Below are 72,089 nucleotides of genomic sequence, written 5' to 3'. Positions count from 1 at the left end.
TCTGGAACACTAGAGATAAAAGTACACACTTATTACCGCACGATAGGAGAGAGATGAATAGAACACATTATTCATAGTTATTTGACTGAGTTCACTCTTTAAATTGTACAGTTTTACTCTGCAGATGAACATCAACACTCGGCACCACGTCTTTATTTACTGAACAACAACTAGGCACCCTGAGGAAGGCTGTGGCCGAAACGCGTGGGCTGTAACCCACTTTTAATCTTTTCCACATGAAATAGCCAATTTCAATAAAGACTTTTTATATTTGAAGAAGAGTGCCTTGGATTTTTCTTCCTCTTTGATAACCTTTTTCCCACCAAAGAGCACCTTCGTCACACGACTTAGATGAACCTTCTGAGCACTCTGGACTTTCTTTTTTGTTTGGATACAACAACTAGGGGTGTCGGAAAACTGAACTCTTTTACTGCTTCCAGGTGATTTAAGAGGTGAATAACAGCCAGGTATAAAACATTTAGAATAATAATAATAATAATAATAATAATAATAATAATAATAATAATAATAATAATAATAATAATAATAATAATAATAGTAAAATAATAATAATAATAATAATAATAATAATAATAATAATAATAATAATAATAATAATAATAATAATGATGATTGTTTTATTATTATTATTATTATTATTATTATTATTATTATTATTATTATTATTATTATTATTATTATTATTATATCAATATTATTATTATCATTCATATTATTTTATTATTATTATTATTACTACTATTATTGTATCATTATCATCATTATTATTATTATTATTATTATTATTATTATTATTATTATTATTATTATTATTATTATTATTATTATTATTATTATTATTATTATATCAATATTATTATCATTAATATTATTATTACTATTATTTTATCATTATCATCATTATTATTATTATTATTATTATTATTGTTATTATTATTATTATTATTATTATTATTATAGTTTCTTATCCTTTATCTTATCTTTTATCTCTTATCTTTTTTATCCTGTCGTTTTTAATTTGAAATTTTCTTGGTCTCGACGTTTTATCTTTGTGTCTGTGAAATTTCTTTGAGATCTTTTAAAAGTGCTCTATAAAAAATGTATTATTATTATTATTATTATTATTATCATTATTATTATTGGAATATTATTTTATCGTTATTATTATTATAATTATTATTATTGGAGTATTATTATTATTATTATTATTATTATTATTATTATTATTATTATTATTATTATTATTATTATTATTATTATTATTATTATTATTATTATAGTACCTTTAGAACATATTCCAAAAGTCAGGCCCAGTTTTGAAAGTTTTCCCTCTGACCTCGGTTGAGTTTCTGCCGTCGCTGAAGTCGCGGTTCTTCGTTTAGATTCCAGTCCGACCGTTGAGTCGGAGCAGCATCTTTATAGCCACTTGTTTGTGTTACTAATATGAAGTTTACTTTAAAATCATCATCTGTTTTCATGACGAATGATTTGTTATCAAGGTTTTATTGAAATAATTTCTTTACATGCATATTTCCAGACATCCATCCCGGTGCAGGAGAAGAGCCGGGCGGGTTTAGAGATATGGATGTAATCATTTCTGGCACGGCCGAGCCCTCGTCTTCCTCTCCATCATCGTCTGTTTCTGCGTCTCTGCCTCCATCACCGACGTGACGGATCACAGAGATCTGCATATCATCAGCCCTGATGAAATCATCTTTATTTCCTTCATTCATATCGTTTAACGGCACAACAATCCCTTCGGATTTGTCACTTTATCAGCTGGGATTGATGGATTTAGGCTGAACCCCCAAAGCAACCGGGGTGAAGACATCAGAGGTGGTCAGGTGGGTAGTAACGAGTTCCATTTACTCTGTTACATTTACTTGAGTAAGTTTTGGGAAATGTTGTACTTTTAGGAGTAGTTTTGAATCACTATACTTTGTACTTTTACTTGAGTAGATTTGTGAAGAAGAAACTGTTCCTCTTACTCCGCTACATTAGGCTACGTTGAGCTGTTACTTTTCTTTTATCTCTTTTATCCACGTACGCGTCAATCTCATGACATCACTGGGTGATTCTTTGGGAAAAATGTTAGTTTTTGCATGTTTTGTCACATTTACACAGACTTTCTCACAGGTTTCTCTTTGAAGTTACTCATAGATCGCCTGTTTGTCTATTTCGGATGCATTTAATCAGAAAAAAGAGAAAAGGGCCCTTTTCTCTGCTTTTTTCCCCACTTACAGGACCCTTTCTCTCCCTCCCGATGTTCCGGGACTTATATAATAATAGGATAGTATTTCTTTCTGCAGCTTTATTGAGGTTTTTGTAGTGAAATGAGGAGTTATCATAGAGATAACGTCTCATTTCTTTTTTTTTTTTTTTTTTTTTTACCTTGTCTGCACACATATTAATGATTGATACCATGAAGGTAGAAACCAGGGGTATATATATGTGGATTATTACTATATTTAATATATATACATATATATACGCATACATATGCGTACACATACATAAATATACACATAGAAACCCAGTGATTTTTTTTTTTTTTTTTTTTTTGGGGGGGGGGGGGGGGGGGGGGTGACGACATCCACTGCCAATCCAGGAAGCAGGAACACACGGAGACACACGTCAAGCACTGGAAATCTGCAACAAAAAACCACAAACAAAGCACAAAACCGACACGGAAGCAGACCAAAACACGAACAGCAATCGACCCAAATCTTGAGATCTGATCGCAGTCTGAGCTAAGCTACCGCTAACTAAACCCAAAAACTACAGAGCCAGCATGCAGGTGAACAAGCCAGTGTGTATGTCTGTGTGTGTGTGTGTGTATGTATATGTTCATGCGTGTGTGTGTGTGTGTGTGTATGTATATGTTTGTGTGGCTGTGTATGTGTGTGTATATGTATGTGACTGAGTGGCTATGTGTGTGTGTGTGTGTGTGTGTGTGTGTGTGTGTGTGTGTGTGTGTGTGTGTGTGTGTGTGTGTGTGTTCGTACATTTGTGTGTGTGTGTGTGTGTGTGTGTGTGTGTGTGTGTGTGTGTGTGTGTGTGTGTGTGTGTGTGTGTGTGTGTGTGTGTGTGTGTGTGTGTGTTCGTACATTTGTGTGTGTGTGTGTGTGTGTGTGTGTGTGTGTGTGTGTGTGTGTGTGTGTGTGTGTGTGTGTGTGTGTGTGTGTGTGTGTAATAAACCAAACAAAGCTCCACCTGAAGTGTATCTATAGTGGGGGGAGGGGGGGGAGCAACCCCGCCGCCCGCGAGACCAGAGGCCGACACGGAAGAGCCCGGAACCCAGGCCACCGGCAACCCCACAGAGGGGAGAAGTAGGAGGGAGGCAACCCACCGCCTGCGAGGCCCCCCCCCCCCCCCCGGCGGTGGCCGAGGGGGCCCGCGGGCGGGGCCCCCACGGCGCGGAAAGAAGCAGCCAGGGATCCCGCGGCGGCGGACCGCGACCCAGACAATCCCCGGCCACCCGGTCCAGGCCGGACACGCGGCCAGGAGGCCCTCACCCTTCAGGCCAACGACCCCCACCCGGCAGGGGGCCAGCCTGCCCGGAGAGACAGAGCCGCCCCGGCCGCCGACGTGGGCAGGCGCACCCGCCCCCCACGAAAGTGGCCCTCCAAGACCAGAGGGGCGCCCCGCCGCAGAGGCCGCGGGGGGGACCGGAGACGGGCCCGGAGAGAGGGAACCCCCCAACAGGGCGACACCCGCGCAGGCCCGACAACGGAGGGCCCCAGACCCAGGCATCCCATTCATTCATCCATTCAACTATCCAATATCTATACTAATAATAAGATATACTATACATAATAATAATAACAATAATAATAATAATGAACCTCGGGCTCGGGCGGGGGGCGGTGGCTTGGGCATCTCCGGTTTTCCTGGGGGGGGCTGGGCCGTGGTCGTGGGGGTCCCACTCGGAGGGCCCGGCCCTGCCTGGGTGGGGGGTGGCTGTCTGCGCTAGGGGGGCATTGCTGCCTCGGTCCTCCGTCGCTGGGCGGGCGCCCCTGCGTCTGTGGGGACTCCATTATAATCACATGCACTCAACACCAGGGGCGGGAGGGGGTCCCACATCACCCGCGTTCCCTCGACGGCCTGGGATAGGTGGGTTGGGATACCCGGGCCTGGCGGGGCTCGCCGTGCAGCCTGGGGTGCCTTCTGGCGGTGCTGGACCCCCCCGGGGAGGGGGAAACGGTGCGTGACTGTATGTCTGTGTCTGTGAGAATGCGGTATGAAAGGGTCCTGCCATGGAGGATTTGAGCCTCCATTGGCAGGACAACAAAACTTAATAATTTATCAATATTATATTATCCAGAGATAACGTCTCATTTCAACCGTTCCTCATCCGTGACTGTTTCCTACAGCGCTTTCAACCAGCTTTCAATGCAAGCGACAGGAAGAAAATAGAAGAACATTTAAATATCACAATATCAAGCTTGTTTTCTGTTTAGAAAGTACAAACGTAGGAAGATTACAAGTACTCACCCATCTTTTACTTGTCTCTTTACTCTTTTAGGAGTTATTTTAGGAGTTTCTTTCAGGAGCGCACACGGGTGGGTGCTGCGGTGAATAAAGGCTGATTTATGGTTCCGCGTAAAATCGTCAGCGTAGCCTATGGCGTAGGTTATGCGGCAACGCGCAAGGTTCGGTGCGCGTCGCCGCATAACCTATGCCGTAGGGTCTGCGTTGGTGTAACGCGGACCCATAAATCAGCCTTTTAAAAAGCGAGTTTCAGCTGTCAATCAAAAGAACGTGGGGGCCGATAACGCGTTCAGTGTTTCAGGACAGAGAGCGTCCAAAGCCACACAGTGCGACGCGATAGTCGGACGCTCGCGTCCAGTTAGGACAAGGTGTAAGAGGAACAGTTTCTTCTTCACAAATCTACTCAAGTAAAAGTAAAAAGTATAGTGATTCAAAACTACTCCTAAAAGTACAACATTTCCCAAAACTTACTTATAGTAAATGGAACTCGTTACTACCACCTCTGGTTCTGGGGACTCGGCGGTGGGGGGGGATTATGGGTGTATTGGGTGCTGGGGGGGATGATGGGGGGGTTCTGGGTGCTGGGGGGTTCTGGATAACTTACCTTCCACCACGTCGGCCCCCGCCGACGGGCCGTAGGAGGAGAAAACACACACTCCCCCCCCCACGTTGTTGTTTGCTATTGACGGGATTCCAGAGTGGCTGCATGACACTGAGGTCGTCCATCTTCCCGACAGCCTCCCACTCACACTCTCACTCTCTCTAACACACACACACACTCAGAAACACACACACACACACACACACACACACACACACACACACACACACACACACACACACACACGTAGCCCAGCATGAAATTGAGAGTTAGAGTCAATGAGGCCGATCGGGTTTAATGGGGGACGTACACATGTTTGATCAATCCTGGTTTGGTCCGATCAACCAGACTGTAAACTTTTACTGCCGATGGGACCGTAACACACGTGTGTGTGTCGGTACTTAATGGTTCTGACGGGCCAGGACCGTTTAAAGAGTCTCCTGATAAAAACCTGGTCGCAACATAACAGGCAAAATGGGGAAAAGGTATACAGGAGTGTCTCAAAAAAATTTGAATATTGTGATTTTCTGTAATGCAATTACAGAAAAACAAAAATGTCATACATTCTGGATTCATTACAAATCAACTGAAATATTATTCTAATATTGCTGATTATGGTTTACAGTTTAAGAAAACTCAAATATCCTATCTCAAAAAATTTAAATATTCTGGGAATCTTAATCTTAAACTGTAAGCCATAATCATCAATATTAAAATAATAAAAGGCTTGAATATTTCAGTTGATTTGTAATGAATCCAGAATGTGTGACATTTTTGTTTTTTTTAATTGCATTACAGAAAATAAAGAACTTTATCATAATATTCTAATTTTCTGAGACAGTCCTGTATCTGTGATTAGAAGATAATCCTCTTTATTAACTTACACTCCGACAGGTTATTCACACCTTCACTGCAAAAACTCAACATCTTACCAGGAATATTTGTCTTATTTCTAGTTAAAATGTCTAATTTTTTGTCAAAAAATCTCATTACACTTAAAACAAGAGTCATTACCAGAAAAATAACTTGTTATTTGACAATTTTCACCTGTTTCAAGTAAATGTTCACTTGAAATAAGTAGAAAAATCTGCCAGTGGAACAAGATTTATCTTCTCATTACAAGCAAAAAAATCTTGTCCCACTGGCAGATTTTTCTACTTATTTCAAGTGAAAATCTACTTGAAACAGGTGAAAATTGTTGTTTTTTTTCAGTGATGAGTCTTGTTTTAAGTGTAATGAGATTTTTTTGACTAAAAATGAGACATTTTAACTAGAAATGAGACAAATATTCTTGTTAAGAGATTCCTTTTGGGTACCGACATACACAATGTTTAATATGTTTAATATACATTTTATGATGTACTGTACTGGTGTACTGGTAATTATCACAATGTAGTTACAAATTGTGATAATTACCACTACAGTGGTGTTGCTAATGTAATGATGTGTGGGGGTTAATGGAGTGATGTATTTGTATTTATTTATGTATTCACATATTTAAAATGTAAAGTATTATATGACGTATATATGTAAATGTACTTTTATATGAATGTACTTTTAATCTTCATGGACCCCAGGAAGACACCCGGTCCCAGTCGGGTTCAACTGTCCGGCAATGCTCCCGTCTGACCTGTCACCATGGAAACGTAACTCTTTTTCTCTTTTTTTTTTTCTTTTTTGTGAAACAATACAATAATAACAGTAACATAATAACAGTAACCCCCATATCCATGTCTCCTCCTCCTCCCATGGAGCTGCTGATACGTCAACAACGCCGCCATATTGGATATTCAAGACTGCGCTGTAAACTAATACAAGTAAATGGACTTATTTTCATAAAGCGTCTTTCTACAAAGAAATGTATGTTTTACGTCTCATTTATTCATTCACACACGCACTAATATACTTGGTAAACAGTTAGGCACCAAACATAATATATTAAATTTTCTCAGATGGCAAAAATAAGAACTTTATTGATCCCACATAGGAGTAATTCATGTTATATCAGCTATAGAGAACAAGGTAGTGCCGGAAAACTATATATATCCCCCCTCACAAAAATAAGAAAAATAGAGAAACATATTTTCTCATCAACAAAACATATTTTTAAATTTTCAAGTAACAAAATAACATATTTGAACCTTTTTAAAGATTTTTTTCAGTTATTTTATTGTCTGAAAAATGGTTAAAATGTTATGTTACTGTCCTCCATATTTAAAAGAACTCATGTAACTCTCCATAGACTCAGACATATGAATTTTCCTTTTTTCTTTGTTCCTAGAATTTTAAAAGAGGTTGGTAAAAGATGATTTCATTTTAAAGCTCCATCAGATTGGAATAATCTTCCTCTCTTTTTGCATTCTATTACCTCTTTTCATTGTTTTAAGTTGTCATTATAATCTCATCTTAAAACAAATTGCCTATGTTTTTAATTTATTTATGTATTTTCCTTTTTTCTATTTATTTATTTTTATTAATTAATTCATTTATTCATGAATTTTTTTTTTCTCTCTCTGTTATGTTATATTTATCTCATTGTTCCGATTATTCAATTAGTCTACTTTGTAACCAGACTTATGTGTGTGTGTTTTATGTCATGTACGTCTAGACTGTAATGTGATTTATTGTAATGTTGTATGTTTTATGGGACCCCCTTGAAAATGAGATGTTACATCTCAATGGGCAAATCCTTTAATAAATTCTAAATTCTAAATCTGTGATATGTTCACTCAAACTACTGAAAAATCATTAAAAGATCTGTTGAGTTCACCGTTGGGCTGAGATCAGTCGAGAACAAGGCAGCAAATTGCACCGGATTAAACGGACATGCTGGTTCCTCTGAAAAGGAGCTGATAGCTAACGGCTAACGGCTAATGGCTAACGATGACGTACCGAGCTAATTCCTCAGGTCGTCCCATAATGCAACGCAGCGGAGAGGCTTGTCAGGGCTGGACGGGGGTGAAAATATGTGTATAACGTTAGTTTGACATCATTGTGGATGCCACTGTTTATAATTTAAAAAAAAAGAAATATACTTCCAACCTCCAACCTCTGTTATAAATGTAAGACAAACAAAGGTGCATTTATCCATTTGTTTTGGTCATGTGAGCACATCCAGATTTTCTGGAAGGGGGTTCACTCTGTAATCCAGGAGGTCACTGGTAAACGGCTCTCGCTGACTCCTTCTTTCTTTTTACTTAACCATGTTGCTCCAGACAATTTTTTGGACACGGACACCAAATCTCTGCTGATAATTCTTTTGTTCCTGGCTAAAAAATGTATGTTGCTGCCGTGGTCCACTCCCCAGGTCCCTACAGTCCACATGTGGATGTCACACATTTCTGCTCTTATTCCTCTTGAGAAGTTGACCCATGACCTTCATCACAAATCGGACAAGTTTAGGAGGATCTGGGAACCATTGCACTCCTTCTTATAGAAGCCTTAACTCAGCTTCTGCCCCTGATAGCCAGGCATATTAGTGAAACGATCGTTCACTTTGTGAGACAAGCGCCAAATTTTGCACAAAGTATGTTAGCCCGGTAGCCACGCAAAAAAAATATGGCTGCCGTTTTCCAAAATGGTTGCAGGCAAAAGACAGTTTATATGGTTTTTGACCTGGATTGTGATTATATAATTAGATTGTGATTGTTTTGCACTTTCAGTGGTTCTCAAACTTTTTTAACCCTGACCCAAAAGATAAATTTGAAGATTGCGCGGGACCCAAAATAGTGAAAACAGCAGATCTACAAGCTCACAACATGTCACATCAAATTATGAGCTTGTAGATCGGCGATCATCATAAACATTTTTTATGAATGTTTTTTTTTAGATTTTAATCCGGTTAAAATTTTGAAACTTAATTTCTGATCGAATTGCAACAGAAAACAGATAATATTAGTCAAAATTGGCCCACCATCTTGAAAACTTGAAGCCATATTTAATTTGTATTGACATCATAGAATTTGTTATGCCAAAACACATGCATTTGGATAAAGAAATAATTAAAATATGTTCAGCAATTCAAGTTCTACACTGACAACCTTGTTTTAGCTTTCATCTTGAAAAACGGCCGCCATCTTGGATTTTCAGGTGGCTAACGGGCTTTTCTGCATAAGTAGGTACTAGAAAATGTTCATGCAAAATTTGGTGCTTGTCTCACAAAGTGAACGATTCTCCTAAAAACCTGACTTCATTTCCCTCACTATGAAGGATGAGGACTGCCTGTTCTTTCTTTCACTTATCCCATGTACGTGCTCTTCATTTACCTGTCTCTTAATTTACCTATTTTACTTAGTCATTTTATGCATACATACTGCGTAGCGCTCACTTTTTTTTTTCTTTTAATTTTATTTTTATGTTTTGTTCTGTTCTAATGTTTGTACCCATAAAATTGAAAAACCAATAAAAAGACTATTAAAAAAAAAGAAAAAAAAGAAATATAAATAAAAACACTTGATTATAAAAAAAGGTTAATTGAAGAGACCTTAAAAGTATTTTTCACTTGACATGATGATGATCTGATGTTGGGACGGTTCTGGCGTCGGTATGAGAACAATAATATTTAAATTTTTCTCTCTCTTTCCTTTAATGTTGCCCCTGAAACCCGGCGTATCAGCGTAGCCCCAGCGGAGGTCGTTAGCCGCTAATGCGCTAATGCGCTCCGATTGACCCGCTCATGTTCCACCGCAGATCCTTGATTGAACACGAGGGTTCAATCAAAGGTTTGACGTGGTTTTTAAACCAACAGCAGCAGCAAAAGCCCCAGCCGGAGACACGGAGCCGATGTTTGGCATCAATTATTCCTTCCATAGCGGCTAATGATTTTAATAGACAGCGGCTAGAGAAGCACGCGGTCATGATTAATGCCGTCATTACCCGCCGGCTGAATATCCACCATGTTTAGAATAAATACGAGGCAGCAGACTCAGGAACACGCTAGCCGGACTCTATCTAGCCCGGTGTCACTCTGTGACTGCCGGTAGTAAATTAAATAACGATTAGCCGGGGCCGTTTGTTAGCCGGCCTGACACCTGACCGGCTCCCGGGAGGCGCGGGAAGACGAATGGAGCGCACCGCCACAGCGGATCAACAGGTGAAGATTAACGGGCTTTAATGATGCTATTTGCTTAATGTCTTTGCTGTTTTCACTCTTTATCCGTCTCTTCTTCCTCTTTTAAAAAACAACAACAAAGTAAACTGTGATGAAACGTCAGATGTTCTTTCACCTGAAAGTGAAGGGAATAAAAACAGGAAAGTCTTGTGCTGTCTTTGGGTCAAGGAAGGAGGAAGAGAAGAAGGAAGGAAGGAAGGAAGGAAGGAAGGAAGGAAGGAAGGAAGGAAGGAAGGAAGGAAGGAAGGAAGGAAGGAAGGAAGGAAGGAAGGAAGGAAGGAAGGAAGGAAGGAAGGAAGGAAGAGAGAAAAGAGGAAGGGAATAAGGAAGAAGAGTACTTCCTAAACAAAGTGCATATTTCCTTTAAAATTAACTAAACTGATATTGGATTAGATAACAATAGTAAAAAAAAAAAGAATTAGAAAAAAAAAATTTGCACCGTTTTTGTTATTTTGAGCGTGCGGCCCGCGAGAAAAAAAATGGTCAAATCCGGCCCGCCAAGAAAAATGAGTTTGACACCCCTGCCTTAAATGGTCAAGATTAAACTAAACTTCTTCACCACTTCAAAAACAGCGAGATCAACACTGACTGATAAAATATTAACGCGAAATGCTCAGCAAATAGAGTTGGTATCTACTTCTAAATATTTTGGATTTTTAATTGATGACCACTTCGTTTTTTAAGGAGCATATTCAGTATGTTGGCTTTTGTTAGGATTCTATTATAGAAACATGTCTTGCTTTTATTTGTGAAAGCGACCTTTTCATTGTCTTTGCATGTTGGATAGTTTGTATCATGTTGGTTTTTGACTTAGGCCACGTTTACACATAGCCGGGTATTTACAAAAACGGATATTTCCCCCTCTACGTTTTGAAAAATCCCATCATTTCCAGGAACCTGCATAAATATCTGTTAAGCTGCTATGAGCAGCCAAACCTACAGGGGGCAGTGTAACGAGAAGATAGTCATGCTAGCCAATCAGAATCCTGGAAAAAACATCAACAAATGACACGTGTGAAGCCTGAATATTATGGTTCCGCGTTAAATCGACGGCGTAGCCTACTGTACGTACGGTGGCGTCGCCGTGTAGCCTACGCCGTAGCTCTGCGTTGGTGTAACGCGGAACCATAAATCAGCCTGGACTGCAGTTACTTCCAAGATGAACGAGAGTCTTTGGTTTGGAGTGAGAGAGAAGTGGAGTTACTTTTAAGTGTGACTTTAGAATATAAAACAGGTAAAATACAAGAAAATATTGACGGTTACAAACTAATTGTAAGTTGGGTCGCACTCATGACGCTGGTGACGTTTCTGTCTCATAATGTGACGTTCTGAAGAATAAATGTCCGTTTCTCTCCGTTTACAAGAAAACGTGAAGTCTGAGGTTTTGCAAATCTCCACTTTGGCCGGAGTTTTCAGAAATGATGGTTTTTGGAGACTTTGAGCTTCGTTTTCGTGTAAACGAACGGCCAAAACGCATGAAAACACCACCGTTTTTGCTGTAAACCGGGTCTTAGTTTGAAGTGTCTGAGTCTCCAAGGTCTCTGAACGGTTTCAAGTGTCACGTTCTGAAGGTTAGAAGAAGATTTAAACGTGAATTAGTTTAGTTTTCAGTCCGTTATGAAGAACAAGAGGAGAAGAGAAATAAAAGCTCATCTCTCCGATTGGTTTTGTGACATCCCAGCAGGTACTGCGTCTCCCGGGAGCTAAATATTCAGTATTTCGTGGCTTCACCCCCCCATCTCTTCATCTCTTCATGCGTGTAGGCGTGTACTTGTACCCAGTACTGGAGTTGAGGGGGGGATGAGGGGGGATGGCATCCCCCCCTGAAATAAAAACGGTCCAAATCATCCCCCCTGAAATAAAAACGGTCCAAATCATCCCCCCTGAAATAAAAACGGTCCAAATCATCCCCCCCTGAAATAAAAACGGTCCAAATCATCCCCCCTGAAATAAAAACGGTCCAAATCATCCCCCCCTGAAATAAAAATGGTCCAAATCATCCCCCCCTGAAATAAAAACGGTCCAAATCATCCCCCCCTGAAATAAAAACGGCCCAAATCATCCCCCCTGTAAAACCTCCATCCCCCCTTTCCATCCCTTATGTCATTTCATCAATGAATGTGGTTTTACTGCTATTTCAACATTTAGAATCATCACCAGAAAAATAACACCAGAAAAATAACTTATTTGACAATTTTCACCTGTTTCAAGTAAATTTTCACTTGAAATAAGTAGAAAAATCTGCCAGTGGAACAAGATTTATCTTCTTATTACAAGCAAAAAAATCTTGTTCCACTGGCAGATGTTTCTACTTATTTTAAGTGAAAATCTACTTGAAACAGGTGAAAATTGTTGTTTTTTCCAGTGATGAGTCTTGTTTTAAGTGTAATGAGATTTTTTTACTAAAATGAGACATTTTAACTAGAAATAAGACAAATATTCTTGTTAAGATTTAGAGTTTTTGCAGTGATCCATGTTACTTATCCTGTGAAGGACAGAGTCATATTGATAAGTTCAGAAAAGTGTTTTTTATTGTTGTGTTTTGATGTATTTGATGTAAGCCCAGTGGATATTTAAAGCTTACAGAAGGCTGCATTTAACTGCTGCTATGTCATTCCGGCAGTATTTCTGCAGCTGTTTTGGTCACTGCTATTATTTGTAATATATTATATTATTTTATTTTTATTATTTTTTACAACTTTACTGCTAGTACCACCAACCCCCCCCCCCCTCTTCACCTGGTGGTTAAAACGTGGTTGTTCCGTCTCCACGAGTCTCTCCCGGCCGCGTAAACCGGTCCCTCTCCCCCCAAGTCTTTATTGCCGTTACAAGACATTAGCATTAATGTTTTCTGATAATGTTCCAGAAGTCAAATGTCAACGGTGGAGCCGGCTCTGTCTAATGACGGAGACGGGGGAGCTTTAATGAGAGGAAACCAATTATCTCTGACCTGCCGATCCTGCTGCTCCCCGTGATGCTGCAGACGTGAAGCCGTGATGAACGAGTGAGGGATTCCCATCAGGACCGCTCCCCGGTGATGAACGAGTGAGGGATTCCCATCAGGACCGCTCCCCGGTGATGAACGAGTGAGGGATTCCCATCAGGACCGCTCCCCGGTGATGAATGAGTGAGGGATTCCCATCAGGACCGCTCCCCGGTGATGAATGAGTGAGGGATTCCCATCAGGACCGCTCCCCGGTGATCTGCAGACGTGAAGCCGTGATGAATGAGTGAATGAGTGAGGGATTCCCATCAGGACCGGCCAGCTGTCGCCTGACCGGTTCTGATCGGATTCTGATCGGAGCCGACCCAAACATCGGGAATAACCCACTGGAGAGATCAATGATGTATTTATCAGATCTATCATTTATTCATCCGTCTCTTCACTGATTCTGATTGATTTACTTAAAACAAATCAGTCAACTTTTTACATGAGATTATGATGTAGATCAAGAAAGACTAGTCTTTGTATAAACTACTTAATTTTTTGTATGTAAATAAGACAGTCAACGTAATTGTGTTAAGTTTACTTTATTTATCAAAATTAAGTTGACTTTAAAATGAAAAAAAAATAAATAAAAAGGGGAAAAAGGAAAAAAACAAAGGAAAAAAAGAAGAAAGAAAAAAAGGAAAGAAGAGAAAAAAAGAAAAAAAAACTAATAAAAAAAATTCAGTTTACATTTATTTATCAAAATTAAGTTGACTTTAAAAAGAAAAAAAAGAAATAAAAAGAAAAGAAAAAGGAAAAAAAGAAGAAAAAAGGGAAAAAAAGTAAAAAAAAACAAAGGAAAAAAAGAAGAAAAAAAAGGAAAAAAGAGGAAAAAAATAAAAAAAAACTAAGTTTACATTTATTTATCAAAATTAAGTTGACTTTAAAAAGAAAAAAAAAGAAATAAAAAGAAAAGAAAAAGGAAAAAAATAAGAAAAAAAGGAAAATAAACAAAGGAAAAAAAGAAGAAATACATTTTTTTTTAAATAAATAAAAAATTAAGTTGACTTTACTTGCAAAAATTAAGTTGACTTTACTTGCAAATGAATGTTGTACATACTAAAAATTAAGTAGTTTATACAAAGACTAGTCTTTCTTGATCTACATAAAAATCTCATGCAAAAAAGTCGCCTTAATTTTGTTAAAGTAGATCAAGCAAGATATTTTTTACTGTGGTTTCTACTTAAACAAATAAAGCATGTTTCATCTAAACGTTGGTCAATCTGCCCAATAGATTAAAATTGTTAAAGGAAAAGTAAATATCATCATTGCTTGTTGTTTGTGTGTAAATGAAAAGACACGGGAATAACCCACTGAAGAGATGGAATCAATGATGTCTCTATCAGATCTATTATTTATTCATCCGTCTCTTCACTGATACTAATATTGTGATTGATCTACTTAAAACAAATAAGTCAACTTTTTACAGGAGATTATTATGTAGATCAAGAAAGACTAGTCTTTATATAAACTACAGGACTGTCTCAGAAAATCAGAATATTGTGATAAAGTTCTTTATTTTCTGTAATGCAATTAAATTAAAAAAACTAAAATGTCATACATTCTGGATTCATTACAAATCAACTGAAATATTGCAAACCTTTTATTATTTTAATATTGCTGATTATTGTTTACAGTTTAAGATTAAGATTCCCAGAATATTTTTAATTTTTTGAGATAGGATATTTGAGTTTTCTTAAACTGTAAACCATGATCAGCAATATTAAAATAATAAAAGGCTTGCAATATTTCAGTTGATTTGTAATGAATCCAGAATGTATGACATTTTTGTTTTTTTAATTGCATTACAGAAAATAAAGAACTTTATCACAATATTCTAATTTTCTGAGACAGTCCTGTATAAACTACTTAATTTTTTGTATGTAAATAATACATTTTGCAAGTACAGTCAACTTAATTGTGTTAAGTTTACTTTATTTATCAAAATTAAGTTGACTTTAAAAAGAAAAAAAAAGAAATGAAAAGAAAAGAAAAAGGAATAAAAGAAAAAAAAGAAAAACAAAGGAAAAAAAGAAGAAAGAAAAAAGGAAAAAAGAGGAAAAAATGATAAAAAAAGGAAAAAAGAGAAGAAAATTTATTTTTTTTTAAATAAATACAAAATTAAGTTTACTTTATTTATCAAAATTAAGTTGACTTTAAAAAGAAAAAAAGAAAGAAAAAGAAAAGAAAAAGGAAAAAAAGAAGAAAAAAAGAGGAAAAAATGATAAAAAAAGGAAAAAAGAGAAAAAAAATTAAAACATTTTTTTTAAATAAATAAAAAATGAAGTTGACTTTACTTGCAAATTAATTTTGTACATACTAAAAATTAAGTAGTTTATACAAAGACTAGTCTTTCTTGATCTACATAAAAATCTCATGCGAAAAAGTCGCCTTAATTTTTTGAAAGTAGATCAAGCAAGATATTTTTTACTGTGGTTTCTACTTAAACAAATAAAACATGTTTCATCTAAACGTTGGTCAATCTACCCAATAGATTAAAATTGTTAAAGGAAAAGCAAATATCATCATTGCTTGTTGTTTGTGTGTAAATGAAAAGACACGGGAATAAGAGATGAAATCAATGATGTCTGTATCAGATCTATTATTTATTCATCCGTCTCTCAGAGACTCAGAGCTGAAAAACGAAACCTAACCTGATATTTGTCCAGTTGTTCGTGTTTGGTTTGATTTTTCCCTCAGTTTTTACTCCAACTTGAAAGAGTTTGGTCTTTGGAAGGAACAACTCCTTCTGTTTCCCCTTTTAGTTTCTTATTGAAGTTCTTTTTTGATGATGAAGGGGTTTCTTGGTTGTAGTAGAGGTCGTGGTAATGGTTGGGTTCAGTAGGGTACAGTAGTACAAGAGCAGAAAACATACTCCGTTAAATATATACAAAGAAACACATCGTTTCAAGTTTAAACAGCAAATAAAATAAAATGACTAATTAATGAAATAATTACACATGAAATGTAAAGCAAGAGTAGAGATACCTTTGTATCGGTTAAATCATTCCATAAACTACTTTAGGTTAAAGTTTAAATGTCAAATTATGCAGCCAAATCAAGTGTAAGTACATCGGTAATAACCATTAAACATATGCAGCACAAACTTAAAATTAATCTACCAATCTTAACTGAAACATTCAAGCCAAACAATCAGGCATCAAAGTCACAAAGTTAATAATAATTTAATTTACAAATAATTGCCACTAAATTGATCCACTAGATCAAAATACCAACAAAAACATCATTAGCTCTTCAAAGTGAATATTTTAACCAAGCTATAAAGTAAGAAAGAAATAAAGTAAGAAAGGTTAAACATTAACTTAAATAACCAATTGTGTATTTATTTCTTCTTTTTTTTTCCCTTGTCTGCACACATATTAATGATTGATACCATGCAGGTAAAAAACCAAAGGTATATATACCGGTATGTGCATTATTACTATATTTAATATATATACATATATACGCATAGACATACATAAATATACACATACAAACCCAGTGAATTTTTTTATTTATTTTTTTGTGGGGGGGGTGGGGGGAGTGGTAACATCCACTGCCAATCCAGGAAGCAGGAACACACGGAGGCCTCACGTCAAGCACTGGAAATCTGCAACAAAAACCACAAACAAAACACAAAACCGACAAAACCGACACGGAGCCGACCAAAACACGAACAGCAATCAACCCAAATCACAGTCTGAGCTAAGCTACCGCTACCGCTAACTAACCCCAAAAACTACAGAACAAGCATGCAGGTGAACAAGCCAGTGTGTATGTCTATGTGTGTGTGTGTGTGTGTGTGTGTGTGTGTGTGTGCGTGCGTGCGTGCGTGCGTGCGTGCGTGCGTGCGTGCGTGCGTGCGTGCGTGCGTGCGTGCGCGCGCGCGTGCGTGCGCGCGCGTGTGTGTGTGTGTGTGCGTGCGTGTGTGCGTGCGTGTGTGTGTACATGTCTTTGTGGCTATGTGTGTGTGTGTATGTGTGTGTGTGTGTATGTATATGTTTGTGTGGCTGTGTATGTGTATGTATACGTATGTGACTGAATGACTATATGTGTGTGTGTGTGTGTGTGTGTGTGTGTGTGTGTGTGTGTGTGTGTGTGTGTGTGTGTGTGTGTGTGTGTGTGTGTGTGTGTGTATGAGCGTGTATATATATGTGTGGCTAAATGTGTCTGTGTGTGTGTGTGCATATGTGTGGCTATGTGTGTGTATGTGTGGATGCATGAATGTATGAATATGTACAGTATATGTGTACATGAGTGTGTATATGTCTATGTGGCTATGTGTATGTGTGTGGGTATGAGTGTGTGTATTTATTTCTTCTTAACAGGGTTGTACGTCCCAAACTGAAACACGGAAGCGAGAAAAAAGCACGTGAAACTTTCTGAAGTAAATGATCTTCATCTTCATCACAGTTACAGACAAACTGCGTCAATCGTCGACTGAAGGACGTCCTGAAGTTTTCGTCTGGTCGGAGCTTCGTACTTCCTCCAAGTCCACGTGTTTCATGAAAAGATCGGGAAAACAAACCGAGGCTCGTCCTCCAGCCGTCGTGAACTTGGTGTGAATCTTTTTCAGACGTCACTGGTGAAGTCGTAAGAACCGTCATGTGTTTCAAAGTTACAGGCCTGTGACATCACAGTCCTGCTGCTTAGTCAACGCTTGAGGATTTAGGGTTGGGGTTTAAGGGGTTTAGAGCAGGGCCGCCGCAAGGGGTGTGCGAACCGCGCGACCGCACGGGGCCTCGCGCTATGGGCCGGTTTTTTTTTTCTCCATTTTTTCCCTTATAAATATCAACAGTCACGTTCCATTACAGACCTAAATGTGCAGTGCATATGCAGTCTGTGCATATCAATAAATATATGTGTCTGTTGTTCAATACAACTGATCAGACCAAGCGCAGACACAAGCTGCTCTGATCCAGACGGTAGAGTTGGAACAAACTGTCACACAATGTCGAGAGAACGAGACAGAATCAGGAAATTTCCATCAGGGGATGAAAAAAGAAAAAAACTAAAGAAAATGGAAGAGTTTAATGCCTCTCTGAAAGGCGCGTTTGATAAATTTGTTACAAAAATCACCGATCCGCCCGGGTCTCAAGCAGCCGTGGGGGCCCGCGTCGAGGCAAGTCAAATGATGATGAGGCAGGGGAAGGTATCCAGTATTTTGCTAATTGGAGAGTTACAATTGCGCATATAGACACCCGATCCGACCCGAAAAACCCAAAGATTTCGCCCCCGCCCCCCCCCAGCCATTTCGCACAGGGCCTCGCAAATCTCCTCGACGGCTCTGGTTTAGGGTTGGGGTTTAGGGTTGGGGTTTAGGGGGTTTATGGTTGGGGTTAGATCGACCCGTGAATCCTCTGGACATTGACACTGGACTCTTGTTTTAAGTGTAATGAGATTTTTTCACTAAAAATTTGACATTTTAACTAGAAATAAGACAAATATTCCTGGTGAGATCTTGAGTTTTTGCAGTGTGATTGCCAATCATGATACTAGTTTGGACATAACGTTTAACCACCAGTAATCTTTGAATAAATTGACGGCACTACTCTGTTCCACTGGCTGTTTTCTCGCGTCACGGCTGCTTGGATGGAGGAAAGAAGAGGAGATAAAACTCCTGATGACAAATTACAGGAAACAAAAACAGCAACCTCCCACGTAACGGCCGAGGAGAATCTGCCGGGGTGGGGGGGGGTCCTGGGGACCGGGGTGGGGGTCCTGGTCCTGGCGGAGGGTGGGAGGACGTGGGAGGACGTGGGAGGACGTGGGAGGACGTGGGAGGACAGAGACATCACATCAGGTGGAAACACAAAGACGCTGGAGTTCCTGGTCAGTGCTGCGTCAGCGGCCTCACAGGGGGAATCAGCATCACTTATGTTTGTTACAATCACAGTTTAGTTCAGTTTCAGCTTCAGCTTCAGCTTCAGCTTCAGGAGGGTTTGGGTTAGAGATGAAACCAAACCTGCACCAAAGTCCAGAACCATCATCAATGTTCCGCATCACCAAACATTTCTATAGATGTTTCATTGAGTCTATAATCTCTTTTAGTTTAGTGTCCTGGTTTGGTAATTTACCCCTAAAAAATAAAAACTCTCTTAATCAGATTGTGAGGTGCCGGGTCACTGTTTGTCTTGTGTCATTGTTATTGTACTGTATGGTGTTGTAAGTTTCCACTTTTTACCTGCAAACAAATCTACCTTTGGGTATCAATAAAGTTACCTTATCCTAACCACCATGGGGGGGATTGATGCAGATGTTTACGTTGGACAACTACAAGTCCAAAAAGGAGCAAACTTAAAAGTATATTTTATTCACATAAAACCCAGAGATGATATCAGGCGTTAAACCCGAGCAACATCGTCTCCTCCGTCTCCAGAGTTCCCCGTTAACGGCCGAGCAGGAACTTCCTGTCTCCCCGGTTCCTCCGGTTCCTCCTGTTTTGGCTGTAAAACATAATCAGCAATATTAAAATAATAAAAGGCTTGCAATATTTCAGTTGATTTGTAATGAATCCAGAATGTATGACATTTTTGTTTTTGTAATTGCATTACAGAAAATAAAGGACTTTATCACAATATTCTAATTTTCTGAGACAGTCCTCTACATTTAACTTCAAAAGAGGTCGTTGAACGACATCCAGTCAAACTCACAAACACAAGAAAATTAAAATACTTTTACCTTTAGTGCAACATTCTGAATGGATGAAATGAATAGCAGCAGCTTGATGAACATGAACAGATAAAACATTTCACAATACAAACATGGAAACCATGTTAGTTTCGCTTACTTCCGCCGACCGGAAGTGACGTTAAATGCAACGATATATAAAACGATTTAATATACAGGACTGTCTCAGAAAATTTGAATATTGTGATTTTCTGTAATGCAATTACAAAAACTCAAATATCCTATCTCAAAAAATTTGAATATTCTGGGAATCTTAATCTTAAATTGTAAGCCATAATCAGCAATATTAAAATAATAAAAGGCTTGAAATATTTCAGTTGATTTGTAATGAATCCAGAATGTATGACATTTTTGTTTTTTTTAATTGCATTACAGAAAATAAAGAACTTAGAATCACAATATTCTAATTTTCTGAGACAGTCCCGTATAAAACAATTTAATAGATATTAAAAATATTAATAACTAGGTATGCCCTGATACTTTTTTGGTTGATCGATCGATCAGGCGGCCAATCGATCGATCGGGACAGCACTAGACAGATCAGCTGGAGCTGCTGCTGTCTCTCTGGGATAACGGTTGAGTCGCGTGGGCGTCAGCTTTCGGCCATCAAACCCCAAAGGTCCGGCGGCTGAACCCTCCTTTTCTTCTTCCTCTTCCTCAGCATCTTCTTCCTCTCCTCTCTCTTCTTTCCCTCTCTCTTCTGAGCAAACATTTTTGCGTCCGTGGGCGAGACAAAGGGAAAAGCGGCGGCTTTATCCGCGGACGTTTCCTCGTCGGGGTGTGTGGAGGCGGACGAGGAACATTCCTGCAGATGCTCAACATTCAGACGGAGCTCTTAATGCCGGGCCTTTTCAAACACGCTCAGTGTTCTGCAGAAACTTTGGAGCTTTTGTGGTTCCGGACCGGCCGGGTCACACAATCAGCATCTTCTGTTTGTTTCAGCTTCACGGCTGGACGTCCATCAATGCCCTTCTGTAAGCGCTCCATCATATGATGCTCATTGTTGGGGTTTAACAATGAGGGGACATTCTTACTGTTGGACCGGGACTGAATGAAGAACTTCTAACCAGAACTCACTCAGAAATGAACACGTTTCATCCAGTCAGACCGGGAAGGACTGAATCATCAACCTTTAAACAGTCTAGTCCAGGGGTCGGCAACCCAACATGTTTTACAGTCATACTGCTTCGCAGTATTTACAAGACCTGGTAGTGCCTTATGTTCCTGGCAGAGCTCTCTGTCTTCGGAGTGCAGGTTTAGTTCCTAAACCAGGAGTCGGCAACCCAAAATGTTTTAGATCCATATTGGACCAAAAACACAAAAAACAAATATGTCTGGAGCCGCAAAAAATGAAAAGTCTTGTATCAGCCTTAGAATGAAGCAACACATGCTGCATGTTTCTATATTAGTTAGAACTGGGGGAAGATTTTTTTTTTCATTATGCACTTTGAGAAAAAAGTCGAAATGTTGAGAAAAAAGTCAATATTTCGGAAAAAAAAGTCGAAATGTGAGAAAAAAGTTCAAATGTCGAGATTAATGTTGAAGTACAATCTCGAGAAAAAGTCGAAATGTTGAGAAAAAAGTTGAAATGTCGAGAAAAAAGTCAAAATCTTCGAGAAAAAAGTCGAAATGTCGACATTCAAAAGGAAAGGAAAAAGGAAGAAAAAAATTGAAAAAATGGAAAAAAGAAGAAGAAAAAAAGAAGAAAAAGTAGGAAAAAAAAGAAAAAAGGAAAAAAAGAAGAAAAAAAGAAGAAAAAAGAAGGAAAAAAGGGAAAAAAAGGAAAAAAAAAGAAAAAAAGGTCAAATATTTTTGAAAAAGCTCCAGGAGCCACTAGGGCGAGCCCTGGTCTAGAAATAAAAACCGTGAAGGAAACACTCGTGGAAGCTGTTTCCACCTGATCTGGTCTCCATCCAGGTCTAGTGACGTCGCTGCACATCAATGATGTCATGATTATCAAATACGTTCACTTCAAAATACTTTATTTTATTATTTCATACACCCATAAACATACAGTTGAACTGGAAAACAAACGGCACTATCATCAGCATACAATCCTGTATACGAAGGCCTCCTGCAGACATTCCTTTAGATGTATTTGCTATTTATTTAATACTAAAAGGTTCCATCAACAACAAGCCACAACCTATAAAGCCAGTTTTCTCATCAATGTATGAAGCTTTTTCTTTTTCTTTTAATTTTTAACATATTTATGAGCATATGCCAACCCTATCAAATGCTTTAAAATGCAACTGATTACTAGATCCCAACTGTAGCCACTGCCAGGCTCAGACACTGGGCACAATGATTTAATCTTTATTCTGGTGTAGCCTTCTTATTCGGAAATGTTTTATTGATTATATCTTAATAATTTTTCTTTTAGGTTGACTATTTTACACCAGTCTAGGGACAACAGATGCAAAATAGCCTTTTTGGCTAATTCTGGCATATTTTACATGTGTTTAAATTTATTATTAATGTGCATTGTCCCTGATAACTAAACCTTTAAATAAAATAAATAAATGCAAATGTTTTGGGAATGTTCAGTGATCGGTAGATTTTGGAATCAGGTTATGTCGACCTCGACAAAGCTATTAGAGGCCACGATATTACCTTAGCCTTCGTCTACTTAATGACAATTCATCGCTGTCTCTCAGTTGGAATCAACGTAGATTACTGTTTGCTGGTCCCCCTGCAGCGAAGAAGGATATATTGTCATTGTGGTATAATCTGAATATCTCTTTGACTCACTGATGGATGGCGTCCTATCAGAGCACTGCAAAAACTCAAAATCTTAACAAGAATATTCGTCTTATTTCTAGTTAAAATGTCTAATTTTTAGTCAAAAACTCTCATTACACTTAAAACAAGACTCATCACTGGAAAAATAACTTGTTATTTGACAATTTTCACCTGTTTCAAGTAGATTTTCACTTGAAATAAGTAGAAAAATCTGCCAGCTGAACAAGATTTTTTTGCTTGTAATGAGAAGATAAATCCCGTAATGTAATGAGAAGGTAAATCGAGCATCCCGACTTTTTAAATCCCTGTTCATATTTAAACATATTTGGTATTTCTATTTGCTCCCTAACAACCAGCCATCTACTCACCTGGTCCAGGACCTTTTCCCACAACGGCTACGCTAGTTTACATCCCATAATTACATGTAAGAATATCCCTATTTCACTCTGACATAAATCATTTCCTGTTAAGCCCATTTATGAAGTTTTGAAGGGGAGAAATAAAATGTATGAATGACCTTTGTCCACAAACCAGCGCCTGAGAAAAGATTAGAATAGAATAGAATAGAATAGAATAGAATAGAATAGAATAGAATAGAATAGAATAGAATAGAAAGCCTTTATCGTTATTATAGAATAATGAGATTAAGCAGCAGCTCCATAAAAGTGCACATGTAAAAACAAAACAAGAAACAGACAATATAAATATAAATATATATACACTATAAAAATGAATGAATGAGAGAATATTGCACATAAATGGATGAACCATGAGGTCAGGAAACATCTACTAGCTGGATTCTTCGCACTAGTTTTGATGCTAAAGCTTCAGATCACATGATCTGTTCCGTGTGAGACGTTAAATCCTCTTTATTTCATGTCATAGATGTAAATCCTGTGCATATAGATGTAAATGTTCTGTATAAGACAACAGTTTGTCCAGTGTGTGACTCTGAAGATGTGAATGCTGCTGCTGTTGCTGCACATGCCGGACTTCTCAACCCGTAACTAAAACATCTTTGTGCCCACGGAGAGAAACGCCCCTGCAAGTTCCTCAAAGTTCCTGCAAGTTCCTGCATCTGCATTACTGTAAAGTTTATTCATGTGTGAGTGTGTGTGTGTGTGTGTGTGTGTGTGTGTGTGTGTGTGTGTGTGTGTGTGTGTGTGTGTGTGTGTGTGTGTGTGTGTGTGTGTGTGTGTGTGTGTGAGTGTGTGTGTGTGTGTGTGTGTGTGTGTGTGTGTGTGTGTGTGTGAGTGTGTGTGTGTGTGTGTGTGTGTGTGTGTGTGTGTGTGTGTGTGTGTTTATGTGTGTGTGTGTGTGTGTGAGTCATTGTTGTCTGTGTTCTCTGGGGGTAAAGGTTTCATTGACAGCAGATTCCCAGCGTATCGTTGGATTCCAGCGAGAAAAGATTCCTCTCCATCCATATGTGTGATGAAGACATGAAGACTGTTAGAGCCGTGATAATGATTATTATTATTAATTATTATTAATAATAATAATCATTATTATTATTATTATTATTAATTATTATTATTATTATTATTATTATTATTATTATCATCATCATCATCATCATCATCATCATCATCATCATCATCATCATCATCATCATCATCATCATCATCATCATCATCATTATTATTATTATTATTATTATTATTCATCCATTATTTACAGAACTGTCTCAGAAAATTAGAATATTGTGATAAAGTTCTTTATTTTCTGTAATGTAATTAAAAAAACAAAAATGTCATACATTCTGGATTCATTACAAATCAACTGAAATATTGCAAGCCTTTTATTATTTTAATATTGCTGATTATGGTTTACAGTTTAAGATTAAGATTCCCAGAATATTCTAATTTTTTGAGATAGGATATTTGAGTTTTCTTAAGCTGTAAACCATGATCAGCAATATTAAAATAATAAAAGGCTTGCAATATTTTAGTTGATTTGTAATGAATCCAGAATGTATGACATTTTTGTTTTTGTAATTGCATTACAGAAAAAAAAGAACTTTATCACAATATTCTAATTTTCTGAGACAGTCCTGTATATGCAAACAACCAGACATACTCACACTCACACCTATGGGCCATTTATAATCATCAATGAACCTAATATGCACGTTTTTGGACTGTGGGAGGAAACCGGGGGTAACCGGAGGAAACCCACGCAAGCACGGATTATTATTATTATTATTATTATTATTATTATTATTATTATTATTATTATTATTATTATTATTATTATTATTATTATTATTATTATTATTATTATTATTATTATTATTATTATTATTATTATTATTATTATTATTATTATATCCGACCCTGTGTCAGTAACGAGGTTACAGTTAAGAGACTGCAGTATTTCCACAGTGGAAAGGCAGTGAGATGTCAGATGAACCGACCACAGCAGAGCAGTGGGGGGGGTGACGGGGACAATGACTGTACACAACGATGACACCCAGTTATGACACCCGGCCTGGAACTTCACAGGGGCGACTCATGTTTAGCCGAGTGGGAGGTGCTTTTGTTTTCATATATGAACAAGCAAGAGCTTAAAGAAGGAACATGTGGTCAAAGGTGGGAGGTGAGGAGATTTAAAACGCATATTCTCACTCTCTGTACATCTATATATATATATATATATATATATATATATATATATATATATATATATATATATATATATATATATATATATACATACATATATATATATACATATATACAGGTGTTCTCCAACTCCTGAAGCTCTGGCCTGCAGACGAGTGCAGAAGAGAAAGGGGGGTGGGCAGACCAGCACAACGAACTGTTCTACCGGTTCTGGTTCTACCGGTTCTGGTTCTGGTCCACAGACGTCTCCAGGTCTGAACGTTCTTCTCCAGATGCAGGTTCCAGATGTTTCCACAGATGTTCAACAGGAAGTAGATCAGGACTCATAGAAGGACCTTTAGGAACTTTAGTCCAGAGTTCTGGTTGTGAGCGGCTTAGTCTTCTTTCTGTTCCCTTTCATTCAAGGAAAGAGATTTGTTTTAATTACATTGAACTGTTTAGGTTTTTCTTTTAATGAATTAAATGAAATAAAGGATAGAATAGAATTTCATGACTCCTAAGGTTGATGTTGTTGATGCTCGTACACCGACGACACATCTGGTCCAGCAGAGATGAAGATCTGAGTCCAGCGCAGGACTGACCCTGAACCGGACCCTGAACCGGTCCTGTTGTCCCCCCAGTTCCTGCCAGGGTTCCCTGGTACAAGGAGACGTCTGTAAATCAGAGGTTCCCTCTGATCAGTGTCTTCTCCTCCTCTCTCCTCCTTTCTTCTCCTCCGTCTTGGACGGATATCAGAGCGTTTCCTCCAGCTTTCATGTTGGTTTCAGCGGACGATGAAAGCCGTCGGTCCGGGAACCAACAAAGCCGGCAGTCATGAGGCCAGAGGCCGTAAAGAAGAGGCAAGAATCCGTTTTAAAGAAGAGGCAAGAGGCCGTCTGAAAAGAAGAGTTATGGGTTAAAGGCAGCGGATCAGAACCAGCAACCTCCCAACCCCAGGAAAACAGGAAAACAGCAGCAGTTTGTTCTGAGACGGGAGAAAGTTCTGCACCGACGGGTGAAACAGATCAGTACGAGGAGTTTGAAGAGGCTGCTTTCATCCCACAAAGAGTTTTATGTCACAAACAAATATAGAAATATAGAAAAGTACAGGGAACCTCCATAATACCTCCATAGTACCTCCATAGTACCTCCATAGTACCTCCATAATACCTCCATAGTACCTCCATAATATCTCCATAGTAACTCCATAATACCTCCATAATATCTCCATAGTACCTCCATAATATCTCCATAGTACCTCCATAATATCTCCATAATACCTCCATAATACCTCCATAATACCTCCATAATACCTCCATAATATCTCCATAGTACCTCCATAATATCTCCATAATACCTCCATAATACCTCCATAATATCTCCATAGTACCTCCATAATACCTCCATAATATCTCCATAGTACCTCCATAATATCTCCATAATACCTCCATAATACCTCCATAATACCTCCATAATATCTCCATAGTACCTCCATAATACCTCCATAATACCTCCATAGTACCTCCATAATACCTTCAGAGGTTCTTCCTGCCTCATACCGAGACCTTGGTGATCCTGGTGTTCCTCCGTCACATGTTTATCTCTAAAGCTTGGATTATGGTTCTGCGTTAAATCCACGCAGAGCGTTCGCCGCAGGTTGCACTGCAATGAGCTCCCCCCACGGCGCATATATATATATATATATACAGTATGTCTGTAAACCCGAATATGACCCCTGGGTTACTCCTTTTAAAACCTGAATATTGGGTCATGTAAACGCCAAACGGAATATCCCCATCAAACGGAACAGGAATCTGTTTTCTGCACATGCATCTGTTCACAAGGAATCCTGGTCTTTTGAGTCCAGGAAGTTCTTATAAACACGGAGAAACAAGACCAGGAGGAGACTAATCACTTCATAAATGTAATGAAGGATATGAACATTTCTGCATTTGTAGACGCTAGAAAGTACCGGGATAGAAGATTTACAAGAAGGTGAGAGAAAAGTTGAAGCAGCATTTGTTTTGAATTTGGATACAGGAAGAAGAAGCGGAAATGACGGTAATTGTGTCATCACGTTCTCCATGTGTCGCTGGTTTGATCCAGATATCCCAAATGATTAATCACCATGTAAACGGAATATTCTGAATGTTTCAGTAACCGGAATATTAGTAATAACCCCAATTATGACTGCATGTAAACATAGACACGGAGACCTGAAAAACCGGATAAACCATTCAGGAAAAGAACACCCCCCCCCCTAGTGTTCTCGGGGGGTTTTGCACCGTGGAGAAATGGAGTGACGGAGAAGTCCGAAGGATTCACAACGGCGACACGGCAACGGAGTAGATTCTGCGTTGGTTTAACACAGAACCATAATCCTTTATTTGAACCCACTTCCTGTGTTTGAGTCTCACATTTCTGATGAAGCACCGGTGAACTTAGATCCTCCTCAAGAGTGTAGTTGTAGTTGTGTAGTTGTGTAGTTGTGTAGTTGTAGTTGTGTAGTTGGAGTTGTAGTTGTGTAGTTGTGTAGTTGTGTAGTTGTAGTTGTGTAGTTGGAGTTGTAGTTGTGTAGTTGTGTAGTTGTAGTTGTGTAGTTGTGTAGTTGTAGTTGTGTAGTTGTGTAGTTGTAGTTGTAGTTGTAGTTGTGTAGTTGTAGTTGTAGTTGTAGTTGTCTAGTTGTGTAGTTGTAGTTGTGTAGTCGTGTAGTTGTGTAGTTGTAGTTGTAGTTGTAGTTGTAGTTGTGTAGTTGTGTAGTTGTAGTTGTGTAGTTGTCTCGGTACCGCAGGGGCAGGAGAGGGGTTTCCCCCCGGCTCCACGGCTACATGAGTGGGTTCAAACATCCTGCAGCTGATGTTGCCGTGGGCGACGACGTGCTGAAGACCCGACCTGCTCAGGAACTCCAGAACTTCAGGATCAGAACCTAAACCGGTTCCAGAGCTGGTTCTGGTTCACGACTCGTTCAACTTGGAACCAGCTGAGAACCGGTTTGTAGCCACGTCATTTTGTCGCTGCAAACATCAGAGTTGGTGCTACCTTGGAACCGGAGCCAGTTCTTTGTCCATGGGAACAGAAAGCCTGGTTCCAAACTCAGTACTGGCCCAGAACCAGAACCAGAACCAGTACTAGCCCTGGAACCGGTTTGGTGGAAAAGAGGTATCTGGGACCAGCAGTGTCTCTTTAGTCTGCTTGTGTTTCCAAGGGGACCATTGGACCCCAAAGACTTTCCATTTGGGGCCCATAAAGCGAAACCATGAAGCTCACTATCTTTTTCAAATATTTTTATCCAGGTTTTTTCCCCCATTTTATCACCCAGTGCTCCTACTTAAGTAACAGTCCTGGGCATTGCTCCCTTTTCCAACCCCAGGAGTTCCTACACTGAGCTCAGGTCTCCTCCTTACTTGAGGAGTGAGCAGGCTGCTTCTTTCCACCAGACAGGATGGGGCTTCTCCGACGTAGCGCGTCGAAGGATCACGTTATTCCGGCCGGTCGGCCAGTCGGAAGTCGGAACTGGGAATGCCGTCACAGCCGAGTTATCAGCGTTCCAGTTACAAAGTCGGAAAACAAGATGGCCACGTCCACGAAAGCTGTTCTAGACTTGCCTTGTCCGAATAAAAGCAACTTCTGGACAAATATGCGGTCCTACTGCAACTTTCAAACACGGTGGATGAAGAGGAAACAGAAAGGAGCACAGCTCTCTTCTACTTCCTGTGTACAGCCGGGGCAGCCATCTTGGAATGTTAACTCGGGGGTGGTGAAGATTCTCCAACTTTCCCAGTAGGAAATCCCACTTCGAGGGGCGTTCCAGTTGGAAATTCCGACTAGGAACTCGGAAATTCCGATTTCCGAGGACAAATGGAACGTGGCATAAGCCCAGATCCAGTTCCCAGATCCAGTTCCCAGATCCAGTTCCCAGATCCAGTTCCCTTGTATTTATGTGGTGCTTGTTAGGATACAGAAGAGCCCAGAACCATCACCCACCCCCCCCCATTTAAGGCAGCACCCCACGGTGGGAGGGGGGGGGGGGGGGGGGGGGGGGTGATGGTTATTTGTGTTTATAGATATAGATTAGTGTTTATAGATAGAGAAGTGGTATTTTCCTCCTTCTATCTCCGCTACGACCACGTGACTCTGTGACGTCACTCCTGCGGGGTGAAACCAACTTTTTACTTTCAGTTTGACTTTTCAAACCTCACGACTCTAAATTTAGATGAAAGCAGCAACAAGTTTAACAAACACCAAACACGCCGGAAAGAGTTTTCTGTCTGTCAACTTTCTATCTATCTTCCTTTGTTCCTCCGCCCACGACGGGACTTTACCCAAAAGAGGCTGAACGAGGCAGAACCGGAACCTGGTAGACCTGGATCTGGACCTGGACCTGGACCTGGACCTGGACCTGGTCCAGTTCTAGATTGCACTTTACCACTTTACACCTGTTGTGAAAGGGTGAAAGAGCCAGGTGAAAAAAATCTGCTACAGTCTGAATAAACCTAATTGTATTTTTTTTATTTATTCATTTTATTTTATTTTATTTATATTATTTATACATTTGAATGTGTGAAGGATTAGTGTAATTTACACACAGATTTTTTTTATACACACTGTATTTCATGTATTTGTCTTATTCATTTATTTATTGATAATAATAAAATATTTTTTCTTTTAGCAGATGCAAAATAGCCTTTTTGGCTAATTCTGGCATATTTTACATTTGTTTAAATGCATTATTAATGTGCATTGTCCCTGATAACTAAACCTTTAAATAAATAAATAAATAAATTGATGGCTGTGCATTGATGGGATGTGGGGTTTTTTTTCCTTTGCATGGCCGGGTGGGGGGGGGGGGCGTTTGATGGACAGTTCACCCAGGGCGCAAAAGTAGCCAGGACCGCCCCTGGACCTGGTCCTGGATCTGGATCTGGACCAGAACCAGGTCCAGGTAGACCCGATCCCCGCGTGTGTTTACTGTTTACTTCAGTTTCCTCTTCTAAAAATACCCCGCGGGGGGTAGATGGGGCGGGGTTTCCGAGGCCGTGAGGAGTTTCCACCTTCACCCCCCCATCACCCCCCCCCCCCCCCCCGTCAGCCCGTCACCCCCACACACGCAGCTCCGCCGGAACTCGTCACTTTCCGCTGATCAACCCGGATCATCATCAAATATCATCAAGAACAGAGTTCTGTAGCCAAAACCTCCAGTCCCAGAGTAATCGACCTCTGAAATAACATCAATAACAGTCATTTAATAACACTATCACATGCTGTAACAACGCACCTTCCAACAATAATCATGTCTGCCTCATTCTGCTGCAACTTTCACTGTAAAACAATTATGTTATTTAGACCTCATTCTGCTGCAACTTTCACTTTTTTCATTGTATATATGTTAATAAGTGCCACATTTGTTCATTTTTGTTATACCACTACAGTCACTCTGCTGTAGATTTTTTTGACATTCGTATAGCCTATTTATATATGTTTTTGTACATAAGGAGACATGCCCTGTTCATTTTTATTCTACGTTATTTCTTGTTCTATTTGAGATTTTCAACGTCTTGCTGCTCAGTTGTCCTGCAATTGCCCCTCGGGGATGAATAAAGTTTTCTGAATCTGAATCTGAATTTACTGTTTGCTCTTTTGAAATCTGGGTACAGTTAGTGAAATTACGGGAGTCAAATTCCTTGTCGGGCAAATGTTCAAACTTGACCAATAAAATAAAGCTGATTCTGATTCAGATTCTGATTCTGTTTGTACTTTCTTTTAACTCCAAATTCAAACCATTCCACAGTTTAATTCCACAAACAAACTGATACATAAAAACTTATTTTTTGTTTTACGCACAAATAAAGATTTGAAGTTTAGGTTTCCCCTTAAATTATAACCTCCTTTCCTGATGAACCCGGATATATAATCAATAAAACCCCAGCCTAAAGCCCCGTGGGGGGGTAAGGGGGGTGAGGGGGGGCACCGTGGACCCCCCCCCCCCCCCCCCCCCCCACCCCTCCCTTCTCCAGTGATTCCCTCTTAAGCGTCACGGATCCCGCCGGCCAATCAGCGGCCTGAGCGCCTCTCCGCTCCGCCGGCCCCGCCCCCTGTCCATGTAAGGGCAGTGACGTCACGGTGACGTAGCCGCCGCGGCTCCTTCATATAAACGGAGGAGCGGGGGATCCTGCACGCGCAGAGAGGCACGCGCGAGGAGACACTGAGAGAGAGGAGGTTCTGGTTCTGGTCCTGGTCCTGATTCTAGGTCTGGTTTCTGGGTCTGGTTCTGGGTTTGGAGCTGGTTCTGGGTCAGATCCTGGTTTTATTCCTGATCCTGGTCCTGGTTCTGAAGCTGGTCCTGGTTCTGGATCTGGTTTTTGGGTCTGGTTCTGGTTTTATTCCTGGTCCAGTTCCTATTTCTGCTCCTGATCCCGGTCCTGGTTTTATTCCTGGTTCTGGTCCAGCTCCTGCACCTGATCCCGGTCCCGGTCCTGATCCTAATTCAGTCCTGATCCTGATCCTGATCCTGATCCTGGTTCCAGTCCCGGTCCCGGTTCTGGTCATGACGGCCAGGACTCTGGAGAAACTGGTCTCGGGCGGGTTCGCGGCCCCGCCGGAGGGCGGCGCGTTCCCGCTGGAGGACGGAGGGTTCCCCGGGGGGGACCTGGGGCCCCTGGGGGCCCTGGGGGGCCTGGGGGGTCTGCAGGGTCTGGGCGGGGCCCTGGGGACCCTGGGGGGCCACTACGAGCACCTGAGCGCAGGTACGTGACGTCACTATCTGTGCTTTTGATTGACATGTGACACCCGTCAATCACCGACAGATTCATCATCAAATATGCAGATGATTCCGTTTATATTTGGATGATTTTACTGTAAAACCATTTAAGTTTATTAACTCAAACAATTCAAGTGTAAAAAAAATATTACACTTAGGTTCAAGTAACTGAAATATTTATTGGTTGAATAAATTTGATAGTACCATTTCATTCAGTAAACTGAATTTACAGTATTATACACTCATATGTCGTATTTTCTTTAGACTTATTTAAAAAAAAAAGTGTTGATTGTATTAATTTGCATCAAGCCAGACTAACTTTTTTATCTGGGTGTATCTGGGTGTGATGAAGCCTTAATTCCTTCAAATTAACGTTTCTAAAACAAAAGACGTAAATGTATGAATATTCCACTGGACTTATTGTTATTGCTGCATCTTTATCCAGCAGATCTCACTTTTAAACCCCTAATTTATTGATTTTGCTGCAGCAAAATCAATCAGTATCGCAGGCAAAAAGGATTATTGCTCTTTAATTGGAAGAAAACGGATGCGGCTGCAATCGCTGCTCGGATCAAAGTTATGGCAGAATGAATAACAAATACATATAAAACCAACTCGGGATGTACGAGGAAATCTGGAAACCGTTTGATCAATGCATTAAAAAGATAGAGATATAGGACTAAATATCAGAGTAGTGGTAAACGTCGGAAGGGGAAGGATTGAGGAGCGACAGTAAAAGTGTAATTTTAGTTTTTTTGCTTTATTTATGTATATCTTTAATTTTCCAGAGCTACCATCGGACTGTACTTACAATATTGTCGTATGTTAATTTGTACTAATCGGACCTTATAACCAGAGGGATGTAAAGAGAGAATGGACGTGGGTTAAGACTGTTAAGTCAAAAATAGTTGTGAAATGTTCTTTATAATAATATCCAGTGTGTGAATAAGAAATCAATAAAGATATTGTTAAAAAAAAAGACAAAAGACGTAAATCCCCAGTTCCTCGTTGTAGTAATTCTTCACAACCAGCCAGTTAAACTAGTGAACAGTTATAAATATCTTGGCACTATAATTGATAAGATGCTCAAATTTGATGTGAATTGTGTCTGAAAAAGCTGCTAAATCCCAGGTGGACAAAAGCCTGATGAAAAATGTTTTATAGCGCTTTTATTGAATCTGTTATTTCGTTTTGCTGGTGCGGAAATCTCCCCAGCAAGGAAAAAAACTAAAGTTTCTGCAGAAATGTTTAATTCTCAGGTGTTTAACAAAGCGAAGTCCATCCGCAGGGATGATTTTCACCCTCTTTACTGAGAATATTCGCTTCTTCTCTCTGGAACTTCGCATTAAACTGTTCCGCTGTCTGTCGATTTCTGCTGCTTTTGTCGAAAAATGCTACCGCCGCATAAACCGAGAGCGTCCGTCCATCGATTTCTGCTACCCAATCAAAAAAATGGTTTTCTACATTTTTAAAGCCACAATTTTACTGTGTTTTACTCCCTAAACCACTTCCTTGTCTCTTGCCAGGCCGTCATTGTAAATAAGAATGTTCTTAAGTGACGGGAGCATTATTTGATAGGATGTTACTGGACTATCAAATGATGCTACCCCTGAAATATTGATTTAAAATGGATAATATGGAATGTTGAGTATTTGATCCTTCAAAATACACTACCCATGACATGAATCGCATTACACTTTGTGAACATTATACGATAAAGAGAAAAAAAAACCCAATTATATCGCTTTATCATTTATTTACTTTATTTAACCAGGCAGGTCATTAAAAACATTCTTATTTACAATGACGGCCTGGCAAGAGACAAGGAAGTGGTTTAGGGAGTAAAACTCGGTAAAATTGCAGCTCTGCAAAGGTAGAAAATCATTAGGGAGGATTTTTTGATGGGGTAGCAAAAATCGATGGACGGACTCTATCGGTTTATGAGGTGGTAGCATTTTTCGACGAAGCAGCAGAAATCGACAGACAGCGGAACAGTTTAATGCGAAGTTCCAGAGAGAGAAGCTGATATTCCTGGTTAATTAAGGCTGAACGCTGCAGAGAAGAGGAGGTAACTCTGTAAATCTGCGGTTTACCTGGTCCATGCTGCCACCTTGATGTTGAAATGTATTTAAAACTATTTATGCTGATCGATATCTCCCTTTTTATTGTTTCTCCCTCCTTTGTGTTCTGTGGGCGGTGATCTTAGTAAATCTGATGTAGTTTTCTCTGCTGCATCATGGAGTAAAACGCGCTCCGCTTTGCGGAGGACGGTTCACGCCCCCTAAATATTTATGTTAATGTACATATTGGGCATTATTATGCTACGGAAGAGTATCAGGGCCAGGCAGGAGAAAATAAAAATAATATTTTAGAGGAGGAAGATTTTTTTTTCATTATGCACTTCAATAAAAATGTCGAAATGTCGAGAAAAAAGTCAAAATGTATGATTTTTCCCCTGAAAATGGGTCTTTTTACCTGCCAAAAATTGATTGAAGGCCAAATACAGTTAATGAAAGGTTGTTTCTACCTAAATATGATTTGATCTCATTCTTTAGCTTCATAATATAAACACTAGAGCTCACAGGATTGCTTTTAACTCTTTTTAAAGGACCATTACAACACAAAATAGGCATTTTCACCTGCCAAAAATTGATTGAAGGCCAAATACAGTTAATGAAAAGTAGTCTCTACCTAAATATGACTTGATCTCATTCTTGAGCTTCATAATCTGAAAATCTGACGGCCAGAAATCACATTCTGGCAGGAAATCACTTTTTGGCACGGCGTGCGTCTTTACGCATGCACAGAGCGCGTCTCCAGAGCGGACCGGTCCGGTTCTGTATGATGAATGTTTATTATCTGCTGCAAACCTAATTAGAGGTGAATAGTAACGATGTAGATGTAGTTCATTACACTACTTAAGTAGTTTTTTTGAGGATTTGTACTTTACTTGCATTTTTTTAAATCAGAACTTAAACATTTAAAAGTTGAAAAAATATACTTTTACTTTGTTACAAATTAAAATAATCAAAGAATTATATTTTAAAAGAAAGACCGTTTATTTTTGGTGTTTTATTCTACACCACATTTCATTCACCTGAAAGTGAAATAAATAAAACAAGGGAAGGATATTTTTTGTTTGTGTTGCTTCTTTTCATGCGTACTATAAAATACTTGTACTTTTGATACTTGAGTATATTTTTTCACAAGATACTTTTGATACTTTAACCCTTGTGCTGTCTTCGGGTCAAGGAAGGAGGAAGAGAAGAAGGAAGGAAAGAAGGAAGGAAGGAAGGAAAGAAGGAAGGAAGGAAAGAAGGAAGGAAGGAAGAAAGAAAAGAAGGAAGGAAGGAAAGAAGGAAGGAAGGAAGGAAAGAAAGAAGGAAGGAAGAAAGGAAAGAAGGAAGGAAGGAAGGAAGGAACGAAGGAAGGAATGAAGAAAACAAGGAAGGAAGGAAGAAAAGAAGGAAGGAAGGAAGAAAAGAAGGAAGGAAGAAAGCAAGGAAGGAACGAAGGAAGGAATGAAGAAAACAAGGAAGGAAGGAAGAAAAGAAGGAAGGAAGGAAGAAAAGAAGGAAGGAAGGAAGGAAAGAAAGAAGGAAGGAAGGAAGAAAGAAAGGAAGGAAGGAAGCAATGAAGGAAAGAAGGAAGGAATGGAGAAAAAAAGGAAGGAAGGAAAGAAGGGAGGAAGGAAAGAAGGAAGGAAGGAAGAAAGAAAAGAAGGAAGGAAGGAAAGAAGGAAGGAATGGAGAAAAGAAGGAAGGAAGGAAAGAAGGAAGGAAAGAAGTAAGGAAGGAAAGAAGGGAAAAAAAGGAAGGAAGGGAGAAAAGAAGGAAGGAAAGAAGGAAGGACGGAAAGAAGGGAGGAAGGAAGGAAGGAAGGAAGGAAGGAAGGAAGGAAGGAAGGAAGGAAGGAAGGAAGGAAGGGAAAAAGGGAGGAAGGAAGGAAAGAAGGAAGGAAGGAAGGAAGGAAGGAAGGAAGGAAGGAAGGAAGGAAGGAAGGAAGGAAGGAAGGAAGGAAGGAAGGAAGGAAGGAAGGAAGGAAGGAAGGGAAAAAGGGAGGAAGGAAGGAAAGAAGGAAGAAAGGAAAGAAGGAAGAAAGAAAAGAAGGAAGGAAGGGAAAAAGAAAGAGTATAAATCAAATAAAAAAAACAAAACAAAAAGCATTAAAGGGTTGATGTGTCTCTCTGCTAATGAATAAATTAAATAATAATAAATCTAACGTGTGTTTATGTCTCTCTGCAGACGGGCTGCTGGACGGGAACCCGGACAAGCGAGCGCTGGAGTTGTTCCCGTGTGCGCCCGCGCCGCGCGGCGCGCAGACGTTCACCTACATGGGGAAGTTCTCCATCGACCAGCAGTTCTCGGGGGGGCCGGGGCCCGCGGGGGGGCCCTGCTGGGGCCCCGAGGGCGTCATCAACATCGTGTCCGGCATCTTCAACGTGGCGCAGCCGCACCTGCACGGGCACGGGCACGGCTCCGCGTCCACGTCCCCTGGCTCGGCGGGGGCGTCGCCGCCCCCCCAGGGCCCCCCGGGCCCGCACTTCCCCGGCGCGGCCCTGAGCTGCAGCATGCAGCAGCAGCAGCAGCAGGGGGGGACGGACCCGGACCCCCCCCACGCCCACGCGCACGCGCACCTGTACTCCCCCCCGCCCCCGCCGTACTCAGACATGTTCCAGGACCCCAGCGCCTTCCTGTCGCCGGGGGCGTACCCGCCGCCCTCATACCCCTCACCCAAGGTGGGTACTAGTTAGTTATCTTTATTTCAATTATAAGCATAAAAATTAATAAGCAAGATAATAAACATTTACAGGTTTTTCTTTGGTCAACATAGTGATTATTTTGACTGAAAAGGTCTGGACTTGAAGCAGAAAGATGATCTTGTCCACCTTTTAACATAATAGAATATACAAATGAAGTATCATGAGGCTACACAAAATAATAATAATAATAATAATAATAATAATAATAATAATAATAATAATAATAATAATAATAATAATAATAATAGTAATAATAATAATAATAATAATAATTAAAGCTGCAAGCAGCGATGAACGGGCCCTCGCGAGTGCAATTTTCACCAATAAAGGTCAAGGACTCAAAACTAAGTCCTATGACACCACCCACGAGTCTTTATGTCAAACCTTTCAAAAGTTATGGAAGAAAATAGGAACTATCAAATATCGGCCAATCAGCTACTAGTATCACTTCCTGTTGAAGTTTGACGCGGCGCCACGGCCACGCCATTTCACGAAAACTCACAATTTTGAATCTCCTGGCCGAGTTTTATGTCAAACGGACGATCCTGCTAGGAGGAGTTCGTTAAAGTACGACACGTGAAAATTGCGCCAAAATTACCCAATTAATTCAAAATGGCCGGCTTCCTGTTGGGTTTTGGCCATGGCGCCAAGAGACTTTTTTACTTGTTACTTGAAACAGGTGAAAATGGTTGTTTTTTCCAGTGATGACTCTTGTTTTAAGTGTAATGAGATTTTTTTTTACTAAAAATTAGACATTTTAACTAGAAATAAGACAAATATTCTTATTTAATAAGATTTTGAGTTTTTGCAGTGCAATATTTGTATCAGTGTAGTGTTGGTACTGATCTTTTATTTATTTATTTATTCAGGCGCCCCCCTCCCTAATGTTTGTAACAATCTTTTATTTATGTATTTATTTCCTCAGGCCCCCTCGCTGCTGCCGGACTACTCCGGTTTCTTCCAGCCGGCCTCGTGCCAGCGCGACGTCCACGCGGACCGGAAACCCTTCGACCCGTTCCGGGTTCCCCCTCCGCTGACGCCGCTCAACACCATCCGAAACTTCACCCTGGCGGGCCCCGGGGGCCCCGGGGGGCCCGGCGAGGGCGGCCCCCCGCGGGGGCTGCCCGGCGCCGCCTACAGCCCCCAGAACCTGCCGCTGCGGCCCATCCTGCGGCCGCGCAAGTACCCCAACCGGCCCAGCAAGACGCCGGTGCACGAGCGGCCGTACCCGTGCCCGGCCGAGGGCTGCGACCGCCGCTTCTCGCGCAGCGACGAGCTCACGCGCCACATCCGCATCCACACGGGCCACAAGCCCTTCCAGTGCCGCATCTGCATGAGGAACTTCAGCCGCAGCGACCACCTGACCACGCACATCCGCACGCACACGGGCGAGAAGCCCTTCGCCTGCGACTTCTGCGGGAGGAAGTTTGCGCGCAGCGACGAGCGCAAGCGCCACACCAAGATACACCTGCGGCAGAAGGAGCGCAAGAACCCGGGGCCCGGGGGGGCCGGCCAGGGGGCCCAGGGGGGCCAGGGGGGGGTCTGAGCCCCGGACCCGGATCCGGCCTGGAACCGCCTCTGGACTGGTCTGTTTTGGAGACGCGCTCTCTGCGTAAAGACGCACAAACGTCCGTGCCGCGCACATGGACGCAAAAGGGACTTTTTCGGACCCAGAACGGCACTTTTTCTGCTCTGGACTAGAACTCTAACCCGATCCGAACCGTCCGAACTGACACCCCACCCCCTGGAACCAGCACCGCCTCCGAACCAGCTCGGACCGGTCCGCTAGAGACGCACAAGCCTCGGTCCGTGTCGCGCACACGGACGCAAAACGGCACTTTTTCTGTTCCGGACCGGGGGCTCAAAATCTTAACAAGAATATTTGTCTTATTTCTAGTTAAAATGTCTCATTTTTTTTAGACTCATCACTGAAAAAAACAACAATTTTTACCTGTTTCAAGTAGATTTTCACTTAAAATAAGTAGAAAAATCTGCCACACGGGCGAGAAGCCGTTCGCCTGCGACTTCTGCGGACGCAAGTTCGCGCGCAGCGATGAGTGCAAGCGCCACACCAAGATACACCTGCGGCAGAAGGAGCGCAAGAACCCGGGGCCCGGGCCCAGGGGGGCAGGGGGGGGCCAGGGCGGGGTCTGAGCCCTGGACCCAGAACTCGGACCGCAACCGCCTCTGGATGGGTCCAACAGTGACACATTATGTGCGTAAAGGTGCACGCGGCATCCCGTGCCGCGCACACGGACGCAAAACGGCACTTCTTTTGTTCCGGACCAAAACTCTAACCCGAACTGACCCCCACCCCCCCCTTCACCCCCACGGAACCAGCACCGCCACGGCCCAGAAACGGCACCACCAGCCCGCTAGAGATGCGCTCTGTGCGTAAAGACGCACGTGGCATCCCGTGCCGCGCACACAGACCTAAAACGGCACTTTTTCTGTTCCGGACCAGGGGCCTCATTTATAAAAGAGTGCGTAGGATTCCTACTAAAAGTGTACGTGCGCTCAAAAGCTGAAAATGGCGTGCGCGCAAAAAAATCCTGATTTATAAAACCTGCACGCAATGTTCTCTTTAAAAATCACAGTCCAGCTGGGAGGTTGCGCAAGTGAATTCGCCTCATATCCCGCCCTCTACACGCCCACTTTCTACCATGAATGGTCAATGCAAACTACTTATCAAACCATTCAAAAGTTATTGAAGAAAATAGGTACAATCACATATCAACCAATCAGAAGAAGGGGCGGGGCTAATTAATGCCAATGAAGGTCAAGGACTCAATACCGAGTCAGATGACACCACCCACGACTCTTTATGTCAAACCATTCAAATGTGATGCCAGAAAGTAGGAACTATCAAATATGGACCAATCAGATGAAGGGGGGCGCGCTTTTTGGTGTCTATCATCGCCACGGTAACACTTTTGACTGAGAAAAGTAATGCGCGTGGTTGCAGGATGGAGACGCACATTTTGATGTATAACACACCTGATCACGCGCAGCGCCACCTGCAGTCTGTTTCCTGCACTGCGTCAGGATGAATGAATCATGTGTCGAGCCATCGTGCCACTAAATTTGTCAGAACCTTGTTTGAGGCACAAATGACATTTGTACATTTGTACATTTATGACATTTGTACATTTATTGAATGCGAATTTTTATGGTTCACACAGACAAATTAATTTTCGCTCAGAGCCCTTAGCCAATAGCACCATTTACATTTGGGAAACCTGCCATGATGAGGCCCCAGAACGGCACCGCGCACACGGACACAAAACGGCACTTTTTGGGTTCCGGACAAGAACTCTAACCCGAACTGAAACCCCAAGGATTTTCCTCAGCTTGTAAATAATAAATAATGTTTTTGTTTGACCCGCTCCGGCGGAGAAACTGCAGCTTCTAATCAAAGTTTATATTTTTGTACAACTTCCTGTTGACTGTGTGACTTGCAGGTTTTATTGTTGTTTACGTGTTTAAACAAACAAACAAACATGTCGGTTGTAAGTACTTTGTTGATGTGTGTGTGAGATTAAATGTGTGACGAACCGACGCATGTGGCTCCAGTCTGGTCTGTTAGAATCAATGATCAATGACCCAGAACCCTGTGTGTGTATGTGTGTATATGTGTGTGTGTGTGTGTGTATATGTGTGTGTGTGTGTGTGTGTGATGATTTCATATATTTGCTCGTTTTATTATTTATACTTTATACTTAGTCTAAAGTATTTATTTTTTTTAAATGTAAAAACATTTTTAAAGAAAGAATTAAATAATTAAAGAAAAAATTATTTAAAAAATTACTAAATAAATAAAATTAAAAAAAGATTTATTTATATTTAATGCTCAGTGTTTAATTCCTATGTTTCTATGTAACGTTTCTGTTCGCTTATGTCACTTTTTCTCCGTCAAAACGTGAGTTATCGTGTTTGATTTTTTTTTTTTTTTCCTTTATTTAACCAGGTAAAAATACTTATTGAGATTAAAACCTCTTTTTCAAAGAGTGACCTGGCCAAAATGGCAGCATAAAAACAATACAACAATACATACATACAAACACAGACAGTCGGTCACACATTCCGGGGAAACAATAGTAAAATTTACACAACGGGCGTGGGATTTGCCGCGCTCATGTATCCGCCTCATCGCGACGCCGTTTTGATTGACGTCTCTTTGGACCAATCAGAAGCCTCCACAGTCGACCAACAGCCAATGAGCGTCCGAGCTGCGCTGCCTTCACTGAAGGCGCTTCAATCTGAATCCACTGGAAGTTACAGAGTATAATAAGGTGTTTTGCATAAAGCGGGACTCTAAAATGCACCTAAAATATATAATAAAAATAAATATTGCCCAATAACAAAAGAAAATAGTGTTTTTATCTCTATTTGTCCACTATTGACGAGCCGTTTTAGGAGTAAACGGAGCTCCCCGTCCAGTTACATTACGGGGCGTTCAGGTTCTCCGTAAAAATGAGCACTCGAAGAATGTAAACGATTCCAGTCTCGTGATGAGTTCCGTTCAGGGGGAATTATAACTGTTTTAATATTCTACAGTTAATTATAAGCAGTTTATAATACAATACACAATTAAAACAAATGCATTTAATTCTGAGTGAATAGTGTGTTGAACTGTGGGTTTTATTTATTTACTTTGGGAATGTTAAATGACTGGTTTTCTTATAAAAGAGTAAAATAAGGTTAGCATAGAGCAATAAAACAAATATTAAAATTAGCAGGGGGAAATGTGGTTTTAATGGGTTTTAACATATATAAATATAGATAAGATATAATAAGCTTATTATACAATTGTTTCTTGTCTAAAAATACACGTCTCCTGGAAATATCAAGCCTTCAACACATCTTTAATCACCGAACACTGATATTCAGCAGAAGTGTTGGAAACATGTTGGTTCTGCAAAGTTCTGATCGTCAGCCCAGTTAAATAATAATAAAATCTGAATTTATTATAATGTTTCTTTACAGTATGAACAAGTTTACACTATAAAGAGATGTACTTCTTTATTGAACAGGGACAAAGTGGAAAAATACATCTTAAAACAGTTAGGGTTGATTAGAAATATTTAATATGTGATGAATAATATTGTATGGATTTAGAAAGATTTGTTGAAGATTAAAATAGTTGGGTCGTGTTGAATAGAAACAATTAAAAATGTTACATTGGGTTAAAAATGTTAATCTAAGTAGTCTCATATTAAAATAAGTTCTACATAGAAATAGTCAATTTTAATGGAATAAGAATGTTAGATGGAATTAAAAATAAAAAAAATCCATTAAATTCATTTTTATTTGGTTTATGAAGTTTTAAATAGAAATGTTCAATTTGCATTGATTTAAATAAAAATATTATAATATAATAATTAAAAGCAGTCTTTCAGTTAAATTTAATTTAGTTCCCTCATTAATTTATTAGATGTGACCAATTTAACTTTAAATTGACTGAATGTTTTACTGTTTTCAGTGAAACATGAACGTGATCGTCTCACAGCGTTGGTGCCATTTTTATCTTAATAGTAATAATAATCATCAATTTTATTTATGTAGTGCTTTTAAAAGATCTCAAATACGCTTAAAACATCTCACTACAGATAAAGAAACTCAGAATCTCACTTCACTGGAACCGAGGAAGAGACTCCAAAACATCCGGATTCAGATCAAACATGGACCTGATCAGGGGGCGTGGCCACCAAGGACCAGGGGGCGTGGCCATCAAGGATCAGGGGGCGTGGCCACCAAGGATCAGGGGGCGTGGCCACCAAGGATCAGGGGGCGTGGCCACCAATGATCAGGGGGCGTGGTCACCAAGGACCAGGGGGCGTGGCCTCCGTCCCCTGATCCCGGAGGCTGAAGTTTCTCCAGAGAGACAAAGTTGGGAGATTATTGATCAGCAGAGTTTTATTGTTCCACACATTTAATTACAAATGAACATGAATGAAGTGTTTTCAGACAGATCCGGGTTCCGATGGACGTCTGGGGTCCAGAAACCAGAGAGACGTCGGGGAATCATTCGGAATGGCCATTTTAATTCAGAATTAGGTGTTTACATGGTAATTTTTACTCATTTTAAATCCGATTTCATTTTAATTCTGAATTAAAGAGGAATTAAACTGATGGGTACGTGGGGGTACTTGGTATTTCCATTCCTCTCCTCTTGGTCGCTGCTCGTCTGAGGTTTGTGTTTTCTGTCGTTTCAACACAGAAACCCCAGAGGATTGTGGGAAATGTAGTAGGAGTGTGACATCACAGAGTTTCATCAGTTTAAAGACAGGAATATAGAAGTTATCAGTCCGGTCAGTCCGGCCAGGTTCCGCCGGGCTGGAAACATTCAGGTGTACGAGGTCTTGAGGTCTTGAGGTCCCCCCTCTGCAGGACCCGGTTCCCCGGGTCTTAGACGGAGACGGCAGTTCCCCGGGTACGGTTCCCCAGGTACGGTTCCCCGGGTCTCAGGATGCTTTCACACCTGTGGGCCGTTTGTTTTGTTCCGATTCAGGGGCTAAATCGATACAGTTGTTTTGTTTCTCGTTTGTGGGGTTTGTGTTCACAACCGTCTGTATTGGTTCAAAGCTGTTAACAAATGCCATGAACCAACTGTTCTCTCATTGGTCAGAAATGAACGCGGAAGGAGTTTCCTCTTCCGTACCCCGGGAAAAACAACATCGACGTTACCTGGCAGCAACGCGTAACAAATGTGGAGGTACTCTCACGTGCTGGCTTACCAAGCATGAATGCGTTACTGAAGCAACGGCGACTACGGTGGTTAGGACATGTCTCACGTATGGCGGATGGCCGTATCCCAAAGGATGTACTCTTTGGTGAGCTGAAAAACGGAAAGCGGAGGCGGGGTAGGCCAAATCTCCGGTATAAAGATGTCTGCAAGAAGGATCTGACTGTAGTACTGAACCACAGTGAATGGCAGAGGCTGGCAGCAAATCGTGAGGCATGGAGAGACACAGTGGAAGAGGCTACGGTAGCGGATGACACCAGACTTGCACAGAAACAAGCATCAAAACGGCAATGCCGTCTCGCTCCAAGTCTATTGCAAAGTGAAGAATACAAGTGTGATCTGTGTGGACGGATCTGTGCTTCACGAATAGGCCTACACAGCCACAAACGGTCAAGGAAGTGCACTGGCAAGCATCCATAGTCGATAAACGACTGACGGAGGCCGACGACGACTCCGGGAAAAACAACAAGCCCCTTTCACAGAGAGGGCGCAAAGCACAGACCGCAGCCGCCGGCTTTAGGCTGAATTATGGTTCCGCGTTACACCAACACCGTTGGTGTAACGCGGAACATAAATCAGGCTTTACCCATTCATGTATGTGCTACCGGCGCAAGAGCGGACAGCTCTGCGGGCGAGAGGGCGTCTGCCGCGGCGTTTACGCTGCACAAACCCTGCCCGAATTGAATTTTTTAATTTCACCGTGCCGCGCTGGGACGACATCTCGGCACGTCCAATAGGAGAGAAGGTGGTGGAGGGTGCACCGACTCTTACATACACAATGAATGGAGTTGTGTCGGTTGCTGTGTGGATTCTGTTCTCACTACAAATAAAAAAACGAACCGCTTCAGGTCTGGAATGGAAGCGAGTCGAGAACCGAACCCTAACCTCTCCTAGGAGATCTCGGATCGCTTGTTTTGTGCCGCATCTGAGCGCGAATGCTGTGTTCACATAAACCAAACGATCCGATCTTTAGGGGGAAACGCTCCCTGTTCCGGAACAACTGCTGCAAACGGGACAGAGGTGAAAGCAGCCTTAGACGGAGACCCGGTTCCCAGGTCTAAGACGGTTCCCCGGGTCTCAGACGGAGACGGCGGGGCCCGGGTACGGTTCCCCGCCGCACCAGAAGTCCTCGGGCTGGGGGATCTCCAGCAGCCAGGCCTCCTCCCCCCCCTCGGGGGGGTCCGGGTCGTCCTCCGGGTCGTCCTCCGGGTCGTCCCCGGCCCCATCGGCCACCGGCCTCAGGAACCGGTAGTAGTGGCAGTCCCGGCCCTGGTCCGGGTCGTACGGCGGTGCCAGGATGTCCAGGAAGGCGGCGGGTCCGTCCAGGGCCTGGATCTGGTGCAGGTTGTCCCGGGCCGGCGTCAGCATGCACGGCCCGCTGTCCTCGCTGAACTGGGCCGCCGAGCGCAGCGTCGCGCGCCAAATGGACCCGCGCTGCGGCGCCGACACTGCCGGGCGGAACCGGGCTGGGACGGCAACGCTGGACGCCGGGCCCGACTCCAGCTTGTCGAAGCTGCGAACCTTCACCTTCCCGTACAGAACCTGGAACAGGGACAGAACCGTTAGTCCGGACCGGATCAGAGGATCGGAGAACCCTAACCCTCAACACCAACACTGAACCCTAAAGCCTGATTTAAGGTTCTGCGTGGGACTGTTACATGGTGTTGCGATGGCTTCCAGTGCAACTGTGAGAAACCTTGGAGTTGTTTTCTATCAGGATTTGTCGTTTAAACCATATGTTAATCAGGTTTGTAAAATAGCGTTTTTCCATCTCTGTAATATTGCAAAGATTAGGAAAATCCTCTTGCAGAGTGATGCAGAAAAACTAGTTCATGCGTTTGTATCTTCCAGACTGGATTACTGTAATGTGTTATTAGCAGGATGTCCAAGTAATTTGCTGAATAGGCTCCAGCTGATCCAGAATTTACAAGACCTGATAGTGCCTTATGTTCCTGGCAGAGCTCTCCGCTCCCAGAGTGCAGGTTTACTCGTAGTTCCTAGAGCAGGGGTATTCAACTAGATTCGGCCGGGGGCCACATCTGCAAAAGGACTGTATGGAGAGGGCCGCACAATTTGAAAATGTGGGGGTTTTCAAAATGTATTTTGCACTCAAAGACGAAGACTTATGTAAATATAATACATTTGTATTATACATTTGAATATATCTAGTTTACATATGAATTGTATTAATTGTCTCCAGATTTAGTAATTGTGAATGTTAAATATAATATTCAGATAAAGAAATATTATTTTGAATGCAAGTTCATTTTGAAACCATGCATTGTGCAAACTTAATGAAGTTGATATTGACCTACTTTTAATAAAACACGCCATAATGACAAAGCACCACTTTCCACCAAGATTTCCTTATTTTAATATTATATTAAGCATTGAGCACAACCATTTTAGTCCATAGTAGCCAGTTATAAAAATATTATTAAAAAAAATAAATAAATAAATACAAAATTTCAACAACAAATATTTCGGCCCGGCTTTTTTGAAATATGACCAGGGGCCACATAAAAGCTCCTGGCGGGCCGCATGTGGCCCGCGGGCCGCCAATTGAATAGCCCTGTCCTAGAGTATCTAAATGTAGATTTGGAGGGCGGGCGTTCTGCTATCAGGCACCATTACTATGGAACCAACTTCCAATCTGGGTTAAGGAGGCTGACACCACCTCCACCTTTAAAACTAAACTTAAAACCTTTCTGTTTAGTAAAGCCTATATGTTTAGTCAGACAGACGTGAACGCAAGCACCAACAGCAAGTATATCTGGGGTTTAACCCCCAACCCTGAACCCTGAACCCACATCTCAGAGGAAAAAGACGACAAAAGTGTCACAATAAAAACTATAAACAAGACGGGTCGTCGATATCTTCAATATCAATCCAACAATATTTTGAAGACCCTCTGATGCCCCCAGACCCTCCCAGTCGTGAGAAAATCGGTTTCACGATTAATCGTGAAAAAATCGGTTTCATGATTAATCATGAAAAAATCGGTTTTACGATTAATCGTGAAAAAATCTTTTTCACAATAAATCGTGAAAAAAATCGTTTTAACGCTGAATCGTTTTCACGATTAATCATGAGAAAATCGGTTTCACGATAAATCGTGAAAAAAACGTTTTCACGCTGAATCGTTTTCACGTTGAATCGTGAGAAGATCGCTTTCACGATAAATCATGAAAAAATCGGTTTCACGATAAATCGTAAAAAAATCGGTTTCACGCTGAATCGTTTTCACGTTGAATCATTTTCACGATTAATCATGAGAAAATCGTTTTCACGATTAATCGCGAGGAAAAACTTTTACACGATTAATTGTGAAAAAAACGTTTCACGCTGAATCGTTTTCACGTTGAATCGTGAGAAAATCGTTTTCACGATTAGTCGCGAAAAAATCAGTTTCACGATAAATCGTGAAAAAATCGTTTTCACGATGAATCGCGAAAAAATCGGTTTCACGATTAATCGTGAAAAAATCGGTTTCACGATAAATCGTGAAAAAATCGGTTTCAGGATTAATCGTGAAAAAAATCGGTTTTGCGATTAATCGTGAAAAAAATAGTTTTCGCAATTAATCGTGAACAAAATCGTTTTCCGGATTAATCTTGAGAAAGTCGTTTTCACGATTAATCGTGAAAAAATCTTTTTCACAATAAATCGTGAAAAAAATCGTTTTAACGCTGAATCGTTTTCACGATTAATCATGAGAAAATCGGTTTCACGATAAATCGTGAAAAAGACGTTTTCACGCTGAATCGTTTTCACGTTGAATCGTGAGGAGATCGCTTTCACGATAAATCATGAAAAAATCGGTTTCACGATAAATCGTAAAAAAATCGGTTTCACGCTGAATCGTTTTCACGTTGAATCATTTTCACGATAAATCGTAAAAAAATCGGTTTCACGCTGAATCGTTTTCACGTTGAATCATTTTCACGATTAATCATGAGAAAATCGTTTTCACGATTAATCATGAGAAAATCGTTTTCACGATTAATCGCGAGGAAAAACTTTTACACGATTAATTGTGAAAAAAACGTTTCACGCTGAATCGTTTTCACGTTGAATCGTGAGAAAATCGTTTTCACGATTAGTCGCGAAAAAATCAGTTTCACGATAAATCGTGAAAAAATCGTTTTCACGATGAATCGCGAAAAAATCGGTTTCACGATTAATCGTGAAAAAATCGGTTTCACGATAAATCGTGAAAAAATCGGTTTCAGGATTAATCGTGAAAAAAATCGGTTTTGCGATTAATCGTGAAAAAAATAGTTTTCGCAATTAATCGTGAACAAAATCGTTTTCCGGATTAATCGTGAGAAAGTCGTTTTCACGATCGTGAAAAAAAAGTTTTCACGTTGGATCGTGAGAAAATCGTTTTCAGGATTAATCGTGAAATAATCGGTTTCGCGATTAATCGTGAAAAAATCGGTTTCACGATTAATCGTGAAAAAATCGGTTTCACGATTAATCGTGAAAAAATCGGTTTCGCGAACAATCGTGAAAAAAACGGTTTCGCGATTAATCGTGAAAAAATCGTTTTCAGGATTAATCGTGAAAAAATTGGTTTCGCGAATAATCGTGAAAAAAACGGTTTCGCGATTAATCGTGAAAAAATCGGTTTCACGATTAATCGTGAAAAAATCGGTTTCGCGAATAATCGTGAAAAAAACGGTTTCGCGATTAATCGTGAAAAAATCGGTTTCGCAATAAATCATGAAAAAATCGGTTTCGAGATTAATCGTGGAAAAAAAACTTTCACGATTAATCGTGAAAAAAAAACGATTTCACGCTGAATCGTTTTCACATTGAATCATTTTTTCATTAATCGTGAAAACGTGAAAAAATCGGTTTCACGATAAATCGTTAGAAGATCATTGAACCCACCTTCAGCATGCCGTTCATGCCCGGGTGGTCGTGCAGCGGGATGGAGGCCCCCGCCCTCAGCAGGAACACGCCCATGCTGAACACCTCCGTCTCACAGATGTGCATGTAGGTGCAGGGGGGGCCCTCCGGGGGGGCCCCCTTCGGGGGGAAGATCTTCAGGTCGGCGGCTCGCACCGCCGTCACCAGCGACACCAGCTCCCCCAGCCGCTCCGGGGCCACGTGACCCTCCCCGTCCCCCCCCGCCGCCGAGGCCAGGCCCCGGAACGTGGACTGGGCGTGTCTGGCGATCCTCTGGATGAGGGGGGGGCGGGGCTTGTTGTGCGGCATTTTCCCCCTTTGACGTGGAAACGGGAGATCCGGCCCTGGAAACGGGAGAGCCGGCCCTGGAAACGGCCCCCTGCGGGTCCCGGTTCTGGTTCTGGTCAAATAAAAACATAAATAACAAATAAAATGAAATAAAATTATAAGAAAAGAGGTAAAATAATAGAAAGCACAAGTTAAAATGGCAAGAATTACGTTTCTATACGGTCCAAACGTACAAAGACCGGGTCAAATACAGGATTACAGAATAATCTGTAACAATTCGTGCAGTGAATTAAACCAATTTGACAATTCTACATCACAATACCTGCATTCAGGGTTTATCCATAACTTTGCGCGGTTTTCAAAAAGTATTTAATTTAAGAGTACGCTTAAATAACAAATAAAATGATGAGAAAAGAGGTAAAATAATAAAAAGCACAAGTTGTTAAAAAGTAAGGGCAGTAGATCCAGCAGGTAAGTATTTAGTTTAGGAGTAGCTTCAGTAAACAGTAATGTTTTTAGGGCTGATTTAAAGGAGAATGTTTCCCTAAATCAGAGAAACTTGATCGTCCTCAGATCCCAGGATCTTCACAAGTTCTATTCTAATGTGTAAAAATACGTGGGAACCATTTTCCCAAAAACTGTATGACTTTTTTGGCAAAATTGTATGATTTTTTTTTTTTTTTTTCCGGAAAGGTTTACAACTTTTTCCATTAAATTCTTTGACTTTTTCCTGGTTCCAGAAATATTATGACTTTTTTTCCCCAATAAATTGTGTGACTTGTCATCGGGTATTCAGAATAGAATAGAATAGAATAGAATAGGGTAGTAGGGTAATAGGGTAGATTTGTTTATATTTATGTGCAGAAATGGGCAGTTACTTATATGTGTATGTATGCATGTGTGAATATATATATGTAGGTAGGTATGTATGGGTGTATGCGTATTTATGGGTATATACTGTATATATACAGGACTGTCTCAGAACATTAGAATATTGTGATAAAGTTCTTTATTTTGTGTAATGCAATTAAAAAAAACTAAAATGTCATACGTTCTGGATTCATTACAAATCAACTGAAATATTGCAAGCCTTTTATTATTTTAATATTGCTGATTATGGTTTACAGTTTAAGATTAAGATTCCCAGAATATTCTAATTTTTTGAGATAGGATATTTGAGTTTTCTTAAACTGTAAGCCATGATCAGCAATATTAAAATAATAAAAGGCTTGCAATATTTCAGTTGATTTGTAATGAATCCAGAATGTATGACATTTTTGTATTAAAGAAAATAAATAACTTTATCGCAATATAATTTTCTGAGACAGTCCTGTATATGTATATATATGTATATATATATATATATATATATATATATATATATATATATATATATATATATATATATATATATATATATATATATGTGTGTGTGTGATTATGTGTGTACGTAGATATATACATAGATATAGAGACAGTATAGTGTAAATAAGTATATTTATATAAATATTTATATGGGCATGTGTGTACAAATATATAGAAATATTCAACTATGTGTATGTGTGTGAGTATAATTACAGTATATAATAATAATAATAATAATAATAATAATAATAATAATAATAATAATAATAATATAATAATAATAATAATAATAATAATAATAATAATAATAATAATAATAATAATAATGTTATTTAGCAGTGTGAGTATTTATAAATACAGGTTAAATGATTAGTAAATGGGGGTAGGATTAAATAAGTTTACACTTCTTCCTACTCCTTTTTTGCACATTGAAATTAAGAAGTTTTAAAGGATAAAATTCTTTGTTTTGTTTTCTTAAACTTCTCTTGAAGTGTTTTTTTTTTACATGTACAAAAATAAAATAGAATAAATCAAATCAAATCCAATCAATAGAAAAGAAAAGAAAAGAAAAGAAAAGAAAAGAAAAGAAAAGAAAAGAAAAGAAAAGAAAAGAAAAGAATAGAATAGGATAGAATAGAATACATTAGAATAGAATAGAATAGAATAGAATAGAATAGAACAGAATAGAATAGAATAGAATAGAATAGAATAGAACAGAATAGAACAGAACAGAACAGAACAGAACAGAATAGAACAGAACAGAACAGAACAGAATAAACTTTATTGATCCCACCACCAGACGAGGAAGCCCCGCCTCGGCCTGGAAACGGCCCTGGAAACGGGTCCTGGTCCCGGTTCTGGTCCTGGTTCTGGTCCTGGTGCTAGTCCTGGTCCTAGTCCTGGTCCTGGTCCTGGTCCTGGTCCTGGTCCCGGATCTGGTCCGGCCCCGGTCCTGGTCCGGTTTAAAGTTTAGTTTCCACCGCGGACGAGCCTCCGTCCACTCATGTTCTCATGTTCCCGTCCGCGCTCTCTCTGCGCATGCGCGGGGAGCCGAGCGGCGCACCGGGGCGGGAGTTCGATCAGGAGCTTAATCGATGGTTTTAATGACGTCAGCTGAACCCCACCCCCACCCAAGGAGCAAGTAATGATACTCCAGATAAAACCGCTCTGATTCGGTCCTAAAAAGTTCAGTTTATTCAAGCAAGCCGAGGAGAAGGACGGAAATGAGCTTCCTGTAAAACTACATTACCCAGAAGGCATTGCGGTGAGAGCAGGGACAGAGGGGAAGGCCAGAGAGGCCATTGAACTGCCCGCAGACCCCCAACCCCCCCCAGAACCACATCCTCCACCAGGAACTTATCTCCTCATCTTTCCTCTTCAGGGAGAATGTGTTCTGGTCTAATTCTATTCTCTCAATTTTCAAAAAAAGACTAAAACAAAAATTGTTACTAAATTATGTCTCTTCTTATTCAATTATGTCTAATTCTCAAATTATGTCTGACTCTAAAACTATCTGTGAATGTATATAATAATAATATATATAATAATAATAATAATATATACATACATATATATATATATATATATATATATATATATATATATATATATATATATATATATATATATATATATATATATATATATATTATTATTATTATTACTATAATAATATATATTATAAAAAATAATATTATAATAATATATAATATATTATATATATATATAATATATTATTATTATATTATTCTAATATATATATATATATATATATATATATATATATATATATATATATATATATATATATATATACATACATACATACATACATACATACATACATACATACATACATACATACATACATACATACATACATACATACATACATACATACATACATACATACATATAATAATATAATGAAAGTAGATAAATAAATTAAGAATATTAATTTGAAAAATAAATAAATAAATAATTATCATACAGAGTGATATAATATAGCACGATATAATATAAAGTAATATATGTAATACTATAATAGCATGTAATAATATAATAATATCCTAATATAACATAATAATGCTTATAATATTATAACATATAACAAAATGATATCACCTTACTATAATATATACCAATATAATAATACTATAGTTTAACATCCCATGAGATCTCATAACATAATATAATAATACACTATAAAACAATATATCATGATAATGCCAAGAATAATTATTAGAATTAGAATTGGTAATATATATATTGCAATGAGGGGTTATTAAAGGGATTATTATTATGTACCAATACCTGATGTATTATTTTTACAAGAATATCTTTGTATCTAGGAAATCTGAGGATCTCAGGGTTTTATTGTGTGTTTTTTTTTTTAGGTAATATTATTTGTATCTGTGTAATTTATAGTTGTTTTGCCCCTATTCATAAACTACAGTAGCTTCTGGGGAGTCCCATTTTACAAACCTCAATTGATTGTTATCTGTATTTTTGTTTTTTAATTATTTTTGAATAAACTCTGAACTGAACTGAAATTAACTGAATTGAACTAACCTATGGCACATATGTTTTTAAAAATGCGCGGGAACTCACCATTTTTCTCAAACACTGTATGACTTTTTAGGCCAAATCTTATGATTTTTTTTTTTCCACAAAGGTTTACAACTTTTTCCATGAAATTCTTTGACTTTTTCCTGGTTCCAGAAATGTTATGACTTTTTATTCCCCAATAAATTTTATGACTTGTCATTGGGTATTCTGTTTGTATGTTTGATGTACTACAGTACTATATATGTAGATTGGATTGATGTTCCAGTTTTGGTAAATTTATTGTGACACGTATCTCCGTTTTAGAGGCTTGTAATATAGGTAATTTTATTGGGTTAGTCACATTCTGACTATCTGGTGATGTAGTTCATCCACCTGGCATTCCCCTCTCCAAACATGATCACCATCAGAGTGAGAATACTTAATTTATAGGCTAATTATGCCACTAATCCTCCATTCAGAATTACTTAATTTGACTGTTCCAGGGAGGAATGTGTCTAAAAACCTTTCATTTTCAAGAGAACTTTACCAGATATCTCCATAAAACCACTGGTTAGTATTCAATAGCATTCAAGACAACTAAATAATAGTATATTTTATAGGGATTTATGTTTTTCTGATAAATGAGAGAAAAGTGAAGGAGTCCTATATGTTCTTATTACCAAAAAGTACAATTTCCGCCTAAACTAAAGGTATGATTACAGTGCTATATTTCACTATTTTCTCAGGTAAAGGATTTTCTGACTCGTCAAAAATCAAAAATACAACATTCAATTTCACTAATAGGAGACCCTAAAGATAATACAAATCAGCAATGGCTTCTCATGGAAGAGTTTTTTTTAATTTGCTGATTCTTTTCGACGACGAGAATATTTAGGTTTTTTTTAAATACCTGACATGTTTCAGCGATTACTTCCGCCTTCATCAGAGTCACGTGGATGACTCTGATGAAGCTTAAAAAAACCTTAAAAAAAACTAAATATTCTTGTCGGACGAAAATAATTAGCAAATTAAATTGTAAAGCCATGGATAAAATTAACTTTATTAAATCAGAGTTACAGAGATACAGAGAGTTATGGAGTTACAGAGAGTTATGGAGTTATAGAGAGTTACAGAGTTACAGAGATACAGAGAGTTACAGAGTTACAGAGTTACAGAAAGTTACAGAATTACAGAGAGTTACAGAGTTACAGAGATACAGAGAGTTACAGAGTTACAGAGATACAGAGAGTTACAGAGTTACAGAGTTACAGAGAGTTATGGAGTTACAGAGTTACAGAGTTACAGAGAAGCCGTATCCTCTGGAGAACTGATGGTTCCGTTTCCTCGGAGCCTCGCTGGTCGACACAGTCGTCGTGTCGTTGACCTCCAACATGAGAGTTGCTGCAGACTCTTCCTCAGAACCAGAACCAGCAGACGGTGACCTCATCCACCATCACCCCCCCATTTATACTGACTAATACTGACTGACTGATTAACTAACTAACTAACTAACTGACTGACTGACTGACTGACTGACTGACTGACTGACTGACTGACTGATCGACTGATCGACTGACCGACTGACTGATTGACTGACTGACAGGTTAGGAGTCCATGACATAAAGAGTCATGGTTGATGTCAACGGACTTAGTTTTGAGTCCTTGACCTTCATTGGCCTGAATTAACCCCGCCCCTTCTTCTGATTGGTCGATATGTGATAGTTCCTTAGTTTTGAGTCCTTGACTTTTACTGGTGAAAATTGCACACGCGAGGGCCTGTTCATCGCTGCTTGCAGCTTTAATTATTATTATTATCTCAGGTGTTTTCAGCCTGTTAAAGGGTTCAAAGTGTTCCTCTGCTGGTCGGGTTCATGGCGTCCCCCCTGGACCTGGACTTGGACCAGAAACACCCAGACTGGTCTTGGCCTCTGCGTCTCCGTCCTGCAGAGTTTGAGCAACTGAACCAACGTTGTTCCAGTGATGTTTGGAAGACAAAGCTGCAGCAGCAGAATAGTTGAGGTCGTATTAGCATCCGCTGCTCAGATAAAGACGACATTATTCTAGTCTGGATGAAATGAGACGACTGGCATCACAGGGAGGTCAGAGACGCTCCGTCCTGCAGCTCCAGGGGGGTGGGGGTGGAGGAGGGACGGGGTCTGTGGACCGTGTCCCCCTCTGCAGATATATATTTATATAAATATATAACTACTGGAGGACGAGAGCCAGACTCATGTCCACATTCCTCCGTCTCCATTAGCATCAGGGACAATGAGACAATGAAACAGCTGCTGAAGTGTCTCTTAGTGGCCTTTTGTTCTCAATAGCAGCTTGTTCTGGTCCATCAGAGTCCTCATTATGACCATGAGAAGACCCCGTCCCCCCTGTCCCCCCATCCCCCCCGTCCCCCCCCGGGCTCAGGCCAAGTCCATCAGAATACTTGCAGCCGAGGGCGAAGATGGTCGTGTGTTGGACGTCCATTCATACATTCTTACATTCTTACATTCATACATACATACATACATACATACATACATACATACATACATACATACATACATACATACATACATACATACATACATACATACATACATACATACATACATACATACATACATACTTACATACATAAACATAAACATATATACATATATACATTGACACATATACAACTCCTCACTCCAACAACTGAAGATCCTAGCACTGTACAAAAAAGCCACCATTATTCCCATACCTAAGAAAGGCAAAACATCCAAATGCCTAAATGATTATAGACCTGTGTCTCATCTCAAAACAATCACATCCCCTCTGATGGAGCCTCTACAATTCGCCCATCGTTCAAACCGGTCTACAGATGATGCATCAACCTGGCACTGCACTTCACCCTCCAACACCTCCAGTCAAAAAACATACTGTATATGCAAGGATACTTTTAATTGATTTTAGCAGTGCTTTCAACACCATCAATCCCCTCAAACTGTTCCATTTCCTGACCAACATGAACATTGGCCCCTCCCTCCGTTTCTGGCTGCTGGACACACTGAAGGGTCTCAGGTAGTCGGCTACGACGACCACACCTCTCTCCCTCTGACCACCGACAACGGGGTGCCACAGGGGTGGCTCTTCTCCCTCTACACCAACAACCTCTGATCAGCCTCCCCTCTTATCAAGCTGCTGAAATACGCAGATGACACCACCATGGTGGGGCTGATCAAAGACGGCAGGGAGGACGACTGCAGGTCAGAGGTGGAGAGAACAGTGAACAAGTGCAGGGACTACGACCTCATCCTCAATGAAGCTACAACTGTGGAACTGGTCATTCACTTCCGTAAAGACACTCCCATCAAGGCTCCCATCATCATCAACAACCAACCATCTCTGCCACAGACTCATTCAGATTCCTCGGCTCACGCATCGACAATAAACTGAACTGGGACCACCGTACCACTCATCTTCTCAAAACAGCAAACCAGAGACTATTTCACCTCAGACAACTAAGGAAATACAGAATCAGGAAGAATTTAATGGTCCAATTCTACACTGCCATAATCCCAAATACAATAATACATACATCCAAACATACACTACACAGACTGGACAGGATAATTAAAAGGGCTTCCAAAATTACTAAACATGAACTCCCCACACTGGACTGCCTTTACAAACACCACACCATCACATTAACTAAAATAACTGAGGACCCTCACACCCTGCTAGCTATCTGCTCCCAGAGGAGGATTATTTATAAGTCACTAGGTTAAAGGAACAAGAGATACAACGACTCTATCTTTCCCTCGGCCGTACGACTACTAAATGCTTAACCCCTTGTCCTGTTTCCTTGGTCTTGTCTGATATGTGCTGTTGTGTTCCTTGTCCAGTTTGACTGCTTGGTACGTCTCTGTCTTTTTCCTCTGGAAAATGTCTTTTGTACTGCTGTGGTGTTTTGTATATAACTACCACCTGCACCGTGAAACTAGCTCCGTGTGGCAAGAAAAGGAACTTGCCTTGACTTGACTTGATATAGATATATATACAGTGCCTTGCGAAAGTATTTGGTCCCCCTTGAACTTTGTGACCTTTTGCCACATTTCAGGCTTTAAACATAAAGATATAAAACTGTAATTTTTTGTGAAGAATCAACAACAAGTGGGACACAATCATGAAGTGGAATGAAATGTATTGGATATTTCTAACTTTTTTAACAAATAAAAAACTGAAAAATTGGGCGTGCAAAATTATTCAGCCCCCTTAAGTTAATACTTTGTAGCGCCACCATTTGCTGAGATTACAGCTGTAAGTTGCTTGGGGTTTGTCTCTATCAGTTTTACTTCTGGCCAGAGTTTGCTGCACTGAAAGTAAAGGGGCTGAATAATTTTGCACGCCCACATTTTCAGTTTTTTATTTGTTAAAAAAGTTGGAAATATCCAATACATTTCGTTCCACTTCATGATTGTGTCCCACTTGTTGTTGATTCTTCACAAAAAGAAAACGAAAAAAAAAATTTGAAAAAAATTGAAAAAAAAAAAAAAAGGCCCATAGCACGAGGCCCCGTGCGGTCGCACGGTTCGCACACCCCTTGCGGCGGCCCTGTCGCAGGGCCAAATATATTATACACAACCAGATACACTCACACTTATGGGCCATTTATAATCATCAATGAACCTACTACGCATGTTTTTGGACTGTGGGAGGAAGCTGGAGTACCCGGAGGGAACCCACGCAAGCACGGGGAGAACATGCAAACTCCACACAGAAAGGCCCTGCTGGGCCTGGGAGTAGAACCGGGAACCTTCTATATATATATATATATACATAAATACATCATACACATATATACACACACACACAGACACACTCACACACACACATCCATCCGTCCATCCATCAGAAATCAGAATCAGAAATAAGTTTATTGCCAAGTAGTTTAACACACTCAAGGAATTAGTTGTGGTGATTGGTGCAGTACAAAAGAACAAATAATAGCAAAAGAAAAAATGTCCAACATGTTGGTTGTAAAGTGCTGAGTAATGGGTCTGTAGAGAGGTGACCTGGATGTGCGTTAATGTGACGCATGAGGTCAGGAGTGGAGTCTGTACGTTAATGTGACGTAGAGTGTGGTGGGGGGGGTCCGGGGCCTTGTTGACGGGGCCAGCTGCAGCTTCATCCCTCCATCCATCATCCCTCCATCCATCCATCCATCCATACATACACACTCTCCCTTCCTGCCGTCAGACTCTACTCAACTTTCAGGAAACGTTGGTTGATGTGCAGGAATTCTGGGAGCTCAGCTATCTGAGGAATGTCCCGGAGGGCCCGGGGGGACCAGAGGGTCCAGATCTGGATCTGCCGGCCCCACAAAGACCCGGTCCCGTCCCCCCGTCCCCCCCGTCCCCCACCGACCCCCCCGTCCTCCCATCCGTCCATCCAGCTGTCGGCCGGTTGGCGGCCGCACCGCCCAACACCAGCACCTTACGAGGGCCGTGTCAGCGTTGCGTCAGCGCTGACCGAGGGTGCTGTCGGGCCCCGGGGGGCCCCGGGGGGCCGGGACGGGGGGGCCCCGGCCCCGTCAAAGTAAAGGGGGGGGGGGCCTGTCCCATCAGTCTCCATTACGGCCCGAGCTGCTGCTCGGCTGTCGTGTAGCTTTGCTGCTCCAGCAGAGAGGCTGTCTCGTACATCATGAGGGACAAAGGAGGGGGGGGTTCCTGGTTCCTGGTTCCTGCCCCGGCACACACACCACCCCCCCTTAAAGGGCAGGGACGGCCCCCCCTCTCAAGAGTAGGGACGGCCCCCAACACCACCACCCCTTCAGAGTTAGGGACGGCCTCTCGTACGGCCACTTCAGGGTCATTAGAGATGCAAATGAGCTCCAGTGGGGAGAAGATCCTCCGGTACTGGTCTGCAGGTCTGCAGGTCTGGGGGTCTGCAGCCCCCCCCCCTAATGAAGTGAATCTGCATTTCATAGACCAGGAGTCTTGTCATATTGGACCAAAAAAACAAATATGTCTGGAGTCGCAAAAAATGAAAAGTCTTTTATCAGCCTTAGAATGAAGAAACACATGCTGCATGTTTCTATATTAGTTATAATTAACATTCAGGCAATGAATCCAAATGATTCGGTCCAAAAAACGTTGAACCCTCTTTTCTCCTCAGTTATTTTATATATATATAAGTAATGTATATATTTTTTCGGGTTTATTTTTGGGTTTTTTCTGGTTTATTTTCGGGTTTTTTCGCGTTTATTTTCGGGTGTGTTTCGGGTTTTTTCGGTTTTATTTTCAGGTTTTTTCTGGTTTATTTTTGGGTGTGTTTCGGGTTTTTTCGGGTTTATTTTCGGGTTTTTTCGGGTTTATTTTCGGGTGTGTTTCGGGTTTTTTCAGGTTTATTTTCGGGTTTTTTCGCCTTTATTTTCGGGTGTGTTTCGGGTTTTTTCGGGTTTATTTTCGCGTTTATTTTCGGGTGTGTTTCGGGTTTTTTCGGGTTTATTTTCAGGTTTTTTCGGGTTTATTTTCAGTTTTTTTCTGGTTTATTTTCGGGTGTGTTTCGGGTTTTTTCGGGTTTATTTTCGGGTTTTTTCGGGTTTATTTTCAGTTTTTTTCGGGTTTATTTTCAGTTTTTTTCGGGTTTATTTTCGGGTGTGTTTCAGGTTTTTTCGGTTTATTTTCTGGTTTTTTCGGGTTTATTTTCGGGTGTGTTTCGGGTTTTTTCAGGTTTATTTTTGGGTTTTTTCGGGTGTGTTTCAAGTTTTTTTGGGTGTATTTTCGGGTGTGTTCTGGATTCATTACAAATCAACTGAAATATTGCAAGCCTTTTATTATTTTAATATAGCTGATCATGGTTTACAGCTTAAGAAAACTCAAATATCCTATCTCAAAAAATTTGAATATTCTGGGAATGTTAATCTTAAACTGTAAACCATAATCAGCAATATTAAAATAATAAAAGGCTTGCAATATTTCAGTTGATTTGTAATGAATCCAGAATGTATGATGTTTTTGTTTTTTTAATTGCATTACAGAAAATAAAGGACTTCATCACAATATTCAAATTTTCTGAGACAGTCCTGTGTGTGTGTGTGTATATATATATATATATATATATATATATATATATATATATATAAAATATAATATAATATAAAATACGCCGAATCATGTGTCCGTTTGCAGAAACCCCCCCGTGAAAATCAGTTGAGTATTCTGCGAGTTATGACTGATTAAATGCGCTGACACTTAAAACTGCGCCAGCCAGACAGATGACACTGAGTGGAGCGGGTGCCCGCTCCAAGATGGCGGCCCCACTGAGTGGAGCGGATCATCGAGCGCTGCTCCGATACGTCAACGTCGCCGCCATATTGGATGTGGCAAGACTGCGCTGTAAACTGATCCAAGTAAATGGACTTATTTTCATAAAGCGCCTTTCTACAAAGAAATGTACGTTTTACGTCTCATTTATTCATTCACACACGCACTAATATACTTGGGAAACAGTTAGGTACCAAATATAATATATTTAATTTTCTCAGATGGCAAAAATAAGAACTTTATTGATCCCACATAGGAGTAATTCATGTTATATCAGCTATAGAGAACAAAGGTAGTGCCGAAAAACAATATATATCCCCCTCACAAAAATAAAAAAAATAGAGAAACATATTTTCTTATCAACAAAACAAATTTTACATTTTTCAAATAACAAAATAACATTTGAACCATTTTTCAGACAATAAAATAACATTTGAACCATTTTTCAGACAATAAAATAACATTTGAACCATTTTTCAGACAATAAAAGAACTGAAAAAATCGGAAAAATTGTTCAAATATGTTATTTTGTTACTTGAAAATTTTAAAATATGTTTATGTAAAATATGCTTTGTTGATGATAAAAATATGTTTCTCTATTTTTCTTATTTTTGTGAGGGGGGATATATTCGGTATTTTTACTTTTTTCTCAACATTTCGACTTTTTTATCAACATAACGACTTTTTTCTAAAATTGTACTTCAACATTAATCTCGACATTTTGACTTTTCTCTCAACATTTCGACTTTTTTTGTTTTTCTTTGTAACTTCCGGTCCCCCCCCTATCCAATCAGAACCTTCCCAACCCCCAGACCTGTAGAGGAATTGGAGAAAGACCATCAAATGTGTTTTCCATGTAAACCTCAATTCAGAATTACTATTTCCATGTAAACTCGAAGGAAAATTGTTTAATTCTGAATTATATAATTCGGAACAATTAATTCAGAATTAAAAAACATCATGTAACCGTGGCCCATAAATCCTTAAAGATCACCTATCCTTCCTGAAAAAGCAGCTACGCTTATTTTTTTGCTAAAGAATTGTTAATTCCTTGTAGCTGATGGCTGAAATTTTGACTTTATTCTCAAAATTTCGACTTTCTTTAATTCGGAATTATTTAATTCCGAATTAAAAAACATCCTGTAACCGTGGCCAGTGTGAGCAACAATCATAACTACCAGGTCCTGCTGTCTCGGGGGGTCATGTGACCCGCGATGCTCATCAGCACCGGTCTGGACCTCGTTGATTGGTCCATCAGTCTTGTCCTGGTTCTGGAGGCTCCTCCATCAGAACTCCATCAGAACTCCATCAGGGTCCGGGGGGGGCAACGGGGGGTCAATGGGGCGGAACCGGGCCATTCCTCAGAGTCTGATAGAAACTATTACCTGCGTGTAAACAACCAGGTCGCCACGGCGCCGCTGCGTGGGCCTGATGGATCTGTAATCAGCGCCGAGGCGGGTCAGTCCTGCTCCTGCCAGGCTCGCCACCCGTCCCTCAAAATACGGAATTGTTACGTTATTGGGAATTAAAAGTCGTGTTCCGTATTGAACCAACACGGACATTTATTATGCTCTTATTTATTGATGTCATAATATACAGGTGAAGGTCCGAAAATTTGAATATATTGAAAAACGTCATTCATAGTAAATTCAACTAAAGGTGAAACAAATATATTATTTCCCACTAGTGAAATATTTCAAGCCTTTATTTGTTATAATTTGATGATTATGGCTCACAGTTTATGAAAACCCCAAATAAAAAAATCTCAAAAAATTTGAATATATTATGAAATCAATAAACAATTAAATCATCAAAATTATAACAAATAAAGGTTTAACACATCTTGCTTTGCATGGAATGAGACTATGTAATGTATTAGTTTTGCCTTTTAAGTTGAATTATTGAAATAAATGAACTTTTACACCATATTCTAGTTGAATTATTGAAATAAGTTAACTTTTACACCATATTCTAGTTGAATTATTGAAATAAGTTAACTTTTACACCATATTCTATATGAATTATTGAAATAAATTAACTTTTACACCATATTCTAGTTGAATTATTGAAATAAATTAACTTTTACACCATATTCTAGTTGAATTATTGAAATAAATTAACTTTTACACCGTATTCTAGTTGAATTATTGAAATAAATTAACTTTTACACCGTATTCTAGTTGAATTATTGAAACAAATGAACTTTTACACCATATTCTATATGAATTATTGAAATAAGTTAACTTTTACACCATATTCTATATGAATTATTGAAATAAATTAACTTTTACACCATATTCTAGTTGAATTATTGAAATAAATTAACTTTTACACCATATTCTAGTTGAATTATTGAAATAAATTAACTTTTACACCGTATTCTAGTTGAATTATTGAAATAAATTAACTTTTACACCGTATTCTAGTTGAATTATTGAAACAAATGAACTTTTACACCATATTCTATATGAATTATTGAAATAAGTTAACTTTTACACCATATTCTATATGAATTATTGAAATAAATTAACTTTTACACCATATTCTAGTTGAATTATTGAAATAAATTAACTTTTACACCATATTCTAGTTGAATTATTGAAATAAATTAACTTTTACACCGTATTCTAGTTGAATTATTGAAATAAATTAACTTTTACACCGTATTCTAGTTGAATTATTGAAACAAATGAACTTTTACACTATATTGTCCCCCTGTATCTATATTCTACATCTGGGCTGATGTGGACGTAAGTAGCATTTCGGTTGCTAGCATGGCTGGCTGTCTGTACATGTCATGTAAATTCACTGCTATTAAGGCACTTTAAACTTTAAATCAAAGCATTTTGTTTTTTCATATAAAATAAATACATTTCTATGCATTTTAGAAGTTTTGGGGATGTCCCTTTTTTGGCTCCTGCGCTGCTGAAATCGGGGCGTCCCTTATTTCTATTTCTGAAAGGTGGCAACGCTAGTCCCTGCTAACGCCCCTGCTAATGGTCTCGGGGTTTTGGTCCGGTACCAGAGACACAGGTCGGCCCTGGACCAGGACCGAGCGGTACCAGGTCCAGTTGCAGGATCTAAAGATCTGGACTGGACCGGACTGACCGGACTGACCGGACTGACCGGAGCGAGTGTCCCGGTTTCTCCAGACGACTTTACAACACAATCAAAGTGAACATAACTTTTGCTTTTATATACTACCATGCTGCTAATGAGGAAAAAGCTTGTTTTTATTCTTTGTTCTTGCTTTTTTTCATACTGTAACAATAATGAAATATAATGAAATGAGGTTCCGGGATAGATGACATTTTTGCCTATAAGGGAATGTGCAATATCATTCACTGCTGCTTGGTTTCTTACTAATATTACTGTGGTATTGAGTCTGATATCTGTTGCTGTCTGTATGTGTTGATTGTATGTGTTTTTATACGCTATGCATGTAATTGATGCCTAAAACTAATTTCCCTAGTGGACATTAAAGTATAACTCAAAAACTCAAACTCATAACATAACAATAACATGTGCAATAATAAGATGTGCAATAACCATACAGGACTGAAAAAATTTGAATATTGTGATAAAGTTCTTTATTTTCTGTAATGCAAAAATGTCATCCATTCTGGATTCATTACAAATCAACTGAAATATTGCAAGCCTTTTATTATTTTAATATTGCTGATCATGGTTTACAGTTTAAGAAAACTCAAATATTCTATCTCAAAAAATTACAATATTCTGGGAATCTTAATCTTAAACTGTAAACCATAATCAGCAATATTAAAATAATAAAAGGCTTGCAATATTTCAGTTGATTTGTAATGAATCCAGAATGTATGACATTTTTGTTTTTTTAATTGCATTACAGAAAATAAAGAACTTTATCACAATATTCTAATTTCCTGAGACAGTCCTGTATGGATTTATCCATCTCAAAGCTTTTCTTCTCTTCTTCCAATTGTTTTCTGTCATCCTCCAATTTTTTCTCCTTTTGTTGCACACCTTTGTTTTTTTATTTAAATTTTTTTTACCAATTTTCTTCATTTTAACCTTGGATTGATCTCATTAATATATCTAATCTAATCTAATCTAATCTTGTCCGTCCTGCAGCAGGTCGGCGGGGGCGCCGTGCACGGCGTCCCGGTCCTGTCCGGTTAGTCCGGTGGGTCCGGTGGTCTGGAAACATTACTGCCATCCATCTCCTGGTTCTCCCCCTGATGAACCGGGTCGTCTGGACTAAATGACGGATCAGTCGAGTCCAGACCTGCTGAAGTGGAGACTCCATCAGAGAGAGTGTGTGTGTATATATAAATGTGTGTGTGTAGTTGATGATGTTGTTGAGTTCCAGTAAATATGGAGTAAACGGTTCACGGTTGTCTGAGATCTGAGCAGCTCCTCTCTCTTCAGGTCATTAGTTCCTCTGAGGTGAAGCAGCAGAAACCAGACCAGCGTTCATCTGTTACCGTCACCTCTCCGGTTCTGAACCACTTCATAAAACCACCTGCTCATTAACGCACATCTCTGGCCAGCCAATCACAGGGCAGCATCTCACGGAAACTCCATTAACAGGTGATAATAATCTACTTTAGACAATAACTATTTATTCCACAATTCTACATAAATGATTCCCCTGACGTGAGTCATGTGACTAATGTCAACTTTAGAGCAGAAAAACCAGCTAGCTAGCTGTTTAAGAAAAGAAGATTAGTTGCGAAATTCACTTGGCTATTTCATATTTAACGCTAGTAAAGGCTGAGTTATGGTTCTGCGTCAAAACGACGCCGTGCCTACAGCGTAGGGTACGCGTCGTAGGCACTTGGAAGCAACACATTTCCGGTTCCTAGTTTGAAGCAGTTGTGAACTTTCAGCCTCTTTTCTTCGTGTGTGTGTGATTTTTTTTGTTTTGGTTTTTTGCACAATAGTTGTCCTTATCTCTTTGATTCACTGTGACCAGAAAAAGTCGGATAAACCATTCAGGAAAAGATCGCAAATTAGCGGTCACGGGGGGAACTGCACCGTGGAGAAATGGAGTGACGGAGAAGCAGGGGCGCCACTAGGCCCTTTTTGGGGGGGCTTGAGCCCCCCCAAAAGAAGTCTCAGCCCCCCCAAAAAAATAGAGACAATTTTTTTTTTTTTTTTTTTTTTTTTTTTTCCCCTCTGGTGGTCATTACTAGCAGTTTCTGATTCCACTCAATGCGCTGTGTGTGAGTTCCCCCCTCTATGTTCTTAGGGTGTGCTGACAAACATTTAGGGGGGGTTCAGCCCACCAAGGGGGCCCTGACTCAGCCCACCCGAAAAGTTTCTAGAACCGCTACTGCCAGGCGCTCCCTCCTCCATCTATGTGCCTAATCCCTTCACTTCACACAGGTCACACACACACACACACACAACGAAGTAGCCTTTTACAGTCAACAATCATTCTCCCCAGTCCCCACTCATGATGAGACTGTGAGGTGAGCATTGAGCAGTCAGAGTCGTTAGTTACTCAATTAGCGCATATTGATGTGCAAATTAGCGCATACCGTTGTAGTAGCTAAACAAAATAACTTGTCATGTGCCTGCCAGACAGGTGACGATTGGCAAGGCTACCATGACACACCAAGCCAGCCAGCCATCATGCTAGCTCGCAGTAAAGCGGGTCTAAATGGATGCAATGTCTTTTGAGAAACAATATGGGCATAAGTGAAGAACATATTTTCAAACGGGTCTCTTGTCTTCTGAATGAAATTAAGCCCTTCAGAATCGCAAGTGGCTGCTTTTCAACTAGTTGACTGCAAACTCCTGCTTTAGCTTACAGTATATTATTATCTTGTCGGAATATTATTCCAGCCAATAAGTTAGGAAGTTCCATTTGATTTGATTTAATTTTACTTTTGCCTACAAAGCAAAATATTACTTTACTTGAGTCTCCCCTGAAGTGATTTTGGTATTATTTATGCAAGCAAAATTCTACCATAACCTGTATGCAGAATATATATAGGGAAACAATTATTTTTTCATCGCTGTAAAACCACAGAACAGTAAAGAAGATATTGATGTGTATAGGTCTTCATAGATCTAGTCTCTTCATTTTGACCTCAAAGTGCACCAGATTGATCCATTTTTACTTAAAATCTACAAATTTTTCTTCCGGGGGGGCATGCCCCCGGACCCCCCTAGGGGTTCTGTGGTCCATGAACTTTGGTAGCCTGAGCCCCCCCAAAGCTCTGATGCTAAAATCGCCCCTGCGGAGAAGTCTGAAGGTTCAGCACGGCGTCACGGTGACGGCGTGTGCTCTGCGTTGGTTTGACGCAGAACCATAATTCAGCCTTCAGCCACCGTGCCTAATTAATATTAGGATGTATTATATTTATTTAACTCTGGACCAGAAGAGGTTTGACGGCTGATCCGGGTTTGAGGCAGCAGCTGAGGAGGACCCCCCCCCCCCCTGGTGGGTAGGGGGGTGGGGGCCCGTGGGAGTGGTGTGTAGGTGGCTCCTTTACAGGACTCTGAAGAGACACCTACACACCCAGAACCCCGGCCTCCCTGGACCGGGGATCAGAAACAGCCAGCGAGGCAGAAACCATAGAAGAAGAACAAGAGCTGGAGGACAAAGAGAAGAAGAAGAGATGGAGGGACCAGCAGAGACCCAGTACTCCCACTCACTGGTACTGGGGGGTCCCAGTACTCCCAGTACTCCCACTCTCACATTCCTGGTTCCTGGAGGGCAGCAGGAACCAGGACTCTGACAGCTGACCGAGACCGGGGAGCTGGAGGGTACCAGGGGTCCCAGTACTACAGAGACTCAGTATTACAGTGAGACAGTAGACAGTATTATTGTTATGAAAAGTTAAAAAAAGGGAAAAATATTGATATTTCTATTGTTATTGTAAATCTTATATTTTTTTCATTGCCCTCAATAAATATATCTTAAAAAAAATATATATATATATATACGTGTATATATGTGTGTGTGCGTGTACCGGAAACAGGTACAATATAAAAAAATATACATACATACTTATATATAAAATATCTATGTATGATAGTAATGATATATATACGATATATAACAATTAAATATATGTAAATATATATATATATATATATATATATATATAAGTAATACAAAAGCCAAAAAGACAGATCGTACGATAGTAAAGTAATAATTGCAATATATAATTTTTTCAGAATGCTATAGTTATATAAAATTAGTATAATATGATATTATACATGGATTTAATATGAAATGGGTTGTTGTAAAAGGAGGAGAAAAAGGACAGAATTTAAAGTAAAAAGAAGATGGTTCCATTTATCAGTCCGACTGTGGGGCGACACCGCCCTCTAGTGGCGGCTGGCGGGACTACAGCATCATCATATCTGGAATAATAGAGTAATAATAATACTAATACTATCTAATACTAATACTACTAATACTATCTAATAGAAGATCTTTGTTTAAACAAAGCTGGTTTGAGAAAGGGATCGTTTTTGTCACTGATCTGCCTGATCAGGGGTCAGCAACCCGCGGCCCTAGTGGCTTCTGGAGCTTTTTCAAAAATGTTTGACCTTTTTTTTCTTTTTTTTTTTTTTTTTTTTCCTTTTTTCTTCTCTTCTTATTTTTTTCCTTTTTCTTCTATTTTCTTCCTTTTTTCTCTTTTTTTCTTATTTTTCCTTTCCTTTTTAATCTTGACTTTTTTCCCAAAATTTTGACTATTTCCTCGACATTTCGTCTTTTTTCTCGACTTTTTTCTCAACATTTCGACTTTTTTCTTAACATTTCGACTTTTTTCTCGCCTTTTTTTATCGACATTTCAACTTTTTTCTCAAAATTTTTACTTTCTTCTCGACATTTCGACTATTTTCTCGCCATTTTTGACTTTTTTCTCGAAATTTCGACTTTTTTCTCGACTTTTTTCTCAACCTTTCGACTTTTTTCTCAAAGTGCATAATGAAAAGAAAAATCTCCCCCAGTTCTAACTAATATAGAAACATGCAGCATGTGTTGTCTTCATTCTAAGGCTGATACAAGACTTTTCATTTTTTGCGGCTCCAGACATATTTGTTTTTTGTGTTTTTGGTCCAATATGGCTCTAAAACATTTTGGGTTGCCGACCGCTGGACTAGACGATACTGGGAATGTATTGGATTTTTCATCCTTCTTGAACAAATATGGTTTAAATTGTCATGCAGAATTTATAAAGGTTTGTAAAGCCGTTCCCCTGCCACTTATTCACTTGATTAAAAATGCTCTAATGTGTGGAGATATTGAGACACTTCCTGTGTTAGTTATTGAGGATTATGGGTTATTGGATAAGAAATGTAAGTTTATAAGTGCTGTCTTTAAGTGGAGATCATTTAATGACTATCAAAGAGTGTTATATTCTGAAACTTCATAGTCTTTAAGTTTGTCTACACTAAAAAAACCCACTCAAACTATCAAATATCAAATGGCCCATTTCCCCCAAAGTCAAGGAAACTCATTTTAAATTGATCAATAAAATTTATCCAACCGCTGAATTTTTGAGACATAGATTTAAATTTGAAGTTGACCCCTGTGCTTTTTGTAATGAATCTGAAGAATCTTGATCAAATGTTTCTATTGTGTCTCACAAACTTTTTGGCGTGGAATTAGAAACTTGTCTATCTTTAAAAATGGATGACATTCCAAAATTAGAAGTCGCTAATATTATTTTTTGCATAGATACAATTGATAAATCAGTGTGTCTCTTGGTTAATGTCATTCTCTTATTGGCTAAATATCATTTACACTGTTGTAAGTGGATAAAAATTAAGCCTCTTTCTTTCCAATGTTTTTTAAATGATTTCAAACGTTTTTTGTCTCTTATTAAGTCAAATAACTCAATATATCAAAGTATCTTTTATTTTAAGTCTCTTTCTGTAATGTCGATGCTATTTGCCTTAAAATACCTTGTAACACCCTATAATGTAATAATTTCACCCTATAATGTAATAATTTCCTGAAAATGTAATAAAATTTGCACTTAACTCAATTGAAAATGTAATAAAATCCAATAATTTAATAACTTCACCAATAATGTAATAAAATATCCTGACTGATATTGTAATACCGATAATGTAATACCTTATTACGTTATTGGGAATTTATTACATTTTATTACATTTTCAGCTGGGTCTTTTTTTTTTTTTTCCAAAACTGATAATGTAATACTTGACAAATAATGTAATATATATGTTTATTTTCAGTCCAGAGTTCTACATTTTGTGTTTTAAGAATCTAAGAATGTGTTATACACTGGATTTGAAACAACTTAATGACTATTGGGTTAAATTGCAGACTTTGAGTAGCATGTAATAAATTACCAATAATGTAATAAGGTATTACATTATTGGTAAAAAAAAAAATTGTACTCAAGTAAAAGTACTGTTACTTCAGAATAATATGACTCAAGTAGAAGTAAAAAGTAGTCATCCAAATAATTACTTGAGTAAAAGTAAAAAAGTACTTGGTGAAAAAACTACTCAAGTACTGAGTAACTGTTGAGTAACGTCTGATTTATTTTTTTAACACAACCATTCAAACAGACAAAAGTACAAAATAATCATCTTCAGGCAAATTAAATCAATAAAATAATAAAATAAATTGAAATTAATAAAAAATAGCTTAAATTAAAATAATATTAAAGTAAATTCAAGTACTTTAATAAATAATAAAATAAATAAAATAATAACGGAATAAAAAATAAATTAAGCACAAGTAGCACAAAATTTCCAGCCTTTGTACTTTTCTTTTTTAACCAGGCAGAACTAGAACAAACATGAACTCATAGAAACTCTGTGTGTGTTTGAGTCTGTGTAAATGTGACAAAACATGCAAAAACAAACATTTTTCCCAAAGAATCACCCAGTGATGTGTGAGATTGACGCGTACGCGGATAAAAGGGATAAAAGAAAAGTAACAGCTCAACGTAGCCTAATGTAGCGGAGTAAGAGGAACAGTTTCTCCTTCACAAATCTACTCAAGTAAAAGTAAAAAGTATAGTGATTCAAAACTACAAAATTTCCCTAAACTTACTCAAGTAAATGGAACTCGTTACTACCCAACTCTGGTTCCACATCATAGTACAGACCTAAGCTATAGTTAAGAAGCTTTTTCACCCACTACCTTTTCCTTTTGGTATTTAAAAGAACAATAGCGGAGGAACAAAGGAGTGTTTGTATCTGTTTGTCTTTGCAAAAGGGAGTCTAAGCAGTAACTGATGGTAGAAAGTGAAACTGTTTATTTAGGGATCACTGAAAAAAATAAATCATGTAATTATAACATATTTAAATCTGTGATATGAACAATTAAAAATAAAGTTTGTTGCTTTACATGAATACATTCAAAAAACAAGACATTGTGCATTTTTTCCTTAACCAGCAGTATTTCTGTAATCCCAGTAATCTTTACATTTACACACAAACAACAAGCAATGATCTTGTTGTATTAAACCACAGTAAAAAATATCTTGCTTGATCTACTTTAGAAAAATTAAGGCGACTTTTTCGCATGAGATTTTTATGTAGATCAAGAAAGACTAGTCTTTGTATAAACTACTTCATTTTTAGTATGTACAAAATTCATTTGCAAGTAAAGTCAACTTAATTTTTTTTTTTCCTTTTTCTTTCTCTTTTTTCCTTTTTTTGTTTTTTTTCCCTTTTTTCTTTTTTTTCCTTTTTTTGTTTGTATTTTAAATTCTTTTTTCTTTTTTCTTTTTAAAGTCAACTTAATTTTGATAAATAAAATAAACACAATTAAGTTGACTGTACTTGCAAAATGTATTATTCACATACATAAAATTAAGTAGTTTATACAAAGTCTTTCTTGATCTACATAATAATCTCATGCAAAAAGTTGCCTTAAGTTTTTTAAATAGATCAAGCAAGATATTTGTATCAGTGATGTGAGAATCAGACAACATGGAGTTTCTTGATCAGCTGTTTGTTATAAAGTTCTTGTAAAGTTTGTTGAGCCGACCCAATGATTTTACTGCTTAGACTGACAACCTTATTGAGCAAGTTTCTGTTTTTGACCTTCAAAGATTGAAACCAACAAATGAAAGAAAAAGTGATAACAGATTCGATGAAAGAACGATAAAACACAGTCATCAGGGAAGAATCCACCTGGAATTTAGAGTTTTCAAAGACAAAAAAGGAGTCACAGTAACCGGCTCCGGACCGGGGAGGAGGTGGAACCCTGAAATCGGCTCCATCTCATGCTCAGTAGAATTAGGAGAATGTGAGATGAGAGTGGTTGAAGGTGAGGATCCCTCCTCACACGCCCACAACCACCCAGGGTGCTGGATTTAGTCCCCAATGTCGACTTTCTTCCTAGTTTTGATGTCAGGTTTGGAATTCAACAGCTTCTTTGTTCATTTCTACGTGATTTAAAGCATCAAGCAGCCGATACCCAGTACTGGAGTTGAGGGGGGATGAGGGGGATGGCATCCCCCCCTGAAATAAAAACGGTCCAAATCATCCCCCCCTGAAATAAAAACGGTCCAAATCATCCCCCCTGAAATAAAAAACGGTCCAAATCCTCCCTGAAATAAAAACGGTCCTAATCATCCCCCCCTGAAATAAAAACGGTCCAAATCCTCCCCCCCTGAAATAAAAACGGTCCAAATCACCCCCCCCCCCTGAAATAAAAACGGTCCAAATCCTCCCCCCTGAAATAAAAACGGTCCAAATCCTCCCCCCCTGAAATAAAAACGGTCCAAATCCTCCCCCCCTGAAATAAAAACGGTCCAAATCATCCCCCCTGAAATAAAAACGGTCCAAATCATCCCCCCTGAAATAAAAACGGTCCAAATCATCCCCCCCTGAAATAAAAACGGTCCAAATCATCCCCCCCTGAAATAAAAACGGTCCAAATCATCCCCCCCTGAAATAAAAACGGTCCAAATCATCCCCCCTGTTAAACTACCATCCCTCCTTTCCATCCCTTATGTCATTTCATCAATGAATGTGGTTTTACTGCTATTTCAACATTTAGAATCATCACCAGAAAAATAACTAAAAAATCTTGTTCCACTGGCAGATTTTCTTACACAAAAAAGCCTCTTTTTTTACTTTTCATTGTGAATTCAATCAGTATCTGGACTCTATTAAGTTTTTTACTAATTCAAAAGCAATTCAAAACCAAAAATGTATGTAAATGTTT

The 72,089-nt window shown here is 39.5% G+C and overlaps 2 protein-coding genes across 2 annotated transcripts; one reads left to right on the top strand and one right to left on the bottom strand.

The window, feature by feature from the left end:
- The first annotated feature begins 31,791 nt into the window (after positions 1–31,791).
- LOC133419743 (early growth response protein 2b-like) lies at positions 31,792–38,312 on the top strand. The gene is made up of 3 exons (XM_061709147.1): positions 31,792–31,990; positions 36,249–36,742; positions 37,692–38,312. Exons 1-3 carry the CDS (start codon positions 31,792–31,794, stop codon positions 38,310–38,312), a joined length of 1,314 nt encoding a protein of 437 aa, XP_061565131.1.
- Positions 38,313–44,579: 6,267 nt separating this feature from the next.
- adoa (2-aminoethanethiol (cysteamine) dioxygenase a) lies at positions 44,580–48,736 on the bottom strand. The gene is made up of 2 exons (XM_061707945.1): positions 48,408–48,736; positions 44,580–45,053 (listed from the first exon to the last, which is right to left on the bottom strand). The coding sequence occupies exons 1-2, from the start codon at positions 48,732–48,734 to the stop codon at positions 44,589–44,591; spliced, it is 792 nt and encodes a 263-aa protein (XP_061563929.1). The 5' UTR covers positions 48,735–48,736; the 3' UTR covers positions 44,580–44,588.
- Between the last annotated feature and the right edge of the window lie 23,353 nt (positions 48,737–72,089).

This window comes from Cololabis saira, chromosome 19 (assembly GCF_033807715.1).
Source record: "Cololabis saira isolate AMF1-May2022 chromosome 19, fColSai1.1, whole genome shotgun sequence".
Lineage (NCBI taxonomy): Eukaryota > Metazoa > Chordata > Actinopteri > Beloniformes > Belonidae > Cololabis > Cololabis saira.
This window is presented reverse-complemented; position numbering and strand designations above follow the sequence as displayed.

Excerpts from the sequence above, each read along its gene's own strand:
- LOC133419743 (XM_061709147.1), top strand. The coding sequence starts at position 31,792 with ATGACGGCCAGGACTCTGGAGAAACTGGTCTCGGGCGGGTTCGCGGCC. Across the intron at positions 31,991-36,248 it reads CTACGAGCACCTGAGCGCAG|ACGGGCTGCTGGACGGGAAC; the intron begins GTACGTGACGTC and ends GTCTCTCTGCAG. Across the intron at positions 36,743-37,691 it reads CCTCATACCCCTCACCCAAG|GCCCCCTCGCTGCTGCCGGA; the intron begins GTGGGTACTAGT and ends TTATTTCCTCAG.
- adoa (XM_061707945.1), bottom strand. The coding sequence starts at position 48,734 with ATGCCGCACAACAAGCCCCGCCCCCCCCTCATCCAGAGGATCGCCAGA. Across the intron at positions 45,054-48,407 it reads GCATGAACGGCATGCTGAAG|GTTCTGTACGGGAAGGTGAA; the intron begins GTGGGTTCAATG and ends TCCCTGTTCCAG.